This window comes from Glycine max, chromosome 14 (genome assembly GCF_000004515.6).
Source record: "Glycine max cultivar Williams 82 chromosome 14, Glycine_max_v4.0, whole genome shotgun sequence".
Classification (NCBI taxonomy): domain Eukaryota; kingdom Viridiplantae; phylum Streptophyta; class Magnoliopsida; order Fabales; family Fabaceae; genus Glycine; species Glycine max.
In genome coordinates, this window is record NC_038250.2 from 28945506 (window position 1) to 29017594 (window position 72089).

General features: G+C 34.5%; 2 protein-coding genes and 1 pseudogene across 3 annotated transcripts; 1 reads left to right on the forward strand and 2 right to left on the reverse strand.

Moving 5' to 3' along the window:
- The first annotated feature begins 538 nt into the window (after nucleotides 1-538).
- On the forward strand, nucleotides 539-4122 carry LOC100790299 (aspartic proteinase Asp1). The gene is made up of 9 exons (XM_006596147.4): nucleotides 539-912; nucleotides 1495-1612; nucleotides 1701-1927; nucleotides 2424-2657; nucleotides 2763-2901; nucleotides 3016-3210; nucleotides 3292-3364; nucleotides 3466-3553; nucleotides 3637-4122. Exons 1-9 carry the CDS (start codon nucleotides 728-730, stop codon nucleotides 3734-3736), a joined length of 1359 nt encoding a protein of 452 aa, XP_006596210.1. The 5' UTR covers nucleotides 539-727; the 3' UTR covers nucleotides 3737-4122.
- Nucleotides 4123-4843: 721 nt separating this feature from the next.
- LOC100790818 (kinesin-like protein KIN-7C, mitochondrial) lies at nucleotides 4844-41865 on the reverse strand (annotated as a pseudogene).
- A 5656-nt stretch (nucleotides 41866-47521) lies between these two features.
- On the reverse strand, nucleotides 47522-58556 carry LOC100780150 (protein CELLULOSE SYNTHASE INTERACTIVE 3). Of its 2 annotated transcripts, none has more exons than XM_006596148.4 (8): nucleotides 58275-58556; nucleotides 57966-58080; nucleotides 57275-57371; nucleotides 53984-57053; nucleotides 50495-53039; nucleotides 49297-49751; nucleotides 48626-48742; nucleotides 47522-48216 (listed from the first exon to the last, which is right to left on the reverse strand). In XM_006596148.4, the coding sequence occupies exons 3-8, from the start codon at nucleotides 57331-57333 to the stop codon at nucleotides 48055-48057; spliced, it is 6408 nt and encodes a 2135-aa protein (XP_006596211.1). In that variant the 5' UTR covers nucleotides 57334-57371; nucleotides 57966-58080; nucleotides 58275-58556; the 3' UTR covers nucleotides 47522-48054. The 2 variants fall into 2 exon arrangements, with proteins under 2 accessions (XP_006596211.1, XP_003544701.2); XM_003544653.5 differs by having other exon boundaries at nucleotides 57966-58181.
- Nucleotides 58557-72089: the final 13533 nt, after the last annotated feature.

Genomic DNA, 72089 nt, shown 5'->3' on the forward strand with positions numbered 1-72089 from the left:
ATACCTTTTGCAAAGGAAACATGTGTGCAGATGAACTTGCTAAAAGAGATTCCTCCTTGCAATGTAATCTCCAATTGTTTGATGACTGCCCCCCTCCCCCCTTCATAGCTCAGCTGGTTTTGGCTAATAGTATATGGGTGCAATACATCGAACATTAGCTCTTCTTTCCTCTTTTATTTTTTTATTTTCTCATGTATAAAAAACACACACAAAAAGACCATTTTGGTCATTTTTTAAAACACTGGACCAAAATGAACTTTCTAAAAGATAAAGGATTAAATTAAATAAAAAAAATTAATATAAGAAACTAAATAAGATCATTTGTCCAATATAAAAAATTAAAAATTAAAAGTCAACATGTTAAGAAATGATATTTCAAATATTTCAAAAAATACTAAAAGTCAATAAAAAAAATTTATTTACCGAATCAACGTAAAACAAATTTTTCAACTAATAAAAAAATTAAAAATTAACCATAATAACTTGTCCGACGTAGCCTTAGCCATTTTTAAATAAAGCATTAAATAACGTTGGTATCTGCCAACTGCCCCTCGACTAAAACAAAAGCCAGAAAATAGACACGGCAGAGAATGCTCTATTTCAGTGTCCGAAACTCCTACCCTTTTTTTCATTTCCTTTCCATTTCATCACTTATAAACCTTTCTTTGGATCATTGCACCCTTTTTGCCCCTCTCTCATAAATAAATTTCTTTCTTGTTTTCCAACTATGGATGTTAAAATGAAGGGAATAACAGCATTGCACACGCTTTTGCAATTTCTTCTGTTTTCTGCCATTTTCCCACTCTCTTTCTCAGCTCAACCCCGCAACGCCAAGAAGCTATCTTCTGATAATCATCATCGCCTTTCCTCCTCAGCTGTTTTCAAAGTTCAGGGAAATGTTTACCCTCTTGGGTATGTTGTGATTCTATAATGAATTGTTTTGTTCAAACTTCATCATCAAGTAGTAATAGTATCATCTTGCTTATTGTTCATTTTTTTTCTCTCAGTTCTTGTTTTGTGCAATTGAATGTTTCTTTTTTGGGATAACTTTGTTCTGGTAATTATATTAGTCTTCTGAGTTGAGCTATAGCAAGTTTTTGAAACATTCTTCATCTGTCTCCTATACTTCGTAAAATGGAATTTTGTTTTTTGATCAGTTCTTATAGATTTGGTTCCTGATCTAGTTTTGAGATTGTTCATATCGCTTATTATCAAGTATATCTGCAGTTTCATTGAGTTTTACCTTCCATTAATATCTAATTTATTTAGAGAAAGAATAAAAGTTAGGTTTGACTGAGGCTCGTAACTTTTTTCTTCTCGTTTGTTTTTTTTTTTTATTTGGGGGGATTGGACCCCATCCCACCAAAAGTTACTTTTTGCTGATGTTTTGGAAGAAAAGGAAATATGGTAGTTGAATTTCTATAGTGAATTGGTTTTTATTAAGTTTAGATTATACTGGTTCCATGAAAAATATCTGTATTCCTCTTTATGCAGGCATTACACAGTGTCTCTCAACATTGGCTATCCCCCCAAGCTTTATGACCTTGACATTGACTCGGGTAGTGACCTCACTTGGGTTCAGTGTGATGCACCATGTAAAGGTTGCACCAAGGTATGCTTAAACTTATATTAGGCCTTTTTCTGAAGTATGAACCATAAATCATTTTATCCTGTTATTTACCTGGTGTCAATCTTTGCAGCCTCGCGATCAACTTTATAAACCCAATCACAACCTTGTGCAATGTGTGGACCAGTTGTGTTCTGAAGTGCAATTATCAATGGAATATACTTGTGCTTCCCCAGATGACCAATGTGACTATGAGGTTGAGTATGCAGATCATGGATCATCTCTTGGTGTGCTAGTCCGGGACTACATTCCTTTTCAATTCACCAATGGCTCTGTGGTGCGCCCTAGGGTAGCCTTTGGGTGAGTGTTTTGTTTCCCATTTTTATCCTCATGAGTGACATTGGTGGTATCAACTACCAAGGCCTGTTTTGGATAAACATACCCATCAGTATTAATAGGAGAAGCAAATAAGAAGGTAAACTGGTAAAACAAATTAAATTTTTCCCATAAGCTAAAACAAACTTATGCACTTAACTTTAATATAAGCTCTCTCATCTAACACTGCATAAGTTGATTTTAGCTTGAGAGAAGCTCAATTCATTTTATCTTCTTATTTTCTTCTTTTACAAGTGTTTATGGTGAAGTTTATTCAAATTGGACTTAATTATATAATTTGTATTGAAGTTGTGATGTCAAAAGAAAAAAAAAAGATGGTGAAATTATGCTTCAGTAAATAGGGCAACAGGACAGAATTGATCTACTCATAGGAAAAAGGTTACCATGGCTTCAACTTGGAGCTAAAGTTTTCCGTTCACCTTTGAGAATAATTGAGTTTCTTTGTCTGATGCATGGCTAGGTGTGGATATGATCAAAAGTATTCTGGTTCTAACTCCCCACCTGCTACATCAGGAGTTCTTGGCCTTGGAAATGGAAGAGCAAGCATCTTATCTCAGCTTCATTCTTTGGGTCTGATCCACAATGTGGTTGGCCACTGCTTAAGTGCACGAGGAGGAGGGTTTTTATTCTTTGGAGATGATTTTATTCCCTCTTCAGGAATTGTTTGGACATCCATGTTGCCGAGTTCTTCAGAGTAAGTTTTAAAATTGATGTCATTTGTTCCTTCTGAGATGTTTTTGTTTCACACATGCATCATCTGTTGCCACTCATGAAAACTTGCCAACAATCATTGCTTCAGAAAACACTACAGCTCAGGACCAGCAGAACTGGTTTTCAATGGAAAGGCTACTGTTGTTAAGGGTCTTGAACTTATCTTCGATAGTGGGAGCTCTTACACATACTTCAACTCACAAGCCTATCAAGCTGTTGTTGATTTAGTAAGATGGAAACTAGAGAGAGCCTCAATTTTCATCATCAATTTCATTGTCTTATATGGCCTAAGATATTTAATCAGCCATCTTAAGTTAATAATTCCTTGATCCATAATTCAGGTAACTCAAGATTTAAAGGGAAAACAGTTGAAAAGAGCTACTGATGATCCATCACTTCCAATTTGTTGGAAGGGTGCAAAGTCTTTCAAATCGTTAAGTGATGTCAAGAAATACTTCAAGCCCCTAGCATTGAGCTTCACAAAAACCAAGATTTTGCAGATGCACCTACCACCAGAAGCTTATCTTATTATCACTGTGAGTACCTTTTATGACTGAACAACTCTGCCTCTAGTTAAGGAAACAAATGAAATTGTCTAACGTGCTGACCTTTTCCAGAAACATGGCAATGTCTGCTTGGGGATTCTAGATGGCACTGAAGTAGGACTAGAAAATCTGAACATAATAGGAGGTAAGGCATGCCAAATGTCAACAGAGTATAAAAAATTCCATGCTTGTTTCTCTTTTCTTATTTGATTATTTTGATGGTAATACACCTTTTATTGCTCTCAGACATCTCTTTACAAGATAAAATGGTGATTTATGACAACGAGAAACAGCAGATTGGATGGGTTTCTTCAAATTGTGATAGGCTTCCCAAGTAACAAATTTCTCTTATCATTTCTTATATAATTGGGAACGTCAATAAGTCTTACAAGTAAATATTTCCATGTTCATCAACAGTGTGGATCGTGATTTGGAAGGTGATTTTCCACACCCGTATGCAACGAATTTGGGTATCTTTGGGGACCGTTGTCCTGCATCTTATGAAGAAACAGACTGAATGAATTGTTGGGAAGGAGGATGCTTGGATGTACATTAGATAGCATCTACAATTCCATACAGTACAAACATATATATACACAGATCTTTTGTCACCTTACAATATTTTATGCTTCATAAGCTACATTTTGTGAATTTGTAAATTTCCAAACGATACATGCTACAGTTACTGATCCCTGCTAGAGAAAAATTCATGAAGTTGAGGAGCCTCGATTCCCATCAGTAGAAAGTTGTTATTCACCTAAACTAGCTGATAGGCTTTCACTGCTTTCCTGCACCAGCACAAGGATGATTGAGAGATGATTGTCAGTATTTTGTTAAGTTACAAAGTATAATGTACCTGCAATAATTGTACATATTAAATTAAAACACCTTGAATTAGGAACATAATTCCATGACTCTGTATTTCAGGAATTGATACCAACTTCGGAAACCCTGTTTACAACACTCGCAGCAGCCAACAGCATGATGCTACAAGTTTTGATTTGCATACTGCAAGTTGTATAATAACATTAATCAGTCATGACAGTTTGTTCGCAAGAGATTATAATATTAGGCAGAAGATAACAGACACGTAAGTATGCTGCTCAAAGTTGAATAAGAAAAAAGGATAGCATGTTGCTCGTTTTACTTCCTCCAGAAGTACCACTTCCTTTTTCATTAACTGGTAAATAAAAATCTACAATTTGGAATTTAACTTCTGATAGGACTTGTCTTGGCATATACAGCCTCTTATCACATTGAAAATTAATATTGACATTCATCTAGATTTGCAAATTCAGTAACCAGTGTTAAGAAAATGTCCTGGCATACAGGAGTTAAATGGAACTTAACCCTTGTACAAGAAACGTGATTTCTGATATAAAGTTAGAAAGCCAATTTTAAAACATATCTAGCATCAAGCAGGTAATAACTCATCAGAAACAGCATCTAAGACGGAGTTAATGTTTACATTTCCAGGATATAAATGAACATAAAAAATGACCCCTTTCATTAGTACTTGACAATGGAGAATTATTGTTGAAAGGCAGGCAAGTGAGAAATGTCACCTTTGCATGGCAAATCTTAGTTATAGCCTCAATATTAAGGTTTTGAAGTTCTTCAAGGGACATAACATCCAAACCAGCGATATCTTCACCCTATTACATAGTTAAAGGTGCTATCATTTGCAATTCTTTGTCTTCACGTTGAGAAATCAGAAAAACAAGTCTAGGCTTATGTGATGCAAGATAAATGACCACCTACGATAACCCTTCTGTGCCATTTATGATTTCTACTCTCCAAAATGCAAATCTATTGAGTGCAGATAGAAGATCGCAACCAGGGAGATCAGGTTCGAAAAACCAAGTAACTATCACCTGTCTATAACTATTCTCTATGGAATTTGATCTTTCTACACAGTGGAACGGTATTATGAATTTCCTTTTTCAAGTCTTCTCAGAAGTTGATCTTTCTACCTGTCTATAGCTATTAGATTTCAGATATTTAAACAATTATGTTTTGCACTTTTTAAATTCCTGCTTTCCCTAATTCAATGTCTAAATTACAAAATAAAAATAAAAATATGTAGAATCCTTAAGACAGTATTCAGCAAAAAAAAAAAAAGAAGAAGAATCCTTAAGCCAGTATTGACTTTGAGGTCAATTCTTTCAGACCCATATGTTGTGCTTGAAGTCTGATCTATCCTTGTTGAAAGGTTTATCCATGTTTTTTTTACTAGTTATATTTCTTTTAAAAAAAATACTATTTGTATTAATTATAGTCTTATAGAACTTGCTATTTAGTTAATCATATCATCAGAGTCCATCTCATTGATCTTCCATTTCCAGTCTACCTTATCACAATTTTCTCTTTCTTCACCATCCCTCTTCTAAAAAACAGTCACCTAAACTCATTTTCTCACCCTTGACCTTAGTTAAGTCATGAGGAACTTCAATCAATGCAGTTATGAGCATGATTCATGTTATCATGGAACATAGATGAAATATGAAATGTGATCATGAGAATGAGATACTTTTAATATAGAAATATGACTTTCTAGTTCTTTGCATCTTCTTTCTCTTTGATAATTAGCCCTCAGTTCTTCTAATGCAATCATATCCATGCTTCCTACAATTTCACCCTCTTGGTATTGTTTTCTATGAGAGTAACCATTAGATGTTGGATGTCCATTTTTAGCCTTGGTTTGTACATCATTAGGAACATAAACAGTTGACTTGTCCTCAACATTAATGCCAGATTTTTTCATCTTTGACACCAGCATCCGCATGTTTGTAAGCTCATATTCCAAATCTTGTTTTTGGTGTTTTATTTCATCAAGTGTACTTCTTAGGTCAGCCTCTATTTCAACTTTCACAGATAGAGCTGCTTCTAATGCAGCTTCCCTTTGGAGTCTAGCATTAAGGTCCTTCTGCAACTCCTCAATAAGAAACTTCATTCCCCAGCTTTTTTGATTTCCCATCTCGTTGAAAACTATTAATAATATTTTGCTTGCAATCATAAGATGCTGGACAAAAGTTTGATTTGCAGGAGGCTTCCTTTGCAGCTGCCAGATCACCACTTAGTTCTGCATTTTCATAAGTAAGTTTAGTCACTTCTTCAGCGTGGTTTCGGAGTTCAACTGCTGCAGCTGCTGCTAACTCTTTTGCATATGAAGCTTCCTCTGCAAGTTTCTGGCTTTGAATTTCAAGCCCACCTTTCTTTTCCACTAATCTCACATTTTCTTGCCTTAAATTCTCTATTTCAGCTGCCTGCACAATTGAATTTAACAGTAAAAAAGAAATCATTCCTACTGAAACACAAAGAAACAAAAATTCAGGAATCAATTCTCAAATTTATTTATTATGCCAATTATAGTTTAAGTTTCCTTCTGCTGAAGGTGCCAGAGGGAGAGAGATAACCTGCACAAGAATTTGAGAATTTGTAATTGAATCATTACTTCCTTGTTTGGGGTGCGATTGAGAAACTAATGCATTCAAGTTTTTGACTGATTGTGCTTCATCATTCTTTCCCAATATGTCTCTAGAACAGTTAGTCTCATTATCAGCAACATGCTGATGATTAGTTGAGGTTTTATCCAGCAACAAATTTATCTGTTTCGTTAGTGAAATAATTGTCTCTTGCATCTCAATGTTCTCTGAATTCTGTAGAATTTTAGCAAATGTCAGGAATTCCAACATGTTCCCTTAAAAGGTCATACAATTGTGTAATATACCTTCAACTGCAGTTGCTCTTGAAGTATCCTGTTATCTGCAGACTTGATCTTGAATGCTCAATCAATATGAGAGAACACCTTAGTATAATACTCAGATTTATGCTAGCTAAATGCAATTTAAACCATACTGAAACTATCAAGAGGACAAGACAAGACAACCAACCTCAAGTTCAAAAATTTTCTCATTGAGCTCAGTGGTAAGCTTGGATAGAGCCTACATTAGAGATTAAGTAATGTGTTAGTTGATGTTTACCCATAAAATATACCCCAATTTTTATTTATTTTAGATAAAACAAAGGAAGTTCGTCAATACATAGCAAATTTGCAATATAAGCTATCATTAAGAACCATTCGAAAAGAAGAGTCATCCCAAATTACTGAAAGTCTGAAAATTCTACTAAAACCTTGGGTCCAATAGGTTTTATTTTTCACCCAAAAGAAAAAGTGGGGAAGAATCTCTCAACAAGGGAGAAGACAAAATCAAATGATAGGTTAGGTTCTCATTTGTCAAGTATAGAACCCTGTAAATACCCAAATCAAACAGCAGAAGTAGTACCCATTGGGTTAATGATAGTCCAGTAACACCCTCTCTGTTGGAAAGTCCCCATTGCCCACCTCAATTACCAGGGTGCAATCTGTTAGAATATATGAAAATATCTTAGATTATGCTCAAGGATTAATTTCCCTATTTCCTCTTTATTTCTTAGAATTGGTCACATTCCCTTATCATGATTTGTTTCCCCAATTAGCTTAGCTAGGATTGTGATTAATATAAATAAGGGTTAGGGTCACAATAGTGGCATTTATTGGCATTATTATATCATCGCTATGCTGACGGTGTCCAAAATCCTGAGTACAGTTAGAGGGGCATTTTAAGGAGGTAATTTTGGTCATCTATTTCCTAAAGCCACAAACTCATTCACTCCTTTTTTCTCCATCTCTTTGATTAGACGTGGTATCCTTTTTTACTATTATAAATTTGTATGTTTGCTTAAGAGCCTTACCTATAACTTTTTATTGTTAATTATGAACAACATGCCAAGATTTCTTTAGTATTTTTATAAAAAAATTGAGCATTTAGATGTATTTAATATGAATTATATAAACTGTATAAAAATTTCCAAAATAGTGGCCATTCTGCTATGCGCTAGACCGCTGTAGCATTTTTGGGGTCAGTTGTTATGTACCGCTATCCAAGATAAAATAAGGATTTAGAGTGCCACTCTTCTTTCTCCCTTTATCCCTAAAACCCATAATCTCAACATGATGTCAATATTTGTTGGGCAACTTTATTTAATTCCAAATTGGTTTTTAAGATGGAATATGATATAACATGGCATAAAGGCCATTTTTATTGTTTCTGTGGTTTGTGAGGAAATCTCCACCACTTCCACTGTGTATTGCCCAGTTCAATAGGCATCCACGGAGCAGGGGAGTGTTGGAAAGTCGAATCTGAACTCCCCAATATTTCTTCCTGTTCAACTTTAAACTGATGTTTAAGATTATGTACTGTTAAGCCGCAATATAACAATTTATTCAAAAAAAAATACTGAAATAATAAATAAACAAGTCTGAAGTGAAGTGTTAAAAAGGAAAAACAAGTTCAAAGACTTGACTCCAGAGCAAGAGATGTGGTAAAAAAAGGGGACAAGTCAGTACAAAGAGGAGATTGAGGGCCAAAAAACCTAATAATGGATGTGAGAAAGCAAGGATGAAATGAGAATGTGGTGGAAAGAAAAAATCCATGAAGAAGCTTAAATAAGATAAATGATCTGGTCAATTTTTTTTGGTGTTTCTTTATTGCCGTTCTTGAATTATATATACCTGTTCCCCATGGGTTGTAGCACACTGCATTAGAGATAATTCTGTTTTTGTCCATCATGATGCATGATAATATGAAATATATACTCTGGAATTTTAACAATTACACCTATAATGATATTTGGTGGTATTAAACTTCTTATCACAATGAAAATTTATATAGCATGAAAGAACAGCAAGAAGTTACAAGTTTAGAGATAGAATTCTTTCAATTCTCTTTGACCAAATATAGCCGTATTTATTAGAGGTGGCTCAAAGTAGATTTTAGTTTCAGTTACCTGAGACATTTCGCAGTTACGTGGTGCAGGTCCTATTGATCCAATCATCCGTTGCTCTAGGATACGGATTTGATTCTTCTTTTGGCTAATTTCACCCTTCAACTTATGCATGTCCTCCTGTCATTATCACCAAAATAACCCGCCCAGTTTTATTATGAAATATTAAAATTGTTCTCCGTTTGTCAATTATAAATGAAAAGCTCACTTGTAGTTGGATCTTCAGGCTTGTTAGCTGCCTGTTCAGACAGTCTCTCCGGCCAACATTTTAACTTGTTCACGCAGAAGATCCATTTGATCTGTAACAGTAGTTCCAGTCTGCAAGATAGTCATTCCGCACAGTTATGGTTCACATCCATAAGATTCCCCGGTTACAAGATACATGTATCATGTGTCTTTCCAGCAATATGGATCACTAGTATTTGAGATCTCACCGGAGGAAGTTGACGACCTCCAACAGTTACACTCAACAAGTCACCAGCTTGAGTTCTTCCTGGAAAAGAATTGAGAGCTGAAGCATTATCCTTTCTGCTGACTGAATTCCGGCGTGAATCTTTCATGTCGTAAACCATAACTCTGTTTGGAGTTAATTTTGAAGCAGATGCAGGTGACCCATTTGGAGTTAATTTTCACATAAATTTTAGATAGTGCAATACCAATCGTCAAATCCTAATCCACACAAAACTCAGCTTTCCAGAAAGTCCCCAATCTTTAGTGGCCTTTTATTTATGCATTGGGGTTTTTGTATTATTATTATTATATGCATTAATATTAACTTCTGTACTTATCAATTAGTTAGTCAATTATTTTAACATAATATAGAATATAGTTCAAATAGAAAAGGAAACCAACTTACTCTCAGCTTCAACCAACCGAGCATTCCACGCCTTTTGCTTCTTCTATAATCCTTCCCCAATTCATCTAAATTGGTAATGTCATCCTTTTCTTCCGGTGAAAGAACTGAAGCGTGGCTCCCTGCGTCATCATTAATCCAGGTCTCACGTTTTCTATCTGGTAAATATGCTAGCTGCATTCAGAGAAAGACAAGCATTTGTCATTATCACATAGTATTTACAATTTTACTAGCCATTCCAAGAAACAGCACATTAATTAAAAGTCAGGACATTAAAAGATCAAATTCCAAAGCATATAACTGGCTGCTGCACAAACTAGAGTACCCTTGTGAAAAACACACCTCATCTTCACCAAAAGAATGCCTTCGCCTATGGCTGGGCCTTTCAGGAATGCTTGATGACATTACATTCTTTGTAGAAACTAAGATTAATTTGGTTAGTCGCTGAATTCTTCCCATCAATGCTGCTTTAGCTTGTTCTTCCTCTTGCAATCTCGACTTCAATTTGGATTGGCCAGCTTCAAGCTATTAATGAAAAAATGCTTATTATGGGGAAGTGAAGAAACACCATACCAAATAAAGATACCAGTTTTGATGTGCAGTGAGAAAAGTAAATATCATTGGGTTAAGATTCAAGACAACATTTTATTCTGGCATATTATAAAGTCTCCCACCAAGTACAGTGATACTTATTAGATGATCCAAGATATATGCATCAGCACAAACCTGAAGCTTCAAATTAGCCAGATCTTCTTGTGAAGATGTGGCCATATTGGGATTCTCAACCATGCCATGCTTCAACTGCTGCAGCTCTTGCTTTAACTCAGAAATTTCCTTCTGATACTTCTTGATCAGAGACTTCTCATCCATAATCTAGCACAAGGGAATCAGCTAAAAGTTAATAGCTTGAAATCACTGTGTCAAGTGGTTATCATTAACACTATTTCACATATAATAACCTTATTTTGAGAAGCTTTAATTTCAACATGCTTACTCCGGTGTGCAAATTTTAATGTGTTGCGTGTCTCTTCACTACTGCTAGAAGCAGGAGTAACTGTGCATATGAGCTTCAACAACCAAACCATATTGTCATTTTCAAACATTAGTTAGCCATACAAATTTTTACAAATTACAACTAGCACAAAATTCGAAGAGAAATTGTACTAACAAAAATCCGTCCATGGCCACTAAGGGATGATTGTAACAACCGAGTGAGCTTTGAATCTCGATAAGGAATATGAGTTGCATTTTCATCTGTTAATTTAGCAATCACCTGCAATGCAGAAATAAGATAGAGAAATTTAATTACTTCACTTAACAAAATTTGAGAATGGGAATGTTACACACCATAACAACATCAGTGCATCCATGAATAGTTCTTTAATTGTAGAGCAAACTACAAGCTGGCAGCATAGCATAATAATATAAATGCAACCAAGATGAGTATGTAACATCCCATTTTTCATAAAATAAATTAAAAATAATTTTATTTAAAATAAATAGAATTTTAGGAAAATAATAAGCTTTTTGTAATTAAATAAATAAGAGAAATAGTTTTATTGATTAAAATAATAGTTTTTAGGTAAATAAAATAAATATATGTTTTTAGAAAAAAATATTTTATTTATTCTTTTGATAAAAAATAAAATAGAGTTCATTTTTATAAAATAAATAAATAAAGAAAAATAAAGTAAATAAAAGGTACATAGTACCCTAGCTATAAATAGAGACGTAATAGGTCACTCTTTATATTTACAATATGTCTCTACTTTCTCTCTTCCTCTCAAATCCGTTCTCTCTTCTTCCTTTTTCAAAATCCTCTCTTTTTCCCACATACACTCAAACCTGTGTCAGTAAAACGACGATCCGGGACTCGTTAATCGTTGGATCATAGTGAAATTTGAAGTGTGGTTCAGAACTTATTTTCTCACACACCTACCGGTGGGATTTCCGAGATAATGTCTATGGTGGAAGAAATATCCCTCGCACTGAGCTTTCTCTTTTCCCGCAAACACCCAAAACCTGTCCTAGTAAAACTACGATCCCGGACTCGTCAACCGTTGGATCGTCGTGAAATTTGGACACCATCTTTGAAACCCATTTTCACACATCCCCAACATTGGGATTTGCGAAATAATGTTTGTGGTGAGAGAAACTTTGCTCTCACGGGGATAGTGGAATGAAGACTTCAATCTTTTCTCCTTCTCTCTAATGCTTGGAGACCCTAGAAGAACAACTAGAGGAAAGCTTGAGAAATCTCAAGAAACTGCTAGAGATGCCGTTATCGTTGCTGGAATATACACGTGAGTCCACTTAGAGGTAAGGGATGAGTTTATCATAATTGGAGTTAGAATGAACATGTGTAGGGATCCTTAAAATATTAAATTGAGGTTTATTTTGTGATGTTTATTTAATTATATTTTTTCCTTTACGATTATAAATACGATATTGTTGTGTTTGATGGACCAATTAATGTCCTGATGCGAATTAGTGGATAAAATTAAGTGCTCTTAGTATTTTCGTGTTTTTGACCTATGATTTTGATTCATTGATTTTGATATAATTGTGTGAAATTGTTTGAAGGGTTTTACTCCTCATGTGAGAAACATTTTTGTATAATTTGTTTGTATTTTAGACAAGATTTTACTGGATTAGCATGATAAATTATTATATTGGGATCATGAAATTGTGATTGAAAATATGAGTAAGTGATAAATTGGATATGTGATAAATTGTGAGATACCCGTGTATTGAGATATTGTATGTATTGAGTTGAACTACAAATGGTGCAATCATACAATTGTAAGACCCTTTAAAGGCGATGAGTTTTTGTGCGATGAGTATTGTGATGGTATCCACTATGGGAACCCAGCGAGTTGAATCACTTTGAGGTGCAACGAGTTAAAATGATTTTGAAAACAATTGAGTAGTTGTGTGTCTTGCATAGTTTATAGGTAAAGTCTATGTGTGTGTCATGTATATGATTCATGACGTGTGATAATATGTTGCTTTGGAATTATACCATTTTGATTGAGATTGAGTGTATGTGATAAATTGAGTATGTATTGAATTTGAATATACATGTGTATTGAGATGTTATATGCATTGAGTTATTAGCTATGAACTATACAGTCACACGACTGTGAGACCTTTTAAGGGTGACGAGTTAATGCGTGACGAGTATTGTGATGGAAACCACTTTGGGGACCCGACGAGTTTAATCACAAGCGCAACCAGACAAAATTATTGAGAACAATTGAGGAGTCGTGTGTTTTGTACAGTGCATAGATAGAGTATGTGTGCTAAAATATTTTCTGGGTTGGACCTGAATCAAGAGGGAGAGACCCCGATGAACTCTTTGATGGATCAAGTGGCCTCGGATTAATTAAGAAGGGGGGGTTGAATTAATTATTAATGTACCTTGACAAATTAAAACTTATCCTTCTTAATGTTACTAGATTCAATTAGGCTTTACTACTAAGTTATGTAACTTAAACAAAAGTAAAGCGTAAAAGTAAAGTACACAACGGAAATTAAAAAGTGTAGGGAAGAAGAAGACAAACACAAGAATTTTATACTAGTTCGGCAACAACCCGTGCCTACATCCAGTCCCCAAGCAACCACCGGTTCTTAAGATTTATTTCAACCCTGTAAAATCCTTTACTAGCAAAGATCCACAAGGGATGTACCCTCCCTTGTTCTCTTTGAACAACCAAGTGGATGTACCCTCCACTTGAACTGATCCACAAGAGATGTATCCTCTCTTGTTCTCAGTTACAACAACCCAAGTAGATGTACCCTCAACTTGTACCACAAAGGATGTACCCTCCAATGTGTTAAGACAAAGAATTCTCAGGCGGTTAGTCCTTTGAAATCTTTTGTTTAAGGGAAAGGGAAGAATCAAAAGAATTCTCAGGCAGTTAATCCTTTGAATTCTCTTGGAAAGGTAGAAGGGAGACACAAAAGAATTCAGGCGGTTAGTCCCTCTATTCTTTTGGAAAAGGGAGAAGAGAGACACAAAAAGAATTCATGCGATTAGTCCTTGTTGAATTCTTTTTGGCAAAGGGAGAAGAGAATGAAAAAATATAACACACTTTTGTTTTCTGCAGAATTTTCACTTGCAGAAGAACAAGGTTTGGAAAACAGAAAACTTAGAAAGCTTTTTGGCAAAGGAAGAAGAAGAAAGATGAGTAGGAAATCTTCCCTTGTGAAGTCTTCTTGATTTCTTCTCTTGAATCTTGAATTCATCTTCTCTTGATTCTTGAAATCAAACTTCTCATGAATCTTGAATCTTCTTGATTTCTTCTCATGAAACTTGAAATTAATCTTGATCTTGAACTTGTTGACTCAATCTTGAAATCATTCTCTTGGGCTTTTTGTCATCATCAAAACTACTTGAATCAACTTGATTCATCATCATGAAGCTTTCTTCTATAGCAAATTCAGCTAAAAACTTTTTGAAATCAAATTTTATCACTGGTAATTGATTATAGGAAACTGGTAATCGATTACCAAAGAGTAAATACTCTGGTAACTTAGAAAATTTGAGAAAACTCTTGTGTAAAACAAAATTGTGCTATGTTTGGTTTTTGAAAAATCCTTTTCAATACTTCCCTTGTGAAGTCTTCTTGATTTCTTCTCTTGAATCTTGAATTCATCTTCTCTTGAATCTTGAAATCAAACTTCTCATGAATCTTGAATCTTCTTGATTTCTTCTCATGAAACTTGAAATTAATCTTGATCTTGAACTTGTTGACTCAATCTTGAAATCATTCTCTTGGGCTTTTTGTCATCATCAAAACTACTTGAATCAACTTGATTCATCATCATGAAGCTTTCTTCTACGGCAAATTCAGCTAAAAACTTTTTGAAATCAAATTTTATCACTGGTAATTGATTATAGGAAACTGGTAATCGATTACCAGAGAGTAAATACTCTGGTAACTTAGAAAATTTGAGAAAACTCTTGTGTAAAACAAAATTGTGTTATGTTTGGTTTTTGAAAAATCCTTTTCAATACTTCCCTTGTGAAGTCTTCTTGATTTCTTCTCTTGAATCTTGAATTCATCTTCTCTTGAATCTTGAAATCAAACTTCTCATGAATCTTGAATCTTCTTGATTTCTTCTCATGAAACTTGAAATTAATCTTGATCTTGAACTTGTTGACTCAATCTTGAAATCATTCTCTTGGGCTTTTTGTCATCATCAAAACTACTTGAATCAACTTGATTCATCATCATGAAGCTTTCTTCTACGGCAAATTCAGCTAAAAACTTTTTGAAATCAAATTTTATCACTGGTAATTGATTATAGGAAACTGGTAATCGATTACCAGAGAGTAAATACTCTGGTAACTTAGAAAATTTGAGAAAACTCTTGTGTAAAACAAAATTGTGTTATGTTTGGTTTTTGAAAAATCCTTTTCAATACTTCCCTTGTGAATTCTTGACTTGTTGCTTCTTGATTTCTTCTCTTGAATCTTGATTCAAACCCCCCCCCCTTCTTAAAATTTCTGAGGCCACTTGTCCAACACTATGTTGATCCCATATGGTTGGAGTGTTCTCACAAAATAGAGTGACCCTGACTATTCTCCCTATGATTGTACCTAGTGAGAGTAACCTGACTTACCAGTGTGTGGTCTATCTTGTCATGTATTCCTAGGCACCCGACAAGGTTTTTCATTAACATGGTACCACATTGCATATAAGATTGAGTTTTAATATATTTGTTGCATAACGCTTGTGTATTGATCGATATTGATTGGTTGAGTGATATTTTGTTTGATCCTTGAGTATGTAAATGATGTGAAAATGAATGAGACCTGTTGTGTTGAGATGTGATGTTACGCGACAAGTGGTGGAATGACATGAGTTGTGCTTAAGTAAGTTGTATTTCATTTATGTGTGTGTGTGTGTGTGTGTGTGTGTGTGTGTGTGTGTGTGTGTGTGTGTGTGTGGTTTCTCTCTATTAGTTAGGAATTTGATAACTCATTCCCCATGTGCTATTTGTGTTTGGTACTGTGATAATCTCGAACTTTGTGTTTGTGTGAGCAGATGGTTAGGTGGATGACTTTGGAGAATCTCGTGCTAGAGGACGCTGGAACACAATGCTCTAATAGGATGTGACATTGGGGATGAGTTTTATTTTAATTACATAATGTTATTTTATTTTATTTTACCTCATTAATTTAACAAAATTTCTTTTTTAAACTTTGACAATCTTGTTCTGAGCCGAATATGCTTTTAATAAGTTTTATTTGATAATAGTGAAGTGAATGTGAACCTTTTACCCACGTGAATTTATTTATCAGTATTTTTATATGCTTTGTTTATTTATATGTATGTCGGAATAGAGGGTGTCACATAGTCACTTATAGCCTTATGGTATAGATTTACTGCACTTATAGTGATGCCCTCCAAACTATTGTTAAGAGATGAAGGGACTCATTAAATCAATCACAGTGTATAGGGGCAAATATAGATTTTTAAAGGCTAAGAAATGATTGATGAAGAAAATCAAACATAAAACTCAAGAACAAATTATTACCAAAGCTATTTCTGAAGAGGGAAAGAAATTGTTATATTAAATAGGCAACTAACCTCAAGAGTAAACATTTGAAATGACTACAATGATATTGTGCACAAAACAAAGGAAGAGAAAAACTAACATTTAAAACTAGGATAACAGCTAGTAAAAGGAGTTCAAAAAAATTTAAGACAATCACAAATTTAGTATAATATTACCGTTCCAAGGGTAAGCAAGCTTTTATTAATATAAGAACCTTCTTTCCTCCGCAAACCAGTTGTTTCGGTTTTAGAACTTTCAGACCCTGCAAGATCAATTAAGTGCTGGAAAAGCAGGGAAGAGCTTTTAGAAGTGTAATAAACAAAATGCTGGAGACATTTATTAGAGCAATATAGTAATGAATAATCCCAGTCTTATGAGTATTACCAAGTGGGACAATGTCACATCCTCTTCCCCTATATTCTCACCTCGCGAATTGCTTTCAACAGTCTGAAAGAAATAATGTAATCAGTAAAGTAGCATGAGCCATATAAAGAAATAGAAACAACCAAAAAGTACAACCCAGTAAGTAATGATTGATGAAAACACATTCTTAATGATGCCGTTTAACATATAGCTACTCATCCAATTAATTTTATGTTATATCATAGTTGTGTGATGTCTTGTTTCCTGTGAATTTTTAAATATCTCATGTTCATGTATGTGCACTACCATATCTGCGCTTTCCTCTCTATTGCCACCATTTCACCATCTTCTGATCAATTATTCAGAAAACAGGTGTTGGCATTGAGTCCAGAGGCTACAAAATAGATAAGAGGTAGAAGATGACTATAAATCCAACCACATTCACCTATGTTCAGTTGCTACTGCTAGAATACAATGTTAATGTATCAAGACATATATTCTAAATTTCTAACAAGGACTTTTGGTAACAAATAGAAAATTATATTATTAGCAAACCATCAAATGTTGAACACATTTTAAATCTAATCCCACTAAACTGGATTTTGGAGTGTTAAATGACAAAGAAGCATGTATTAAAATATAAAACATATGGAGATTATCTTGACATACCAAGGTGAAAATAGTGTGGCTTCGACTGTTGACTAGATTGAAATTATTTGAACCGACATGTCTATGCTCTACATTATTTCAAAAACTAGACATTAAAATGCATGAATTAGAAGAAATAAGCATCTAAGTGATCTAACAAATCAAGACCAAAGAAAATGTAACAACCATAAATAACTCTTAGAAGGTCATAAAATCTGCAGTAGGCAGGAAATTTAAGTACAAAAGATGGTCATGCTTCAGTTGGAGCACAATGTAAAGCATTGTAAAGGAAAATCTTAGAAATGAATGCTACCAATGGTTTAAAATGAGAAGAAAGGGAAGGCAAACATAAAGTTTATTATACCTTCACCTGTAGCAATCAAAGAAAGGGCATGAGCAGGGGATAGCACAACTTCCTCTTTGATTCCTTCTACATAAGTACCATATCACCATTATATATACCTTGTAGTCTCATTATAAGATTCAATTAAAATACATATCAAGCCTTCTTTATGCAATGTCTAAGATAAGAAAAATAACAACCAATAGACGTTTATGCATACCAAAGAAGAGCTAGCAACACACTCTATTTAACACTCTTCATTATTGGGTGAGTACCAAATATGGCTAGCTTCAAGCTATTACAACTTTAGTAATGTCTATAAGAATTTGGTTTTAGGTAAAGTATGTGATAGGTAATAAGTTCTATTCTACTGTAATACTAAAGATAAATTTGTAATGAAATTTCTATCTGCCTCTTTTATTCATAATCAGTGGTATTTGTAGGATAACAACAACAAGATGAGCACGACCACTCAATGGCCAGTTGCACTAGAAGACAAGCACAAGAAATTTAGCAAAACGAAATTTAGCAACAACATAACAGAATTGGGAATATTCTTGAGGGAATATCCTTCAACTGCTGGAGGTAGGCTACACGAAGTCCTGGAGCTAAGTGGGCTTCCTTGATGTTCTCTTGGTCCTGCTATGGGTCTGTCCTGTATTGCTATCAACACCCTCCTCTAGGAAAACAACCTTTTCCTCAAGGTTGTGGATTGTGGACAAAATGTCCCAACATTTCCAGGTTGTGTCCTCTAGCGGTAAGCCTAGCCACAGGACCAAAACCAGCTTGGATGCGGGTGTAGTAGTGTTGTCCCATTTCCAATCTAGGATATATAAAGGCTCAATCACCGGGTGGTTGTCAGAATTTGTAGGGGGAATGGTATCAACAGTCACAGGGAGTACCATGATGTAGGTTCAGCAAGGAGACATGAAACACCAAGTGGATTTTGGTAGAGTCCGGCAGCTGGAATCGATAAGCCACAGGGCCGACACATTCCAGGATCCAGAAGGGACCATAAAACCACTTGGACAACTTAGGGTAAGTTGACCGGAGTGATGTTTGGCGGTAAGGACAAAGGCGTACGTAGACCTAATCACCCGCTGAATACGAAACATCTTGGCGGTGGGAGTCTGCAACCTACTTCATTGCGTCCTGGGCCTTAGCCAAACGGCGTTGCTGTGTGGTGTGGAGCTATGTTCGTGATGCAATTAGAGAATCGGCCGCCTCGACCGAGAAAGTTCCTTGTAGGTACTGAGCTATGGAAGGAGGTGGTTTTTCGTAAATGGCAATAAACCAGTGGCAGAGTGAATCGCGGTGTTATATGACCATTCCGCTAGAGAAAGAAAGGCAGACCACTACAACAGATCTGTCTTGAACAAAAGAGCAAAGGTATTGCTAAAGCACTTTGTTCAAGACCTTGGTTTGGTCGTCAATTTCTGATTGGTACGAGGTGCTCATCTTTAGTTTGCTTCCACTCAACCGGAAAAGCTCTTGCTAGAACTTGCTTATAAACAGTGGGTCCCTGTTGGATAAGAGACTGTGAGGGAAGTCATGTAATTTGCACACTATATCAATGAATAAAATAGCAACTTTGTACGCTGTGTGTTTCGGGTGGTAAGACACCAAAATGGGCTCCCCTAGAGAATCTATCAACTACCACTAAAATGGTATTGAAACCATGGGATTGAGGGAGACTAGTGATAAAGTCGAGGGAAAGGTCCTCCCAAATCGTAGAGGGAATTGGAAGAGGCTGAAGGAGACCGGCCGATTTTTTGGTCTCGTATTTCTTCTGTTGACAGATGAGGCATTGGGATACATAACGGTGGACATCATCCATCATTCCAGTCCAGAAGAAATTTTGTTGGAGCCGTTGCAGGGTTTTTGCAATTCCCATGTGGCCGCCCAAAGGGGTGGAATGGAATTCCCCAAACAATATGGAAGTGAAGGGGCTGTTTGAGGGAAGCCGAATTTTTCCTTGAAAGAAGATTAGCTCATTTGTTATTGTAAAACATGGGTGTGCATCGAGCTAGTGTTAGACATTGTGTATTAAATCTCTGAACTCAACATTGTCTCAAAGTAAGCAATGTAGTTGGTCCAAGAAAGCAAAATTCAGAAGAGATAAAGACCAACATTGACTGCTAGGGTTGGGAATGTGTGATAATGCGTCGGTCGTGACATTGCCAGAACTTGGCCGGTATTGGATCGAGTAATCATAGCCCAACAACTTGGATAAATAAGTCTATTGCTCCGGTGTCTAGATGACTTGTGACTTGAGCTCTTTTAAGCTTTTGTGGTTAGTGATGACGACAATAGGATGACCCAAGAGGTAGTGTCTCCACTTGCGGGTCGTGGATGTGATAACATGCAATTCGCGGACATATGTGGAAGCCTGCTGCAGTCGAGGACAAAAGAGTTTGCTATAGAACACGATGGGGTGTCATTGCTGGAGGAGAACTGCTCCCATGGATGAGCCGGACACGTCGGATTCAAGAGTAAAAGGAAAATCAAAATCAGGGGATGCCAGTACCGAAATCATCATAGCCTATTTAAGCTTGTTGGGCCTTCATGGACCAAGAGAATCGGTCTTTCCTCAAAAGTGAATTTAATGGTCCCGAAATCAGAGCGTAGTCGTGGATGAAATGGCCACTCCCTCATGGATGTAATCTTGGCAAGGTCTGGGGCAAAGCTGGAAGCTGACACAATGTGTCTGAGGTATTGGAGAGTCTTTCTGGAAAACAAACACTTCAAACCTTGCAAGTGGAATTGTTCCCAGGATAAGGTGGTAAAAACTACCTCCTAAGGGATTAAATGAGAATCCAATGAAGGACTGTAAATCAGAATGTCATCAAAAAGTACCAAAACAAATTTCTGTAAGAAAGGTTTGAGGAGTTCATTCATGGTAGCTTGGAAAGTGGCCAACACATTACAGAGCCCAAATGGCATTACCTTGTACTCATAATGCCCCTAATGTGTGCGAAATGTCATTTTATGCATGTCTTCCTCCACCATGCGTATTTGGTGAAAACCCTAGCAAAGATCAAGTTTGGAAAACCACGAGGACTTGCCTAATTCGTCCAGCAGTTCATTTATTGTAGGCATGGGAAACCTGTCCTTCACTGTGATCACATTCAGTGCACGATAATACACACAAAACCTCCAGTTGTTGTCTTTCTTCTTAACCAGAAGGACTGGGGAGGAGAAAGGGCTCTGGCTTAATTGGATCAAGCTAGCATCAAGTATAGTAGACACCTAGTTTTTGAGCTCTGTTTTCTGACAATGAGGATAACGGTATGGTCTGATATTGACTGGGTTCGAGCCGGGAAAAAGGTGAATGTGGTGAGTGATCGAACGTGATGGTGGTAAATTGGTTGGTTCTTGAAATAGGGGAGTGAAACAAGAGACGAGGTTGGTAATAGAGGAAGGAAGAGGGACATCGCCTGGAAGGGAAGGGGATGATGGGATGTGGGTCGGTTCGGCTATGGGTGAAAGATGGAACAAGGCCGAGATGCTCTGGGTATGAAACAGGTGTCTAACTTGTTAGGCTGAAGCAAGCGCTGGCCTAAAAGGGACATCAGCGTGCAACTGGACGGGAAGGCCCAATTGGGAGAAAGACATAATGAAGGAGGCGTAGTCAGTAGTCATCGGGCCCATCTATTTAAGCCATTGGACGCCCAAGACTATGTTAGCGCCGCTAAAGGTTAGGACATACAAATCAGAGATGAAGGTATGGCCCTAGATTCTGATAGGCACCTGGGGACATACGGAGCTGCAATCGAGGACCTCGCCATTGCCAACCATAATCTAAAAGGGGGTTATCGGAGAGGAAGCAAGTTCGAGGAATTTGGCAATCCTGGTTTGCACGAAATTATGGGTACTACCATCGTCAACCAAAATCGTGACACGGTGGTGGTTGATATACCCGTATACGCAAACTGTCTCGAGTGTCAACATTCCCAACAAGGCATTGAGGCTTAAATGAGGAGGGTCTCTGGGAAGTGGTGTTGGAGTAGGTAACACATCTGGTGATTCAGAATTAGGTGACGAATAAGGATTGTCACTGTCATCATTATCAATAAATAGTTGAATGTGAGGCTTGCAATGGTGACCCATCGTCCACTTATCATCACAGTGGTAACAGAGACCCTTGTCTCTGTGAACCGCAATTTCCTCCGATGAAAGGCATTTGACGGGGACTCTGGGTGAACGAGGAGGGGTTGGTCGAGACGAAGTAGGTTGCGGAGGAAAATACGAGCCACGACCGGCACAACGACGATCGTGCAACTTATCTTCCTAAAGCTTGGCCAAAGCAACAACCTGGGGAAGCGACAAGGGCTGAAGGGCTTGAACCTCACAGCGAAGCTCGGGAGTTATGCCAGAGATGAAAGAACTTAGCAGAAATGGCAGAGCGAGGTCAATACGAGCTCTGCCGGCTTGAACCTCACGGAGGAGGGGTTGGTTAAGATAGAGTAGGTTGCGGAGGAAAATATGAGCCACGACCAACATGATGGTGATTGTGCAACTTATCTTCCTAAAGCTTGGCCAAAGCAGCGACCTAGGGAAGCGATAGGGGTTGAAGGGCTTGAACCTCACGATAGAGCTCAGGAGTTATGCCAGAGATGAAGCAGCTTAGCAGAAATGTCAGAGTGAGGTCAACAATTCAGTTTACAAGCCTTTCAAACTCAGTGAGGCAATCGTTCACCGAACCTCGCTATTGCACTTTGAAAAGAGCACCATGAGGGTCATCATAGTATAACGATGCGAATATGGACTCGAGAACCTGCAACATGGCAGTCCATGATGTAAGGAAGCCATTTTTGGACATCCATTGCTACCAACAGAGGGCGGGACCCTCCATGTAGAAGGATGCGACGGTCATCCTTTTGTTGTCGGGCACACCTTGATAATCGAAAAATTGGCTGATTTTAAAAATCCATCCCAATGGATCCTAACCATCAAATCGTGGAACATCTAGCTTCATATGAGGCTGGCTGGGTGGAGGTGAAGGTAGGGACGGTGACGGAGGGGATTTCGGAGCGGGTGGGGCCATGGTTAGGGTAGTCAATCATTCTATGATGGAATCAATTTTGCTGTTGATGGCAGTTTAGGCCGGGACAGAGAAGCGTGGTACGGGTGAGGGTGTTTTGGCCCTGAGTCAAGCGTGCCACTGCTTCTTCAAGATGATCCATGGTGGTCTAGCGGGTGTTATGCTAGGGCATGATGGAGAAGGCAGGTCAGACCAAATTGATAGGTAATAAGTTCTATACTACTGTAATACTAAAGATAAAATTGTAATGAAATTTCTCTCTGCCTCTTTTATTCATAATCAATGGTATTTATAGGATAACAGCAGCAAGATGAGCACGGTCACTCAAAGGCCAGCTGCACTAGAAGACAAGCACCAGGAATTTAGCAAACCAGAACTCTGCAACAACATAACAGAATTGGGAAAATATCAGTAGTTGTTATAACCAACTGCTGAGGGAATATTCTTTAGCTGCTAGAGGCAAGCTACACAAAGTCCTGGAGGTAAGTGGGCTTCTTTGATGTTCTCTTGGGCCTGCTATGGGTTTGTCTTGTATTGCAATCATTATAGTTTAATGTTGATATCGAATTGAATCGAGATCTCTTTCGGAAGAATTAGGATTGCTTTGGAAATTATGTTCTTTCTAGAATTAGAAGTGCATGGACCTTACAACTTTTAGAACTAAGGTAGTCACAATCATATTAGAATACACCATACTGATATGATATCCTACTATTTAGAGTCTCAATTCTCTCTTATCCCCCTTCCTTATTTAAACCTTATAATTCCAACAAGCAAACACTCAGACATTCAGAGTTGAAGAGAAATTCATCCTGTACAATTCACCGAGTGAAGTTTTTTACAATGAGAACAAGGAGCTAACAACATACTGTGCTTTAAGAAAAGGAAAGGAAAGCCAAAAGATTGTTGGATAAGCTATTGCTGACAAGAAAAAGAGAAAATAAATAATGATAGTATGACCCGTTCTTGACTTCCAATATTAAGCAATAAATATAAATACCTGAGCATCCTCTTGGATTCTTAGATTCTGCCCAGTTGGATTCAGCAAGTCATTAATGACCTACAAATGGAGCACATGAAATTGAAAAGTGATACTCATTAAGATATAGGTACAGATACATATGACCAAGGATAGATGATAGATTCATGTCTGTAGGCCTCATCTACATAGAAATTTGAGGGAAGGGAAGCAAAAAATAAAATAAATAGTTCCAAAAATCAGGCTCGTACTTGCAAGTCAAATTGAAGACATTGAGCCAAAAGATAGTAGTATTTGAAATAATTTCTTTTTTAAAGCACGCCTTCTTATGCTTATTGTTATAAATTAAACAGATACTACACAATGGTATTGAAAAGAAAGGAACACCTAGGCTAATCAAGAGTGTTTAGAGAAGATGAGAGAATTATTGAGAGATAAGTTTTTTATGTATTGTTTCATTATCAATGGCGTTAGTTACAAGCCTTATAAAGGCTATTACACTTCCACTAATCACATAGGGAATTCTATTATGAGAAGTAACAAAATTACATAACTCCTAACAATCTCTCCCTTCCCAAAAATACAAGAGAGAAAACAGAAACAATTGTTTAAGGTAAAACCAATTCTAACAATTCTCCACCTTGGTTTAAACCTTCAACTATCTACACTATTTGCATAATCTGTATACAATGAAGAAACTTAGGTCCAGGTAGAGCCTTAGTCAAAGCATCTGCTGGGTTATGATCGGTGCTAATCTTCTCTAAGTTCACCTCCCCACTTTCAATGATTTCTCTCACAAGTGAAACTTGACATCTATGTGCTTAGTCCTCTCATGGAATGTTTGATTTTTAGCCAAATATATGCCACTTTGGTTGTCGCAATAGACCTTAGCACCTCCTTTCTGAGCCTGTAAACTCGTTGTCATTCCTTTCATCCATATTGCCTCTTTCACTGCCTCAGTCACAACAATGAACTCTGCTTCCGTTGTGGACAATGAGACCACCTTTTGCAATTTGCATTTCCAGCTAACAGTGTTTCCACAGAACTGAAACACATATTTTGTTAATGACTTGCTAGTATCAATGTGTCCAGCATAATCTGGGTCAACAAATCCTGTCACATTCCCTGCACTTTCTTCATTTTCTTATACAGCAATCCAGCTTCAATGGATCCCTTCAAGTACCTTAGGATCCACTTCAAAGCCTCCCAATGTAGTTTTCCTAGTTTCCCCATGTATCTACTGACTAGACTTATTGAGTAGGCTAGATCAGGCCTTGTTCATATCATTACATACATCAAGTTCTCTATTGCATTTGCATATGGTACATTCTTCATATATTCTGGCTTGGACTTCTCCATATTGAACTTCTTCAGCACTTTGGCTATATAGCTCTTCTGATTAACAATCAAGATATCCTTGGTTCTATCCCTCAGGATCTCCATTCCTAGAATCTTATTAGCAGGCCCTATATCCTTCATTTTAAACTCACCCTTAAGCATTTCTTTCACCTTTACAATCTCCACTTTGCTTTTGCAAACTATCAACATGACATAACTTTTGAATCCATTCTCCATAATGAAGGTGTCAAACCTTTTGTACCACTGCCTAGGAGATTGTTTGAGGCCATAGAGTGACCTCTTTAACAAACACACCTTGTTCTCATCACCTTTTTTGATGAATCCCTCTAGTTGAGTCATATGAATCTTCTCATCCAGTTCTCCATGTAGAAAGGTTGTTCTCACATCTAATTGTTCCAATTCTAGATAGTTTTGAGCTACTAGTGCAAGTATCATTCTAATTGAAGAATGTTTTACAACTGGTGAAAATACCTCATTGTAGTTAACTCCTTCCCTCTGAGGGAACCCTTTTACAACTAGTCTTGCCTTGAACCTTGTTTTTTCAATCCTTGCAATTTCTTCCTTCAATTTAAAGATCCACTTGCAGTTGACCAGTCTAGTCCCTTTCGGTTTCTCCACCAAAACCCAAGTGTCATTCTTCTAAAGTGAACAGATTTCTTCATACATAGCAGTAATCCAATTTTGAGATTGATTGCTCTTGATGACTTCAACATAATTCCTAGGCTCATCAGTCTCAATTTCTTCTGCTACATTCAGTGCAAAAGCAACCATGTCAGCATAGCCAAACATTATTGGTGGGTTAATGACTCTTTTTTCCCTATCTCTGGCCAATTTATAGTTCTGTAGATCAGGTTGAGTCTGTGCAGGCTCATTCTTCTGATTCTTAACTTTGATCTCTAGTCTTAGTCTTTCTTGTACTGGCTCTACCTCCTTCAGAACACTATCATAAGTGTTTGATCCTAATTGTTGATCTATTGAGGCCTTCCTTGTGTAATACATCTTAGATTCCGTGAACACAACATCTCTACTGATCAGAACTTGAGGCTGGCCCTTCTCCATACACCACAGCCTATAACCCTTGAACCCTTGAGGATATCCTAGGAACATACACTTCAGAGCCCTTGGTTCTAGTTTTCCCTGCCTTACACACAACCAAAGGTCAAAGATTTCGAGGGTAACCACTCCACTTTTCTTCTGGAGTTTTCTTATCAATAACAGTGGATGGACTTTTGTTTATTAAGTAAGCTATGGTCATCAAAGCTTCAGCCCGGAAATGTGCAAAACAGTTTGCATCAAATATAATGCATCTGACCCTCTCCATAATGATTCGGTTCATCCTTTTGGCCAGTCCATTCTGTTGGGGAGTGTGTGACACCCTCTACCCCATACATATATGTACTAATAATAAAAGGAACAAGAATTCACAATTAATTAATTATTTTTAAAACACATTTAGTTACAAGCCTTTCAAAAGGGTAAAAGGCTCACATTCACTTTTCTAACATCATAATAAAACTTGTCCAAATAAATAATAAATCATCTTGGCTCAAAATAAGGTCTTCCAAGACTTCATGAAATTAATATAGAAACCTATACCCCAAATGTCACATCCTATCAAAGCATTGTGTTCCTGTGTCCTCTAGCATGAGGTTCTTCATAGTCATCCACCTAATCATCTGCTCCCACGAACACAAGGTTCAAGATCATCACAGGATCCAAACACAAATAGCACACGAGGAGTGAGTTATCACATTCCTAGCTAATAGAGAAACAAAACAACTAGATATACATATCATATAAATAAGATACAACTTAATCATAACTCATGTAATTCCACCACTGTCATTTAAAATTCACTTTTCAATCATCAATCACATTACACATGAATCACACAATCCGATCAAGACATAATAACACATCAATTTCATAATAAACAATTAGCAAGCGTTATGCAACAATTATGCTAAGACTCAAGCCTATATATGCAATATGGTACCATGTCAGTAAAAAACCACCATGGGGCGTTTAGGAGTACATAACAAGACACACCATAAAATGAGTATGTCAGGTCACTCTCACTAAGTAAAATCATAGGGAGACCAGTCAGGGTCACGCTGTTTTGCAAGAATGCTCCAACCATGTGGGATCGGCACAGGCTTAAAAGAGCACTTAAACCGGGTGTATTTACCCCCAAGGCCTACACTCCGAATAGTCCGTTAGAGCCTCTCCCTCCTAATTCAGGTCCAACCCCTAAAACAATTTTTGCATACAGACACTGCTCATGAATTATACAATACCCACGACCTCATACTCGTATTTTAAACACGTTCAATACATTGCACTACAATTTAACACTAGTTCCTAACTAGGAACCTACACTTTCTCTTTAACACTGCGCATAAACATTTTTCTCAATATAAACACTGGTCGGGTTATTGTATAATTCACAACTTACAACACAATTATTGTCACATCAAGTATTAAACACTCACACGTATTCACAACTAAGACTCATGTTCACAATTTCACATCTCATAACGGTACAATCCACCATCACATATTTACATGTATCTCACAAATTAACACATGTTCAACTTTGCACTTATACTCAATCTCAATAACAATATTATAATCTCAAAGCAACATTGTTGGACCAGCGGCCTCAATAACTTAAGAGGGATAGGCTTAGAATGCAGAAGAAGTAGCAATCAATTTAATAATGTTCTTTAAACATGCAAGACAAAATTGATTGCAACAAAATAAATGAGATAAGGGAAGAGAGAATGCAAACACAGTTTTATACTGGTTCGGCAAAGTCCGTGCCTATATCCAGTACTCAAGCAACCCCTTTGAGATTTTCCTTTCTCTTTGTAAAACTCTTTTACAAAGTCTGAACCACACAGGGACAACCCATCTCTTGTATTCAGGAATTCTTACAACTTAAGAGACCCTCGGTCCCTTAAGCAATCTCTTTGTATAAGAAGAAAGAAGAGGAATTCTCTCTTGAAGAGAAGGATATTACAATTTTTGGATCAAGTGGTATCAGAGCAGGTTTCTTGAGAAAAGTTTCACAACTTCAAGATTCATGGCCTCCTCAAATTCTTTGTTCCCCAAGGGAAACTCCATCCGTAGGCCACCTATCTTTAATGGTGAGGGTTACTACTATTGGAAAACTCGAATGCAAATCTTTATTGAAGCCATAGATTTAAACATTTGGGAAGCAATAGAAATAGGACCTTATGTACCCACCATAGTAGATGCAAGCACAAGCACAACAACAGAAAAACCTAGATATAAATGGATTGAAGAGGATAGAAGAAGAATCCAATATAATTTTAAAGCCAAAAACATTATTACTTCTGCCCTAGGAATAGATAAATATTTTAGAGTGTCAAACTGTTCAAATGCAAAGGAGATGTGGGATACTCTCCAACTTACACATGAAGGCACCACTGATGTGAAAAGATCTAGAGTCAACACCCTTACACATGAATATGAATTATTTAGGATGAACACTAATGAGAACATCCAAAGCATGCAGAAAAGATTCACACACATAATCAATCACCTTGCCTCCTTAGGAAAAACCTTTCCTAATGAAGATTTAATTAATAAATTTTTGAGATGCTTAAGTAGGGAATGGCAGCCCAAGGTAACTACCATTTCTGAAAGTAAAGATCTTTCTTCTATGTCTCTTGCCACTCTTTTTGGCAAACTGCAGGAACATGAAATGGAACTTCAACATCTCAACCAAAATGAAGAGACCGAAAAAAGGAAAAAAAGCATATCACTCAAAGCCTCCTCCTCAATGCAAGAAGAAGAAGAAGAAGAAGAAGAAGAAGAATCTGATGATGAAGAGGACTTCTCACTCTTTGTGAAAAAGTTTCATAAATTCGTCAAAAATAGAAGAATGGAGAGACGCCATAACTTCGACAATAGGAAGAGATCTCAAGAAGGTTCCCCAACACTTAAATGCTATAAGTGTAATCGACCCGGTCACATAAAGGCACACTGCCCCACAAATGAATCATGGCCAGAAAAGAATGAGAAGAAAAGCCATGAAGAAAGAAGATCCAAGAAGGCGTATATTGCTTGGGATGACAATGACTCATCCGATGGTTCGGAGAAGGAGATCAATCTTCTATCCAAGGACTATGAAAGTGATGAGAACATTTCTCAAGAAGTTTAAGCAAGAAAAGCAAAAGTCTGACTTCCATCTTTAAAGATCTAAGCACTTAAATCATGAAAAAGGTAACATCAAAACCATTATCTTTTAAATTAAGTTGGTTGAAACTTTCCTTTCAATTAACTTGTTTATATGATGACTAACAAAATTTTATTTGTTTGCCTTGTTTGATTGCTATATTGAGTTTGTGCTCATATGTTTAATTGAGTTATTTTTCTTTCTCGAAGTATGAAGCTTATCATTAAAATCAATCTAAATGGTTGATGATGCCATGATCTATATCTTTCAATTTTTGTATGATTACTTGTATGATATGTTTAAAAGTATTTTATTGATTGCTCATGTTTTTCAAAACTATTATATTCTATTTTCAAATAAAATTATTTTGATATATTAAAACTTTCTATGTTAAACAAAAATTCATCTTGGTAAGTGTTGATATTTTTTTTCCTTAGTTTTTAGAAAAAGTGTCTAGTAATCGATTACCTTCACATGTAATCGATTACAGGCAGTCAGGCTAAGTGTAATCGATTACAACATTCTTGTAATCAATTACAGAGTGTCTGTATCTATAAATTCGAAATTTAAGAAACCGCGAGAACGCGATTTCTGCAGCAACACGGCTCTAAAATCCCTAAACTTCAGAACTCGATTTCTCTCTCAATTCTCAACCAAATCACGTCCCACAAAGCCCAAAATTCATCATTTTTCATTTTTTTTTCATCTCCACCGATTAAAACTTCCAAGAACTCCTCCAAATGGCAGAACCATCAAAGAAGCGAAAGGGGGTTGCGACTTCATCCGCAGTCATCGGAACTCGAAGCCACGAAACATCCAAATCGCAGACATCTCAAATTCCTCCCTCCATATCATCTCCTACGTTGTTTTCCTCAGAAGAACAACGTATCCGGTACAATTCTCTTTTCTCTTCTCGTTCCATTATTGACCCTAAATTCGTAGACTTAGCTTTCTTTGATGATGAAGTGTTTGATTGCTTTCAAGCATTTCAAAATTCTTGTTTAATTCAGTTTATCTCCATGAAACTTCCTTTTTACCCTGAATTGGTTGAAGCCTTTTATTCGAACTTGGAAATTCAAGAAGATTCCTTGATTTTTGAAGTTTATGGGATTAAGATGGTCATAGACCAGTCCCTTTTCTTTGAACTCACTCAATTATCCAGTGACGGTGTACCATTTGAGGGTACACTTGATGATGAGTGGAATTTTGATTTTTCTGTTTCTGATGCCCGCCGGATGCTTTGCACCAACCAAACGGATATGACCGGAAGGCTTCTTGTCGGTTCATTGGCATTCGAATGCCGCATCATGCACTACTTAATTATGCGCATCCTACTCCCTAGATCTTCCAACCTTGCACAGGTTTCTGAGGAAGATTTGATAATCATGTGGGTTTTCTTAACTGGTCGTCAAATCAATTGGGCCCATCTTGTGAGATATCGCATGCATAAGGCATTGAGATCAAATGCTCCACTTCCATATCCTCATTTGATCACCTTGTTTCTACAACATTTTAATGTCCCTCTTGACTCTGAGCCCTTTGTCAAATCAAGAGATCCTTCTCTATTGGTGCGAATGTAATCTCCTCTTTCGGATACCGCAAAGAGAGGGATGGCTCTTGGGTGAAGAAGGATGCTCCAGTACAGGCCGCTGAAGACCGCTCTCCATCACCACATTCTCATAGAGATGACTCTTCATCTCTTATGCACAACATTCTTGACAGGTTGGATGGACTCCACACCTTCGTCGGTGAACGCTTTGACTCATTGGATAGTCGTATTGATGCCATGGATGCACGATTTGCAGGAATGGACACACGTATCACCAAACTTGAGGAGGATGTTAGTTATGTTCGTCAGTGCTTTGACCTTCCACCACCATCCTCATAGATTTAGATTATTATACTTTGTTTCTAAAGTCTTGTATTTGGCTATATGTTTATGACATTTGAACACTTAGTATTTCTTATATTTGCTTAGTATGACTGAACATGATGATTATATTTACTTGCTTTTGGTTGTTTATGTTTATGTGTGTTAAACTTAATTATGTTTTATGATATATATGTCTAGTGGTATGTAATTACATTTGGTATTGTGTTGTATGTATGTTTTAGAATTATTCATGTATGTTTTATTTTACGAACTTTGGCCTTTTCAATGTTGCCAAAGGGGGAGAGAAAATGGGTATTTTAAAAATCAAGATATTATATTTTCAAAGCTTTAAAATTAAGCATAAATTCAAAAAGAAAGGGGGAGAAAGAGATGAGTGAATGATAGAACAAAACTTGTATTTATTCTCTTGATTTCAGGATTGTCATCATCAAAAAGGGGGATATTGTGGAAGCAATGCCTTCCAAGATTATTTTGATGATGCCAAAGAATCAAGAGTCAAGCAAGTTCCAAAGAATCAAGAGTCAAGTAAGTTTCAAGAATCAAGATCAAGATTCAAGATTCAAGAATAATCAAGATTCAAGTAAAGAATCAAGACTCAAGATTCAAGAATCAAGAGAAGACTCAATCAAGATAAGTATTAAAAGAGTTTTTCAAAACATTGAATAGCACAAGAATTTTTCAAAAAGCAAAATCTTTTACCAAAGAGTTTTACTCTCTGGTAATCGATTACCAGAAGGCAGTAATCGATTACCAGTAGCCAGTATTATTTTCAAAACTGATTTACAAAGTTGTAATCGATTACCATAATCATGTAATCGATTACCAATGTTTTTAAAACGTTAGATTTCAAATTTCAAGAGTCACAACTTGTGATAAAACTTTTTAAAATCATTTCAAACTTGTGTAATTGATTACATAATACTTGTAATCGATTACCAGAGTTTCTAAACGTTTTGATTTTCAAATTTAAACATGAAGAGTCACATCTGTTGATGTGTAATCGATTACACCTTGATGGTCTAAGTGCCGCTTGTTATTTCGAAAAATAAATTTCCAAAAGTCATAATTCTTAAAGTGACTTGTTTCTGAAGAGTTTTTCAAAAGTCACAACTTTTAAAGTGACAAGTTTTCAAAAGAGTCACAACTTTTAAAAAGTGACTATTTTTAAAGAAATTGCCAAGAGTCACAAACTTTAACTTGAGTCATCAAATGATTATAAATATGTGACCATGGCACGAATTTAAAAAGACTGATTCCTTTCATGCATAATAGATTTCTTTCATAGAGTTTTTGTTCAATAATTTCTCTTTTAAGAAAAGTTCATTGTCTAAAAACTTGTGCTATTCTTCTTCTTCATTCCTTCTCTCTTGTCAAAAGATTCAAAGGACTAACCGCCTGAGAATTCTTTTTTTCTTCCCTTCTCCCTCTTGACAAAAGATTTCAAAGGACTAACTGCCTGAAATATCTTCTGTTTCTTACAAAAGATTTCAAAGGACTAACCGTCTGAGATATCTTTTGTTTTCCCTTACAAAGATTCAAGGGACTAACCGCCTAAGAATTCTTTGTCTTAACACATTGGAGCGTACATCCTTTGTGGTACAAGTAGAGTGTACATCTACTTTGTAGAAGCAAAGCTTCATGGTGAATCAAAGGTGATTCAAGGGTGTTTTGATGATAACAAAAGATGATGACAAAGGTGATGACAAAAAGCTCAAAGATCAATCAAAGAACAACTCAAGTGAATCAAGAACAATTCAAGAGTTCAAGATAAGAATCAAGAAAAATTCAAGACTCAAGAAGAAAGTTAAGAGTCAAGAATCAAGATTCAAGGTTCAAGATCTCAAAAATCAAGATCAAGATCAAGATTCAAGATTCAAGAATCAAGAGAAGACTTAATCAAGGTAAGTATGAAAAGGATTTTTCAAAAACTGAGTAGCACATGGATTTTTCTCAAAACATGTTTACCAAAGAGTTTTTACTCTCTGGTAATCGATTACCAGATTGTTGTAATTGGTAATCGATTACCAGTAGCAAAATTGTTTTGAAAAAGTTTCCAAATTGAATTTACAACGTTCTAATTAATTTCAAAAAGCTGTAATCGATTACAATATTTTGGTAATCGATTACCAGTCCCTTTGAACGTTGAAATTCAAATTCAAATGTGAAGAGTCATATCCTTTCACATAAAAGCCTTGTGTAATCGATTACACTGATTTGGTAATCGATTACCAGTGAATGTTTCTGAATAAATCAAAAGATGTAACTCTTCAAAAATGTTTTGACTTTTTCAAATTGGTTTTAAGTTTTTCTAAAAGTTGTAACTCTTCTAAATGGTCCTTTTAGCCAGACATGAAGTGTCTATAAAAGCAAGGCTTTGATTTTCTTTTCATTAATTCATTCATTCAATCTTGAACACTTATTTCATACAATCCTTTACAAACCTTGAATCTCTTTGAACTTCTTCTTCTTCTTTGTACCAAAAGCTTTCAGAAGTTTTCTAGTTTTTTAAACCTTGAAAACTTGCGCTATTCATCTTTTCATTCTCTTCTCCCTTTTCCAAAAAGAATTCGCCGAGGACTAACCGCCTGAATTCTTTTTGTGTCTCCCTTCTCCATTGTCAAAGAATTCAAAACGACACAGTTTGAGAATTCTTTTGATTCTTCCCATTCCCTTATACAAAAGTGTTCAAAGGACTAACCACCTGAGAATTCTTTTGTATCTCCATTCACAAAGTATCAAAGGTTTAACCGTCTGAGATCTTTGTCTTAACACATTGGAGGGTACATCCTTTGTGGTACAAATAGAGGATACATCTACTTGGGTTTGACTGAGAACAAGATAGGGTACATCTCTTGTGGATCAGCTCTAGTGGAGGGTACATCCACTAGGGTTTCAAAGAGAACAAGGGAGGGTACATCCCTTGTGGATCTTTGCTTGTAAAAGGATTTTTACAAGATTGAAAGAAATTTCAAGGGCTGCAGGTCGCTTGGGAACTGGATGTAGGCACGGGTTGTTGCCGAACCAGTATAAAAAATCTTGTGTGTTTGTTTCCTTCTTCCCTACTCTTTTACTTTCCGTTGTGCATTTAATTCCCACTTTTACTTTTTGTTAAGTTTCTCTTCTACACCTCATTCTCTTAACAATTAAGTAAAAGCCTTAGAAGAGTAATTTTTTAATTAGTAAAGGTTTAGGAATAATTAATTCAACCCCCCCCCCCTTCTTAATTATTCTGAGGCCACTCGATCCAACATACTTGGGTTGCGATACTGAGAACAAGAGAGGGTACATCTCTTGTCGATCAGTTCAAGTGGAGCATACATCCACTTGGTTGTTCAAAGAGAACAAGGGAGGGTACATCCCTTGTGGATCTTTGCTTGTAAAGGATTTTACAAGGTTATTGGAAATCTCAAGAACCGGTGGTTGCTTGGGGACTGAATGTAGGCACGGGTTGTTGTCAAACCAGTATAAATCTTGTGTTTGTCTTCTTCTTCCCTACACTCTTTAATTTTTGTTGTGTACTTTTTATTTCCGCTTTACTTTTGTCTAAGTTATTGATTTTGTTCTTTACTTTCTAATAACTTAGTAGTAAATCCTAATTGAATCTAGTAACATTAAGAAGGATAAGTTTTTAATTAGTCAAGACACATTAATAATTAATTCAACCCCCCCTTCTTAATTATTCCAAGGCCACTTGATCCAACACAATTGAAGTCCATGGAGAAACTCTTAATGGATTTGCAAGTGTTTGCCCAAGAGTTTCTTTTGAGAGAGCATTTGACAATGAAGTTCTCTTGGAATCTCTCTCATTTCCTTTTGAGAGGATAAGACATTTTGAACAAACAAAACTCTCTCTTCAAAATTCGTGCCCAAGTCACCTATTTATAGGCCTTTGATGGTCATTCACAAATTCAATCAAAAGATGTGACTGTTGACAGATTTTCTAAAAACTCTCCACTGGTAATCGATTACAATGTTTATGTAATCGATTACACAGTTATAATTTGAAGGGTCATGACCTTTGAATTTGAATTTCAAGAGTTTTGTTGCTGGTAATCAATTACAGACATATGGTAATCGATTACATGTTCAAAATTCAAATTCAAAACCCTTTTCAACAACTATTTTTCATTCTCCCCTTCTGGTAATCGATTACCAGAGCCTTGCATGACTTTGAAACCCTTTGTTTTGAGGCAATGCTTGATCATTAGTGAATCTTGAAACAAGGCTTTGTTTGTTGAAGCAATCTTAAATTAATCTTGAAGCAAATGTTTATCCTTTGAAGCGGCCTTGTTTGATTCTTCTTTGGCATCATCAAAATTCATGTATTCATACATTTACAAACATGTTATTCCATAATTCATCACATATTCAATTTATAGACACTGCTCATGAATTATACAATACCCAGGACCTCACACTCGTATTTCAAACACGTTTAACACATTGTGCTACAATTTAACACTGGTTTCTAAATAGGAAACCTACACTTTCCCTTTAATATTGCGCATCAAAACTTTTCTCAAATTAAACACTGGTCAGGTTATTGTATAATTCACAGCTCTCAATACAAGTAATATCACATCAAGTGTTAACCACACACTTACTCACAACTAAAACTCATGTTCACAATTTCACATCTCATTATGTCACAATCAACCATATCATGTTTACATGTATCTCACAAATTGACACATTTCACTTTGCACTACTCAATCTTCATAACAATAATATAATCACATTTAATAATTTATCATGCTTCATAACTCATATACGCATCACATAGAAATAATATTTACATGACATGACATATATATATATATATATATATATATATATATATATATATATACATACATACAAATAACATGTTGATCATCATTTGGGAAAATTAGAACAAGATGATAATTTGTATAAAACAAGTCATTAAAGAATATTATTTAGAATATAATTCGTGTTAATAAAAAGAACTCAATTTTTTTAAGGGTTTACACTCAACACATGAACACATCAATTTCATAGCAACTTCTCATTGGGACATCAACTGGTTTGTCAAACATATATAATTCACAGTTATAATTGTAAGGGTAGAATCAAAATTTGCAGAAACATCCCAAAACTCATTTTAGTTGATACTTTAAGGATCTCTACAGATGTTCTCACTACTCCCCAATTGTGAATAACCCATCACTTACCTCTAAGTGAGTTCATGTGTGTTCCGACAACGATAGTGTCATCTCTAGAAATTTCTTCAGATTCCTCAAAGTTTTTCCACTTACCACTCTGATAGGGTTCCCAAACATTAGAGAGAAGGAAAAAGGATTGAAGCCTCAATTTTGTACTGTCTTCGAGCGATTCAGTTTTCTCTCTCCATGAATATTATTTCGCAAATCCCAAGGGTGGAAGTGTGAGAAATTGAATCATGAACCAAATATCAAAATTTCACAACAATCCAACGGTTAAAGAGTTTGGCGCCGTAGTTTTACTGAGATTGTTTTTGGGTTTCTGCGGGAAAAGAAAAAGCTACGATGCAAAGGATATTTCTCTCTGCTCCGACATGATTTCGTATTTCCCAATGGTGAGAATGTTCGAAAATGATTTCCAAACCTGTTGCTCAAATTTCACGACGATCCAACGGTGAATAATTCGAAGATCATCGATTTTCTAAGATAGGTTTGGTGGTATACGGGAAAAAGAGAAGGTTTTGGGAGGAGGAGAGGGGAAAACGAAATTGAGAGGAAGAGGAGGCATCGTCAATTTGAAAACTGACCTAACATGTCTCTATTTATAGTTAGGTTTACTTACAACTTATTATTTACTCTATTTATTTATAAATAACAATATTTTTTAAATTAGTTTCCGAAAAATAGGATATTACAGAGTGCCTCTTACTGTCTTGTGCCTCTCAATCCCTTGTTTTCTGCAAAACTGATTGAATTCTTCTGAGTAGAACTCTAAACCATTATCAGTTTTGAGTTTCTTGACTTTTTTGTTGGTTTGAGTTTCAACCAGTACCTTCCACTCCTTGAACTTCTCAAAGGCTTTTATTCTTCTACTTGAGTATGTAGATCCATACCTTCCTAGATAAGTCATCAATCATAGAAAGGAAATACCTTGCTCCACTGTGTGATGGTACTCTTGTTGGACCCCATACATCACTGTGGATGTATTCAAGTGTACCTTTGGAGTGATGCACAATAGTGGCAAACTTTGACCTCTTTGCCTTGCCAAGAATACAGAGTTCACAAAATTCTAGTGACTCAACACTATTTTTTCCTAGTAGCTTCTGCTTGTTGAGCTCCTTCAACCCTCCTTCACTCATGTGTCCAAGCCTCTTGTTTGCATGTGAATCAGTTTCCTCAGTCACAATTGCCACAATCCCTTTTTGAACATTTCCTGCCAGAAGATACAGGCCATTTTCCAGCTTGCCCCTCATGAACACGATGGAACCTTTGGTGATCTTGATAACTCCACCCTCAACCCTGGGCACAAAACCTTGCTTGTCAAGCATCCCTATAGAGATCAGATTCCTCCTCAATTCTAGCACATGCCTAACCCCGTGCAGTGTCCTAGTTACTCCATTAAGTTTCAGAGTAACATTACCAATTCCCACTACTTTGCAAGTTTCATTGTTGCCAAGTAAAACCTTCCCTCCACCAATCTTCTTATAAGAACTGAACTGTTCCATTGTAGGACACATGTGAAATGAGCAACTCAAGTCAAGAACCCAATCTAGCTTGACTAGTGCCTCTGAAACACACAAGACATCAACACTTTCATACCCTTATGGGGCAGCGTCTACATCACCACTGTGATTGTTCTGATCCCTCTATTTCTTTTTCTTCTTGTACTTAGGACATTCTTTCTTGAAGTGTTCTTCACTTCCATAGATGAAACATCACCTCTTCTTGCCTTCTTTCGATTTGGATCTTATACCTTTCTTGCCCTTAAATTCTTTCTTTCCAGGCCTCCCTCTAGTGAACAATCCCTCTGCATCTTGATCACCCTTACTTTCTGACTTCCTCCTCAACTCCTTTGTGATGCAAGCTCCATTGGAGCTTGTAGGCCTAGGATCTTCTTCATCAATGGATTCCTTTGCTTCTTGGAAGATGAATGGCAGCGGAATGGAGAAAGGGAAAGAGAGAGGAGACGCCACTTCAAGGAGAAGATGAGTCTAGAAGAAGCTCACCACCATAGGAGGCCATGGATAAGAGCTTGGAGGAAGAAGGAGATGAATGAAGGGAGAGGGAGAGAAGAGCACGAAATTTTGTGCTCTAAATGAGCTTTGAAATCTGAAGTTTAATATTCAAATCATCAAAGTTTAAAAAAAATGCACACACATGACCTCTATTTATAGCCTAAGTGTCACACAAAATTGGAGGGAAATTCAAATTTCACTTGAATTTGAAATTGAATTTGTGGAGCCAAACTTTGGAGCCAAAATTTCACTAATTATGATTAGTGAATTTTAGTTATGGTTCAGCCCACTAATCCAAGATCAATTCCAAGATTCTCCACTAAGTGTGCTTAGGTGTCATGAGGCATGAAAAGCATGAAGGACATGCACAAAGTGTGACTATATGATGTGGCAATGGGGTGTAGTAAGCAAATGCTCACCTCCCCCTCTAAAATTTAATTGGATTGGGCTTCTACCAATTCAATTAAATTTATTTCCAACCACACACATCAAATATCCACTTAGTGCATGTGAAATTACAAAACTACCCCTAATACAAAAACTAGTCTAGGTGCCCTAAAATACAAGGGCTGAAAAATCCTATATTTCTAGGGTACCCTACCTACATTATGGAGCCCTAAATACAAGGCCCAAAAATAATGAAACCTTAATCTAATATTTACAAAGATAAGTGGGCTCGTACTTAGCCCATGGGCCCGAAATCTACCCTAAGGCTCATAAGAACCCTAGGGCCTTCTCTTGCATATCTGGCCCAATCTACTTGCAGTTTTCTATCCAATGCCCTTGCGGGGTAGGATTGCATCACTTTGTAAACAAAGCTGCCTATACTTCTTCTAGTGAAAGAGTATCCCTGCCATAGATGAGAGTATCAGAGAGGTTGTCAAACTCGTTCGGTAATGATCTCAAGAGCAAGAGTGTTTGGTCTTCATCTTCTAGGGTGATTTCAATATTTTCCAGATCAAGAATGATTTTATTGAAGTCATCCAAATGATCTTCTAGCGACTTCCCTATTGTCATCTTGAGGGTGTACAATTTATGCTTCCCTATTATCATCGCATTCAAGCAGGATGGATGAAATGGAGAAAAGCATCGGGGGTGTTATGTGATGCAAAGGTACCGATCAAGCTAAAGGGAAAGTTTTATCGGACTGCGGTAAGACCGGCGATTTTGTACGGAACAGAATGTTGGGCGGTCAAGAGCCAACATGAGAATAAAGTAGGTGTAGCGGAGATGAGGATGTTGCGGTGGATGTGTGGTAAGACTCGACAGGATAAAATTAGAAACGAAGCTATTAGAGAGAGGGTTGGAGTAGCGCCTATTGTAGAGAAGATGGTGGAAAATAGACTTAGGTGATTTGGGCATGTAGAGAGAAGACCGGTAGACTCTGTAGTGAGGAGAGTAGACCAGATGGAGAGAAGACAAACAATTCGAGGCAGAGGAAGACCCAAAAAGACTATAAGAGAGGTTATCAAAAAGGATCTCGAAATTAGAGAGGTTATCAAAAAGACTATAAGAGAGGTTACCAAAAAGACTATAAGAGAAGTTATCAAATGATCCATGTAGCCAACCCCACCTAGTGGGATAAGGCGTTGTTGTTGTTGTTGTTGTTGTATAACTTGTTGGCCAACGATTTGGTCTTGTACAGGTTTTCCAACTTGTTCCAAATCACAACAGTTGATTTCTCCTTTGAAACTTCCCTCAATACTTTATCTCCAAGAGACAGGATCAAAGCACTATGAGCCTTGTCAAGAACCTCCTTATTCTCCCTTTCTGACATTGTTGCAGGCAACCCCTTTTCTCTTTTAAGAGCCTGCTCTAGTCCATGATGAACCAGCAACACCCTCATCTTCATCCTTCATAGCCCGAAATCATTCTTGCCGGTAAAATTCTCAATATCAAACTTTGCATAACACATTCTTGATTTTACCTAGAACAACTTCCCCAGAAAACCCAACCAGGGCACTGATACCAATCTGTTATGAATTAAACAGATACTTCAGAATATTGAAAAGAAAGGAACACCTAGGCTAATCAATAGTGTTTAGAGAAAATGAGAGAATTATTGGGAGAGAAGCTTTTTCTGTATTGTTTCATTGTCAATGGTGTTAGTTACAAGTCTTATAAAGGCTACTACACTTCCACTAATCAGATAGGGAATTTTGTTATGAGAAGTAATAGAATTACTTAACTCCTAACAACTTCTCCCAGCCCTTTCCAAAAATACAAGGAGAAAACAGAAACAATTGTTTAAGGTAAAACCAATTCTAACACTTATATTCCCTAACAAGTAACAACTGATGCAACCAAGATAAATCTTAGCCAAAACTATTTTCAGTCCACCGCAAGGAGCCGGATTGCATCTCCATTTGCAATGGAGTTTGTGCAAAGCAATTTTATTTTATTTTATTTTTCTTTTTTGCTTTGGGAAAACTGGGTTCCAAGTTCCAACAGAGGTTTTACGTGCAGGAAAACATGTAATTTCCATTTCATCCGTTAAACAAACAAGCACTAAATAACTATACTAATACTATTCATACTGTTAAAAATCTGTTTTCAAACTTCCACGCTTCTACTTGTATAATGGGATCACTCTCACATAATGTTCCACTGAAAGTGTTTGATGACAACGGCCGCCATCCACTGTCACTTGCAATCTTTTCATATTGAGTTTATGTCATTCCTGCATTTAAACAAACTTCATCTTTTTATCCTTTTTGATGTCATAACTAATCTAGATTGTTTCCCTCATTCTGCCGGGACTATTCTCAGACAACAGTGGAGTTAATCTGGTCATCAATCTTGTTTATCCAAAGATGAATCCCCCCAATATAGGTAAATAAAGATGAGAGAGCTCAATAAAACATAGCATTACTACGTGATGCTAACCTCATTGTATATCTCAAGATATGAGACACGTAACAAGAATTCTCGTCCAGGAGTCTGAAATGACAAACACAACCTGTCAAGGATATGAATGGATCTCAAGTCCAGTTTGGAAAACTTAACTTTTTACCTCCTGTATAATACTAAAGACATCCTTCACTGCAAGTGGGATAATTCCAGGTGATTTTTGCTCCCCCTGGGAAAAATATATAGCAAATTTAGGAAGTATACCAACAATAGTCCTTAAAGACAAAGGAGGACTATTGATCCGCAGAATGATCACCTTAATTGAAAGAAGTTTTTTATTTTTTCTTTTTTGCTAGGGAAACAGCTTCATGCTAAATTCTAGAAGAAAACTTGAACAAGACATTATGTTTTACAAGAGTAAGAGTAAGAGGCAAGATTAAGTAACTAATGATTTAGCACTATCTTGCCATATGTATGACCTGACCTCTATCTTTAATCCCTAACATTTCTGTTTCTGACATCTACTTAGATATGCTTTGAACAATATTGCTTCCCAGTAATGGATCATTTGACAAAAGTTCATTGTCCATGGAAGATGTACCATTTTGTTTGATGCGGAATATTTGGTTCAAAAATAGACATATCTCGTCATAATTTGAGTTTATTGCCGTGATTGTATGTTTTTGGCTCTTGTTCATATAGTGTTTATTTTATGACTTATAGTTTTCTTAAACTCCTAATTCCTACTCTCCTAGTCCATGCTGATGCATATAATTAGCCCACATAACTCATAGTTAGTTACTTGGTACTTACATATCACTCTCCAACAGTGTGAATTTTCATTATGGAATATTGGGACATGAGTTTTTGTAATATCCCAATTTTCGTAAACTAGATTAAAAAAGATTATTATTTATAAATAAATAGAGTTTTAAAAAAAATGGTGAGATTTTATAAATAAATAAATAAGGAGATATAATTATTAATTAAAATAATTATTTGAGAGAAAATAAAAATGGTATTTTATTTATTTGTTTGATAGAAAATAAAATAAAGTTTGTTTTTATAAAATAATAAATAAATAAATAGAGTAAACCTAGCTATAAATAGCGTTAGGTCAGTTTTCACACTGATGGTGCCTCTTCTTTCCCTCATTTCCGTTTTTCTCCTTCTCCTCCCAAAACCCTCTCTTTTTTCCCGCAGGCCACCAAACCTGTCTCAGAAAAAGCACGATCTCGGACTCATTCACCGTTGGATCGTCGTGAAATTTAAACAGCATGTTCACAACCCATTTCCGAGCACGTTAACCGTTGGGAATTTCGATACCACGTCTGATCTAAGAGAAATATCCCTCGCATTGTAACATTTTTCTTTCCCGCAAAAACCCAGAGCTGTCTTGGTAAAACTATGATCCCGGTTTCGTTAACCGTTGGATTGTCATGAATTTTGGATATGTTGTTCGAAATTCAACTGCAAACGCTTTGACCGTTGGGATTTGCGATATAATGTTCGTGGAGGAAGAAAAAGGAATCGCATGAAGATAGTCCAAATGGAGGTTTTAATCCTTTCTCCGTTTCTCTGACGTTTGGTACTCTACCGGAGCAGTCGGAGGAAAAACTGGAGAAATCTTAGGGAACCGCTAGAGATGACGCTATCGCTATGGGAAGACACGTGAGTCCGCTTAGAGGTAAGGGATGAGTTTATCGCAATTGGGGGTTAGAATGAACATGTGTAGGGATCCTTAGAGGACTAAATTTGGGTTTTTTTGGGGATGTTTATTGAATTATAATTTTTCTTTATGATTATGAATACAATATTATTGTGTTCTATGTACCAATTGATGTCCTGATGAGAATTGATTGATAAACTTGAGTGCTCTTGATGTCTTTGTGTTAACCCATGATTTTGATACAATTGTGAGGAACTATTTCAGAGGTTTTACATTCCATGTTGTGATAAAATCTTTTGTATAAATTGTTATGTTGAGGTTATGAAATGATGATTCAAACTGTGAGTATGTGATAAATTGAACATGTGACGGATGATGAAATACATGTGTATTGAGATGAGATATGTGTATTGAGTTGTGAACTATGAACTGTGCAATCACACAATTGTAAGACCCTTTAAGGGCGACAAGTATTGTGATGGGATTCACTGTGGGAACCCGACGAGTTAAAATGATTTTGAAAATAATTGAGTAGATGTGTGTATTGCATAGTTCATAGGTAAAGTGTATATGATTCATGAGGTGTGATAACATGTTAAATTGAGATTATACCATTGTGATTGGGATTAAGTGTATGTGATAAATTGAGTATGTATATGATTGAGATATATATGTGCATTGAGTTGTGAACTATGAATTGTACAATCACACGATCATAAGTCCCTTCAAGGGCGACGAGTTAATGCTAAGTCCCTTTTAGGGCGACGAGTTGATGTTAAGTCCCTTTTAGGGCGACGAGTTGATGTTAAGTCCCTTTTTGGGCGACGAGTTAATGTTAAGTCCATTTAAGGGCGACGAGTTAATGATAAGACCCTTAAAGGGCGACGAGTTAAAATTATTTTAAGAACAATTGAGGAGTCGTGTGTTTTGTACAGTTCATAGATAGAGTCTGTGTGCTAAAATAATTTTAGGGGTTGGACCTGAATCAGGAGGGAGAGGCCCTGACGGACTCTTCGGAGTGTAGGCCTTGGGGGTCACCGGGTTTGAGTGCTCCTTTAGGCCTATGTTGATCCCATATGGTTGGAGCATTCTCGCAAAACATCGTGACCCTGACTGGTCTCCCTATGATCTTACTTAGTGAGAGTGACCTGACAAACCCATTGTGTGGTGTGTCTTGTTATGTACTCCTAAGCGCCCCAGGGTGGTTTTTCACTGACATGGTACCACATTGCATATAGGCTTGAGTCTTACAATAACTGTCGCATACGCTTGCTAATTGTTTATTATGAAATTGATGTGTTATTATGTCTTGATCGGAGTGTGTGATTCCTGTGTATAATGATTGATGATTGAAATGTGTGATTGATGGATGAAAAGTGTGATTGATGAATGACAAAGTGATGAAATAATGTGAGATATGCTAAGTAAATTGTATTTGACTACTATATGTTGTGTTGTTTCTCTCTAGTAGTTAGCAATGTGATAACTCACTCCCGGTTTGCTGTTTGTGTTTGGATCCTGTGATGATCTTGAACTTTGTGTTCGGGGGAGCAGATGAATAGGTGGATGATTATGAAGAACCTCATGCTAGAGGACACGGGAACACCACGCTCTGATAGGATGTGACATTAGGATATAAGTTCTATATCAATTGTACGAAACTTAGATGACCTTCTTTGAGCTGAAATGACTTTATTATTTATTTGGACAAGTTTGAATATGATGTAGAAGAAAGTGAATGTGAGCCTTTTACCCATTTGAACGGCTTGTATTTAAAAATGTTTTAAAAATACTTTTAATTAATATTTAAATTTTTATTCCTTTATTAATATATATGTGAGGGGTAGAGGGTGTCACAGTTTTTGTTTTAAATTGCATGATGCTTTAAACATGTTATTTTATTTTATTTTGTTGTTTAACTTGAATTCTTTTGTAAACTTGAATGACCTTATTTTGAATCGAAGATGTTTCTGAGAAGTTTTATTTGATAACAGTGGAGTGAATGTGAACCTTTTACTTATGTGAATTTACATATGATTTTATTGAATAAAATTGATTTAATTAAATTTCATATTTTATATGTTTTTTTTATTTATATGCATGATGGGGTATAAGCTCTCACAATAATAACTAGTTAATAACTAATTTAATATTCAAATGTGGAATAAAAATCTATACATTTTTTTTTTTGCATTGGGGATAAATGCATAAATAATTATGCATGTTACTGTAAGAAATAAGTGTGCACAAATAATTATATTCTTAAGCTGAAGCTTTGGAATGGAATTTGTGAGTAGTAATAATTGAGACGAATTGGCGTTCAGTCCTCACAGACTCATAGTGTTTCAATTTTTAATCAACTTCACATCCTCATATAAATTAATTTGGCTGATTTGGAAGAACTTGTTTCAATCTGTTTATAAATGCATGATAGAGAAATGATAGTAATATATTATTTACCACACTTTTTTAAACATTTTTTACTATGGGCTGAAATTTACTTAAGATCATAACTTTACGGATTTCACTTTTTAATTAATGAATTTCATTTACGACTTTATGGGTTTCACTTCTTAATTAATGAATCTCATTTATGATTTTATCATTTTGTAGTTTTAAATAAATTTTAATCGTGTTAAAAAAAATATGCTGATAGGATAAGGTTACATTGCAATTGGAGCAGCATCTGCAGTGAAATTTAATGTGGATTAGAAATATAGAGAAAGGATCCTCAAATAGACGATGAAAACAATAAAGGTAAGAACATAAAGTGATAAATCATTGATTGATGTGCTGGCAATGGGTCATATTTATGGATTGAACTCCTCTAAAGTGAGAAAACAAGAGTATATTCACCATTATCCATTGATTTAAATTAAAGCATCTCGTAAATTTAATCTATTTATGAGAACTACAATCTTGTATTTATGGCTGTGCCTGTGGCCCTGTGCACATTAAAGGAGGAATCAATAAGTTGGCTAAACTTGTCTTCCCCTGCCTATTTTCTAAGATACTGAATTTCATATTGTTTTGATTGTGTAAATAAACATATGATATAAGTAGCTGTATCCTGTTCATAAATTGAAAAAAAAAAATGACAGGAAGTGAGAAGATCTATTCAGATTTGCTCCCCATGCATGATGATATTTAAGTCTTTTCAATGCTGAATTCGTTCAGGAGTTCTTTATTTTCTCCTTGTGAATGATTACGCCAAAATGACCAGTGATGTGTCTCCTCTACCTACTTATTTATGCTTTGTCATTTTCATGCTGCAAGGTACCCATTAGGTGGTAGTAGATCTGCAATATGGGACTCTAGTTATTATTACAATGCCTTGGCCCCCGTCTGCCACTGTCCTCTTGCCCCACTCTTTCTTCCGTTCGGGTGCTGTTTCCTCTTGCCTTTAGGACATGTGCAATTTCATACCCTGAAAAACTATTACATTCACAATTGAGTTAAATTTTTTTTGCCACATTAACATTTTGATTTATGTGTCAAAGAGTGGTTCAATACTTCTTCACGTTCTATTTTCTTCTTTATATCTAAATCAACAATTCATATGCTTTTTAGTTTCTCAAATATACTAATTCTAATATTTAACTCGTGAATCAAAGCTATTGCATTGGAAATTAAGTTTGTCATTTCGATTGATGCGTAGTGATTCAATACTTCAATGTCTCAGTTTCTTTTAACCACTTACATTGACACTATAAAATAGTGTAAAATGCGTATTGCAAACATACTTTCACATATTCATGATATTCTAATTAAAAACAAGTTATACATTACATTTGACATTTGATAGTATATAATAATTTTATATTATCATCTAATTATAAATATTATATATGATAATATTATTGATTTTTATAATAATTTATTAAAAGTGATATCACCCTTATGAAATACCATTAATATTTGTCAATTTTTTTTATTATATTAGATATAAACTTATTACTATTGCTACCAGACATTATTTTCTAGGTATGTACTTTGGATGTTTAAAACTTATATAATAGTGTTTTATTTATAGTTTTTAGTAATGTAAAGTTATGATATTAAGTTTCTTTAATATTACTTGTATGCATTATCTAATTCTTGTTCATACCGATTCGGGCCACAACTTGACTATGATTCAATCATTAGACCTTTAATAAATGTCTTGACGAATTCAATGATTGATTCAATTTTAAAACAATACTATCATAATTAAACGGGTATGCATCAAACAACTGCTATAAAGAGTTATGATCCTTCGGTATGAAAAGATAACTAATTCTTTTTTTTTCGTTTCCTCACACCACATAACCATAATAGTAGCTGAAGTCTTGCATGAAAATTTGACAACAGATAATGATGGCCAGGGTATGGGGCTCATAAGTTGAGAGATAAATGATAAGAGGAAATGCAAGAGGATGCGAACCATTGATTTAAGAAAATGAAAAAATAAAATAAAATAAACAATTATGCTTAACCCTAAGAAAAAATATTCAAATGGAATTTAGACCTACAACAATTGCATGGATCAATTAGAAAAAACAGGGAATTGTTTATTGGGTGGGGGCCAAGGTGGTGAAAAATGAGCATGTTCCCGACACAAGGGGACAATGACATATTGTCAGTTTATCATCTCTTGTGGCTTACAAACATAAAACAAAGCCACTTTACAGCAGATGCTAGTGTACATCCCAACATCAGAGACTAATACAAATAAAAAAATAAAAAATAAAAACTTTTGACAAATTTAATTAAAATGCCATTTTTTCCCTATGATTCAAGTTTCTAATATACCTGTGGACTGACCTGTACAATTGCAAACATTTTTTGACTTTACCGTGGGAGCATCCTTTTCAAACGCTTGCTGCCTCTAGACATTTATAATTTAATTTACACTTACAACAGGAGCAACTTAATCTGCCAGACTACAAAATTGGATCATTCAAATGTGCTGATAATTACAAGCAAAACCATTTCCAACATCTCATGCATGTTGCAGATTACCTTTCTATGCTTCCACCCAAAAAGTAGCTTGCTATACTTTTCAAATGTCATCATTGGAAATCCTGTTGGACCATATAATCTCAATTTCAAGTGTTCGGGAAGAACCATCTTTATTACCATCATGATTAAGACTGAATAATCCACTATAAACCCCCTCTGATACAACTTTATCAATTTGGATAGTGACTCTTCCAAGTGTTGTCTGGAGAAAAAGCACAACACTTGCAGTCAGTATTTAAAGCAATGCAGATTTAGCATATGCTTGATTGAGTAAGTGGGAAGGAGAATAAAAAAAGAGAGAGAGAGTGAATTTTTTTTTTAACAAAGAGTGAAGTACATTTTATTTTCCACCTCAATTTTCACGTACTTAAACGAGCACAGACTAGTATGTCACCATCAAAGGCAATAAGATTAAAGAATAAGGTAGAATTATTATTGACAGAAATAGACAGGGGGGTCTTTTTCAGTTTTCATCAAAATAACACTAGTATCCATCATACAAAGAAATGTAATCATTCATCCTTTCAGAAAAGGAATAGGTAAGCCCTCACGACTTACCACACATAAAATAGAGAATGAGTAAATCACTTGCGGAATGAATATCCAGTTACCTTTCCAAAAGTATTCTTGCTTTTGCATATGATATGTAGCTTTTGGCCCTTCGGAGGTACATCAAATGCCCAAGTGAATCCTTCTTTCCATTCTGGAGAAGTACTATGATTCACTACCTAATAGAAGCAAAAACCATAAACGGTGTCTGTAATCTTGTATAAGAAAATTTAATCCTCGCTAGAGATAGCAAACAAATCAATTTATAAGTTCATAAATAATTTTGGACAATGAAAATTACATCTGCAATTTTCTCATATGTAAAACTGGAAAGATTCACGGTTAAATTACATCCCATATATTCAATTAAGTGGAATTGTATAATCAAAACTGACTCCTTTTTAAGTTGTCAGAAATTTGAGAAGTTGAAAATTATGACAGGAATGCTAAGAGTAGGGTTCCTTGATCTATGAATATTTTAAGTAAGATGATTTTAAAATTTTGGTTGTCATCAAATGCACCCCACCTAGTGGAATAAGGCGTTGTTGTTGTTGTTGTCATCAAATGCAATTTGTAATCAGTATGGTACTTACATGAAAACTAGGAATAGTAGAAACATGAAGCTTCTAATTAATAGAAAAATAGTTTCAAATAAAAAGAAAAGAGGACTGCAAAGAACAGAAGAAATAATATTAGTGCTTTTGCAGATTTCAAAAATTATTCATGAGAATACCTTGGTTTGTTTTGGAGGACCATTGCCTATTGTTAACCGGCAGAACGCATTTGTGCTTCCCATAGTTTGTTTGAGGTTGTTTCCACGCTTAATGGTGACAGTCAAACAACCTGGTAAGCAGTGCAGAAGAGTATCTGCCCTCTCATGGAAACTAGGCGGGCAGGTTTTCATGAGCATTTGCAATATGGGGATGGCTTCTGCAGCAATCATAGCTTGAGACTTAGCTATATCTATAGGCATAGTTGACCAAGATTGTCTTAGCAAGCAAAACGTGTCAAGTACAGAGTCCTGAGCCGCTTCACCACCAGATTTAAGTGCCCCTACCAAATGAGGAATGCAAAGAGTTGCTGCTTCAGATGTGTGGAGCTTAGGGAAGTTCATGAATATCACATGTAGAGTTCTCAAAACCTCCTCATTGATTGTGGCAGTTGACCATAACTCTCTTTCCAGTGCAGCTGCATAACAAAATGATTTTTCAATGAAATAAAAAATTTTAATAGATGTAAAAGAGAAGCGTCACAATTACACCCCAATCTATATGTGATTATTTTTCTAATTAATATAAATTTAAGATTGATATGGTACAAAAAATTATTTGACTTGCTGTCACACACCAGAAAATCTTTAGACATCCTCCATTTTTCTAAAATGAAACTAACAGAAATATACATTCAATTAAAGATTTATACTAGGAGAGAAAAGAAAACAGGAAGGAGACTAATTTATTTGTACACGTTGACAATTTCCAATTACTCTGAAAAATGAAAAGCTCATCAAATCAAAACTTGGTTGTTTTTCTTTCTACTACCGAAAAGTCCAAAATGAAACAGATGCCGAATCACAAGTTGAAGACATCTTTTCAAATTCTAATAATATTGGTTCAAACAGAAGATTAAATGAAGCATTTAAAATAAAATAAAAAACATTTCCCATAATTAACAACTACAATTATTTCTCAAAACCTGATCCTAGTAAATTTTAAATAAACATCAACATGAAGCTTTCATACAAGAATGAGCTTGATCCATTAAAAAATGTGCAATTAAATGAATTTGTGTGTAATCAGTTAAACAGAAGACTACTAATAGAATGTAAAACAGACATGATTAGAGCTATGAGACATGCCAAAAGTAGTTGCTCTAAAGTATGCATAAGTGTAAAGCAGGGAACACTGTCAATACGGACAATTTTGATGTACCTGTCAAAGACCTGATCAACTCATTTGACACGTATTCTTGCAGTGTATGGGTAGAAAACAAAAATTTGATCAGTAAAGCAGCTTGTGCAGAAACTTCTGTGTTTGGAGACAGAAGCAATTCCTGAATCACCAATATGCCCCCAGCTTCTGCAACAGCTCGTCTATTGGTCCTGCTGTTCATGACAAAGTTTTGCAATGCACATATAGCCACCACCTTCATTTCTTCAGTTGGCTGATCTTCAAGTAAACTTATCAATGCACGACATGCGGAAACAGAGGCGCTAGATCTAGCATGTCCTTCATGCTGGGAAAGATCTCCCAAAGCTAAAGCAGCAAGAAGCTTGCCAGACTGTGATCTGGTTTGCGGATCCAATAGATACTGGGATAAAGGTGCTATAGCATACTTAGACACCTTCATCTCTCGTACTCTCACATTGTTAAATAAAGCTTCTAGTAATCTACCAGATGCTTCTTCACAATGATGAGATCTTAAAAGTTCCAACAGAGCATCTATAACTCCAGCTTCCATCATCTGCTCAGCACTTGAAGCATCGCTTCTGTCATGAACTATTAAAGCATTAAGGGCTATGCTAATTGTACTCTCAAGTGTTGAGTGCAAAAGTTTCACAAGAACCACTACAGGAACTTTAAAATAGTAATCGGCATTGGAATGTAATACATTAGAGAGAACTAAAGCAGCTGATTCCCAGAGCGCATGTGGTGGCTGAGGCTCATCTTGAATAATAACCTTTGCAAGCTCAAAAATACCTCCCGCATCAGCAACTGCCTTTGGCCAACTTGTGGAAATTTTTTCCAATGCTTTTATTGCTGTTTGCTGTAAGTTTAATATTCCAATTCCTGCAAGCTGTACGAGGGGCACAACTGCATTCTTTGTTGTAATATCTTGCTGAAAATGTTCCTGTGCAAGAAGATGAGATAACAGTTCTGTGCCAAGCTGTTGAATAGCTTGGGATGGGGATTCCAGAAAAGAAATCAAGGGCTCAATAACTTGGCTTGGAGTAAGCTTCAAGGTTGCAAGACTTTGCGGTTTCTCCAATATATTTACAAGTGCTTGTAAGGCGCTATGCTGTCCCCATAAGTTGAAATCTCGGCGGAGCAAAACATGGAAAAGTGGTTCTACAATTTCTGCAGCATCTGAACTTCTCGCAATTGCACTGCTATTAGTTAAAATGCGAAACAGCTCAGCTATTGTGGAGCATAGAGAGCTAGGTGCTAATTGTAGTAGATTGAGACAATTATTAATAATGCCAGCTTTCACCATGTCTAGTTTAATTGGAGTCCTGTCTTTGCCCAATTTGATAAGAGTAGATATGGCGGCCTCTATAAGCTGATAGTTTGTACCAGAAACCAAGCTCACAAGGAGATCCACAACATTGTAGGCTGCTGCAAGCTCTACTTGTTGTTCATCTTCCAATAATCTCTCAAAAGCACAAACCCCAGATACTATTGCAGTCTCAGAATTAGATTGCATCAGTGATATAAAGGGTTCTAGGCATTCTGAGGCAACTGGATCTGCTCTGATCTTGCTATTGCCAAAAAGAGCAAAGCAGAGTTGCGCAGCATGGCTCTTCAGTTCCAAGGATGAAGCAGAAGACAGTATTTTGTATAAACATTTAAGTGGGTTTCCTTCCACATCAGTAAGAAGAGATACTTTTGAAGAATTTCCTGAAGTTAACTTGATCAAGGCCATGAGAGCAGCCTCCTGCTCATTACCTGATGTTGTGTTAAGCATGTCAACCAATGGTTGAATGGCCTGTTTAGCTAATTCTGAGTCTCTAATGTTGCCAGCATCAAAAAGTTCATGAAGTGCTCTTGCTGCACTATATCTAGCATTTCTTGATCCGAGACGCAAAACTGCTATGAGTTGGTTCAATGAATTAGTTGATGCTTCATGTTTAATAAGGTCAGAATTGCAAAATAATATTCTCAATAACTCAGAAATAGCTGCCTCAGTTGAGTCTTGAGGACTCAAGGACAGGTATTTGTTCAAAGCTTCCAGAGCTCCAGCTTCAGCCAGGATTAATTTATTGCTATCACTTCCATCTGCAATGGATAACAAGAGTCTAACAGCAACTGGTGGAGCACTAGGCCTTTCTGGTATTGGTCTCAGGAGATCCACTAAGAGGGGTATAGATTTCCTGGCGGTAGACCCCACTTTTACATCTTCAATTTCAAAAAGGTGATCCAAAACAACTTGATCAGGGTTTTGTACCAAAGAAAATTCTTCTGATAAAGCCATGAGATTAGGCATATCTGACTCTACATGCCCAATAATAGTTATCAATCCAGCAACAGCACCAGAATTCGCAATGGCAAGATCTATTCCCTTATTACCATTACAAACAAGACTAGCCATAGTTTGGGCAGCAAAATATTTATCAATTACTTCATCAGATCTTAGCAGAAGAGTGATAGAAGGTATTATGCGCATTGTGACAGGAGATAGAATGACATTTTCATCTTGAAATAAAATGGCCAAGAGCAAGGCATTGATCCATATTCCTTCTGTATCCTCGTATTCTGCCTGTCAAAAGCGGTAGGCAGGAAATCTATTCAATTCATCAACTTAACTCATCCCATGATCAAACAAACAAAAGCAACTGTGCAATCCAGATATGTAGATCAGCAACACAAATCAACAACCATACGACATAAATCTAGTATTTGGAAAAAACAGAATGTACAACGTACATTAATTGAGCCTTTAATCTTTTCACTCTTTACTAGTCATTTCAAAATTCAGTCTTAGCTCAGGCTTAATAGAAATAAGAGGACCTGAAGTCCAAGTTAAAATAAAATTAGTTATAATGAAATTCAAAAGGAGGGAAACGAATTCTCTAAAAAGGCATTTAAAAGAAAATACACAGTTTAGAAAGCACAAATGTTAAATTATATGAGATAAGGAACTTCTATATTAAAATTTAAATTCATATTAATAAAAAATCTAAAATCAGTACATATTTTTGTTGATTCATGTCAAGCTAGGCTTAGCTTGGAATCTTTTTCCTGCTAAAAACTGGCTCGTGAATCTCCAATTCTAAGTTTTCTTTTTCTTTGGTGAAAACTTTATTTATTTCTTTGCACTGAAGTTTTCTGAATGACTTTAAATTAATGCTTCAATATGCCATTCATCAAAGATGTTCAATTAAAAACAACAATTTTTCTTCATTGTTCTCCTCTTTCTTCCCAAATCTGCTTCTTTATTACACACTATCCAAAATTTGATACACTGATAATGAACTCTAAATTGCAAAATCATATAGCCTCCAAGTTATTGTTGCTTGTACATTTGCAAATAGACAGTTTCCAGAAAGCATAAGCAATGCCATCACACAGCCTGAGATGGCACATTTCAGTATTTGCTACTTACAGGTATAGATGTGAGTACCTACAGTAAAGAAAAGGCTAGCCAGAAGACAAAGAGAATTGATAAAGGCAGCTTTAATAATAAGCTTAAATGTAATGTACCTGTGGATTTGAAGTATGTCTTGCAAGTTTGTCAAAGAGAGCTTCAAGTCCACCAGCTTCCATAATTGTGAGCTTGCTCTTTATATGGAAAGAAGCAATAACTGAAAGCAACCACATGGCAATAGTGCTTCCCAAGGAAGTGGCTGGATCAGGAATATCAAATTCATCAACTTCTTGAAAAGAATTTCTCTCCATAAAACCTTTAGAAGTGACAACTTCAATTTCTAATGAAGAATAGCTACAATTCTGCTTTATCATTTCAACTAAAGAATATATTAATGGTTTTAGATACCCAGAAGCATCAAGTGAATCCATTGAAAACTCTTTCTTCTCCTTTGCAGCACAAATTAATAAGGAAGAACCTCCAATTTTTACTTCTAGACTGGAGGAGTTCATTATTCTATTAGCCAATGAACCAATGGATTTGGAACTAGCAGATAACAATTCACCGAGAACAACTGGCTGATCCCCACAAAGTCTAGATAGAATTTTAATTGCCTTGTCTTGGACAAGGGAATGCCCCTCAGCCAGGAAGCAGACAAGAAGTTCTAAGCTTGATGGTATTTCAGCCAGAGCTGACCATGGAGGGTAAGTGAAGTTGACACCCTGTTTAGTTCTGGCTAGCAGTGCAATTACTTCTAAAGCATCTGCTGCATCAGTTCCGTCCATATCCATAGCTCTTAAGGAATCAACAAGTGCAAGCACAGTGAAACAGCATTGAGCATTACCCTTGAGAACATCACCTACTGGAAAATGCTTCAATAATTGATGAAGTGCACGAGATGCATTTCGTTTACCTTCCAAGGTCCCTTCTGCCAGAACTCTTGTTAAAGCTGAAACAACATCTTCTGCTAGAGCCTCAGCAGCAATAAAAGGATCAAAGAGAAGATTGGCCAATGCAGCAACAGCAGTTTCAGCCGCATCAACAGAGGATGTTTTAGCTAACTTGATTAGTGGCTTGACGTCACCCTCTACAATATAAGACATTTTATTAGCAGCCTTGTTCTTTGTTGGACGAGACAGAGCACTTAAGGCTCGAGCTGATTGAGTGGCAACAACTTGAGTTTTGCTAGTCAAAAGCTTCACGCAAGGAAGTACAATCTCATCAGTTGCAAGACTATCACAGATGTCTTGTCTTGTAATAAATAAATCAGCTAGAACTGAAGCTGCATATTCTTGGGTTTCCTCATTTGATGAATTGAGGACTTGAACTAGAGATCTCAAGCCTTTATTAGCTGCAGAACCCTTTTCAAGGAGATCATTCTGCGAAGCCATAGTAAGAACATGACCTAAAACTCGGATTATGTGGGTTTTTGAGCTTGGAGAATGCCCTAGGAGCAATGCTAATAGCTGATTAATTGTGGCAGAATCAGCTACTCGGACAAGCTTTGTGAGTGCCATTGCAGAAGCTTCCTGTCCTCTTGGTCCACCACTCTTAAGAAGCCACAAAAATGCTGGGATGGCTCCAGCACTTTCAACACAAGCACGAATATCTTCACTGTGACAGCACAAACTCCACAGAACATTTGCTGCTTCCTCTCTTGCTTTCTGTGATCCTGTCTCCAACAACTGCACCAATGGTGGAATCCCTCCAGCAGCAGTGATTGCCCACTTGCTGTCATCGACCTGGTCAGTTAAGATTGCTAGCAACTGAACTGAGTACTCTTGATGCTGCTCACTGGATAATCCAAGCAATGATATTAGTAATTGGATGCCTTCCCTTTTTTTAATGGCCTCCCATAATCCAATCTTATCACAACACAAGCTTGTCAATGAAAGTATCAGATACTCTTGCACATCAGTGGCAGCCATGGTTATAAGTCCAATCAGAACCTTCTTTGAATCTGCCTGAATGAGCCACTTTGAGAGACAGACATTTCCATATAGGCTAGCCATAGCCTCGAGGACACGCTCTTGAATTAAATTGTTGTCCCAAGGCTTTAAAAGAGTTACTAGAATATCCTCTATCTGAGTTGCACCAAAATGTTTCTCATCAACATCAACTTTTTCCTCAAAGACCATGAGTGTATAAGCAAGAGCGCCAATTATATCACCAACTGGTGAATCAGGGCGAGGAGAACGTGAAAGTTCTCCAAGATATAGTATTAAAGCAGACATGCCACCACAGATATTGGCTAAAGCTCGAGTTGCATGCTCCTGCAGAGCCTGGCCGCCATCACCTTGCATACACTCATTAGAAGGAGCAACTATAGCTGCAATAAGGATTGGAATACCATCTGCATTAACAATGACCTTTTTAGCCTTGGTAGACTGTGAAGAGAGGGCCTCTAGGGCATCAGCAGCACTAGCTCTTACAGAAATGTCATTTTCCTGACCAACAAGCTGAAGTAAAGCTTTGACTGCTCCAGAGTCTATTACTTTGGGGATGCTATCACTGAATGCCAGCATTAAACGTGCCAATAGAGAAGCTGCATTTGACTGAGAAACAGCATTATCTGAAGACAAGAGCCCTACTATGATATCCACGCCTCCAGCTTCTAATGTAGCTTTCCAGTAGCCGTCCTTGTCCCCACAAAGATTTCTTAATGCTCCAGTAATAAAACCCTCCACAATTTTGTCTTCCTTGTTCTTTGGATTTAGTTGATTCCATAAGGTTGGAACTACACCTTCTGTAACAAAAATTTTCATACCAACATGATCATCAGAAAGACCACCCGAGGAAACTTCATATATCGCTTCAGCTGCTGCCTTCCTGGCATCGGTGGATTCATAATTTAAAAGTGACAATAATGGTGGGATACAGCCACCAAGAAGTACTTTTAACCTCAGGTCTTCATCTTTGCACAGGACACTGAGAGTGGAAGCAACGTTAACTTTTGCAAGAGGGGTTCCATTTCTGAGAATGCTTATGAACAATGGCATGGCTTGGGCATGAGAACCGATGAGTGCTCTAGCATCCTTTCTTCTCCTGGCCATACCTAGCAAGTGTGCTGTAATAATTTCTTTCTCAACAGGTGATGACAAGTTGGCATGCAGTTGCTCCACAAAATTAGCAACCGTTGCCATTGTAGATTCTGGATCATCCATTCCTGTTGCCTCGTTAAACTCCCTGCATATATTTAACTTCCACTAGTTAGTATTTTTACTACTTTCACATTTGCAAGCGAAGGATGTACAATCAAACTCAGCTAAGACATAACCAACCATAAACTACTTGCTAAAATGTTTAGCATTCATTCATCACTAATGTTATTTCTAGTTTTTATATCAGACTTACATCAACAATAAATTCCTAACTAACGAGAAAAAAAAAAAAACTAAATTACTGACCCAATCTGGGAGGCAGAATAATTGGACTGCCGTTGTTCATGAGAGGGAGACTTTGACATTTGCACCAATTCGCCAGTTTACCTTCCTTGCAGGACACCTGAAAATTTACACACTCTAAAAATTAACCATCCCAAATTGACATACAACCAAAAATTCCAAAAAAAAAAAAGAAGCCACATAGACATCAGACGGAGATGCATTCAGTTCCTCGTGCAAGACCAGTTGACAGAACCGCTGTTTAAAAAACATTTATACCTGAGCGAAACCTACTATAGTAAAACAAATCACATGCTACCAATTGCAACAACAACAATATTTGTCTAGATAGCGCCATATCAAGATGCAATCAACAATCTACAATATTTTACGCTAAGGCTAAGTGATCCAAAATCCAAAGCAACCAACCAATATCTCAATTCCTAAGTTCCACACATTACATTGAAGTCAAGGTTTTAGAAAACAGTCCACAACCGTGATTTTGGCTGCAAATTCAAGGATTTTTTAGTGTCCACGACCACAATTGTGGCCGTATACGCTGATTTGTTCGAAAGTTCCCACAATATCAAAAAGCGCGACAGACGGCGACCAGAACTTAAAACCTTGGTTGAAATGCCACATTTCGCAACTCATCATACTACAGAGGAACACGTTAAAAAAAAAAAAAAAAATCAACTGATCCAAAAGAAGCTACCTCGCCGGAATGCAAATGCCGCAGAGCTCCTTCCTCCTCGCACTACCTCCAATGCCGCCGCATCCTCAATTCACTTCGAATTTCCCGCGAAACCGATCCGACCGAGCGAAAAACCCTGCGAAACCGACACCGGATCAAACACGGGACCGAGTTCAGATCTTCGCGAAGAACAATTGGAAAAAATCAGATCCAACGAGCAGAGATCGGTTGCAGAAGCTAGGGCACAGCGAGAGAGAGAGAGAGGAATAAATCGAAATTAGAAAACTAGAAAATTAACTACGCATAGGCACACACACGACACATTTATACCTGGAAATTCAGAACGCGGAGAAGGAGCTGAATGAATGAGAGCAACGCGAAATGGAGGCACAATGGAAACAGAGGAAAACGGAGAGAGAGAGAGTGAGAAGAGTGCGTCGCAAGAGTGAGTGAGTGTGTGTCTCAGTCTTTTCCTTTCCTTTCCATGGTTTTTGTTTTTCTTCTTCCTCCTTGTTTGTGAATGGAGGATTATTTATTTATTATAATATTTTTGACGGCGTGTAGCATTTTGGGGGGGTAAAATACGTGTCCGAATCGGGTTGTACTGAAAGTCTGAATGACAGTTGCTTCTTCGCCCATGTTATTGTTGCGCCTTGCATTGCATCTATGACTATCAGTCCAATTTTAACCATTTTTTTTTCTTGCTTGGGATTTGTGCGTTTTTTGGTTTTTACTTTCAGTATTTGCTTCGTGTTTTTCCTCATTGGTTTAGACATCAGAGTGACAGGGTGTGAACGAACATAATTCAAGATTCATCAATTAAAATTAAGATTCGAATATTTTTTTCTTAAAATTTAAGTTTATTTTTTGTTATCGAAATTTTAATTTGTTTTTTTTCTTTCTCTCTCAATTTCAAAAAATATTCTTTTTTAATCATTTCTGCATAAAAAAATGTTATAAGTTATACTTTTAAACCGTAAAACATCAATCAAGATAGACTTAAAAAAAACATGTTTTTAAATTAAAAGAAAAGGAGACTTAAAATTTATGTACCTCAAACAATAATAACTCAACCACTAACTGTTGGTACAAATAGTGTTAGAGAGATCCTTTTAAAAGAGAAATTACACTAAAAGTGATTTATCATATTTTTCAACGAATTAATCATTTATAAAATTAATAAATATTTCACTCAATGTCATGGATATAATAAAAAATAATATCTAAAAAAAGAGACAAAATATATTTGAGTCTAAAATTAAAAATAAGAATCCTTTGTACTAAAATATAAGTAAAATACCAAAAATATATTTAAGTCTAAAATTAAAAGTAAGAATCCTTTGTACTAAAATATAAGTAAAATTAACTAAATTTTATACTTTCTCCATCTTGAATACAAGTAAAAAAATCACATGTTTGTTTTGTTTTAAATATAGACAAATTTTAACTAATTTCATCTTATTTAGTGATATTATTTTTAAATATCCTTCATTTAATTAAGGTTGTATTTTCAGTTATCATTTTTTACTCTTAACATCAAGTTTCAATGAAATGAAAGATAATATAAAAAAAAATATTTTTTAATGAGGCTAGTTCAGTTAAACGGCGTTTAAGTAACTTTTTTAATAAGCATAAAAGTGATTCTTTGTTTGCTTATAATCGAGATTAGGGAGAGCACATACTAATTAATTTTATTAATAAAGTTTAAATAATAATTTGTTTCTAAAGTGTCTTTCATTAAAATTTATTATTAAGAATAAAAAATAATTATTGAAAATAGAAAATTAATTAATTGAAAATTATTTTTGAGATAATATCATTATTAAATAAGATAAAAAATAATTAAAAATTTACTTATATGTGAGTTGACAAAACCTTTTTTAGAACAAATTATAACGACGCACCTTATATTTTACTCGAATTACACAAGGACCCCTTTCATTTGAAACAATTTCTTTGGCACCCCTCTGTAACAATGTTAAGTTAATTTAGCTTTAAAAGTTGAAACCCAAAATTATCCCTACATAATTGCATACACACCCCTTATATTTTGTACATATTACAAATGCACCCGTGTTTTTTAGATCTAGATTATTTATTGAGATTATTCAAATTTTCAACATTCACAACCATACATTGAAGCCCACTTCAGAAAGATAGTAGCACGTAGCACTGGATTGTAACATGCAAAAGTCACATAAGCTATTATACCACAATTGTACCCAGAAGCATGTGTGGGTTCAAACGCAGCTCTGCTTGTCTGAAATCGTATGCGATCTGAATCCCTTTTCGGTCAAAGTTTCATTCCACGATTATGAGATGCTTGCTGTCGGTATTGGAACAAGTATTTCTGACAAAAGGAGAAAAAAAAAGGTACTTGGCTATGGCAACCAACAAAATGCTATTCTTTCCTTTCACTTTCAACTTTTACTGTCAAAATTCACTGCCGCTATCTAAATTTAGTTAGATGGTACCGTGGTAATTTTTATAATTCACTAGCAGTTTAAATATATTTTTTGTTATCATAATTTCATATTTTTTTATCGTTAGTCATTATGTTAATTTTGTTTTTAATCCTTAAAGTACTTTTGGTAATATTTTGAATAGTAAAAATAATATTATCTAAAACATCATAAAGACAAAAAACAAAACAAATTAAACATAATTTATAAAAACTAAAAATAAAAAATAATTATGGAGGAACTAAAAGGAAAAAAATCAGATTATAAGAATTAAAGACCTTTATTATAGTAAATACTAGTAATATTTACATCCCCAATCCAATATTTAATACTCCACGTAGAATGTTAATTACTACCATTTTACGTAAAACATTAATTTTCATATATATAAAATTTCTATGACATCAATAATTTTATTCAATTTAAACAAGACTATCTTTATTAAATAATACATATAGTTTACACCAAATCTTCTTTATCTATGTGCTTTAATTCTATATATATATATATATATATATATATATATATATATATATATATATATATATATATATATATATATATATGACTTAATCGCTATATATTTTTAAATTAATATTGATACTATTAATTAGAAAAAAAAATAGTCTTTGCATAAGCAGTCTTTGCATCCAATTACAAATGGTTCTATATAATAAATTTATTAATTTTTATAATAACTAATTTAAAAATTATATTTATTATAATTTCTAATTAATTAACAAATATACACTATACATAATAATTAAACTCTATTAATTATTAGTTTTACATCATACTGTATTTTTTTTAATAAAGTTTACATCATATTATTAATTTCTATATACCGAAAGTGTATGATATCTAGAACTTTTATACATTTTTATACAGTACATTAGTTAATCAACATTTGTATATTAAATTGGACTATAGAATTTTGATATGTAGAAGCTATATTTTTCTCTTTTTTCTTTTTGGTATAACTATACTGTTTCTTTTTCATTAATGGGAAATGTAATTTCTGATTAAAAAAGTCCCTCACGTTTTATATTATTTTTTATATTTTTATTCTTCTCAAATATTAGTTCTTAAATATAGTCATTTCTATTTTAAAGTTAATTTTTAAAAATGTAAAATACATTTTTGGTCTTTCTTTATCTTGGATTTTAGTTTTTAGTTGCTCAATTTTTTTTTACTGTTTTTAGTTCCTCATAAGTCGTTCCATTTTATTTTTACTCCTCTGAAGTTAATTTCAACTATTAAGTGACGTGTGGTGAGCAAAATTTGTGCTTGAAAAATTTTGTTTAAGTTTTTTTGTTTAAAGGAAAAGATTTTGTTTAGTTTCTCACTATTTTTAACTATTGCAAATTTTCTGCCAGACTAAAACTTCCAGAAATGTTACAACAAATTAGAAACAAAACAAAATCAATCTTGAACATCAGATCTTTTGAAAACCACTAGAAGTGCTACAAAATAAACATTAAGACTGCCAAAAATTTTGTAGCACTTAAAAGTTGCCAGAAACTTAAATAAAAAAAATTGACACACAATTTTGGCTCGCTACATCACTTAACTATATTGAAATTAATTTCAGGAACTAAAAACGAAACTGAATAATTTATGAGAGACTAAAACTAAAAATCAAGATAAAACATGGTACAAAAATATATTTTTCCTTTCTAAAATTTGAATTTTAATACACAATAATGTAAAAAAGGTGTGTTAATTCAAATTTTTTATTTTTATAATTTCTTCAACTTTAAAATTTTTATGTCTTTAATTTTTTACTACCTATTTGCTTACTTTTTAAAAATTGAGAACTTGATTGACTGAACAAAAAATCATACATGATCCAAACTAAAAAGACCAAAATTAAAATTAAATCTTATTATTATTAACAATGAATACATTTCTTATGTTTTATTTTTTGTTAGGATATATAAAATTTTAACATTATTTTATAATGAAAACATTTTTCTCCTATTTTTTATGTAAATTTTGTATTTTTAAATTTAAAGGTATTCATTAAAATATGGAGAATATTTTTCTAGTTACTATATTTTTTTTTTTGCGCAGAATATTAATTGCTATAAGAAAAATGCTTATTAGTCGCTAGCCATATTGACTAATTAGGTAGTATACTGTATACACCAGAAAAATCTATACTCGAGAAAGAGAGTTAACATAGAGGATATAATAATGAAGGTAATTTGTATTATTAGTGGAAGTGGATCTAAATTAACTGGGTGATTATTGGGACTTTTACCAAAAGGTGTAAAAAAAATTTGGTTTTTCTAATCAATTTTAAATTATTATCAAAAATAGGATAAGTAATATTACAATTTTTATGTTAAAAATGATATTATTTATTATGACTTATTATTTTTTTACTTTTTTTTACTGACCGATGTAAATTTTCTTACTTCAGTTTAATTTTTTTTATTTAAGACTTTATTCATGTTTTTTTTAACTTACGACTTTGAAGTCGTAAGTTTCATTTTTTATGACTTTGAAGTCATATTTTATATTTTTATTTATTTATTTATTTATTTATTTTTAAGTTTAGATTTTTTAGTTTAGAATTTTTTATTTACTTGTATTTTCTTTTTTTCTTTGTTTTCAATTTTAAAAAAAATTAAATAATTTTATTTATTTAATTATTAAATAAATATTTTTAAATTTAATTGTTATTAGTTTTATTCAATATCTTATATATATTTTTTATATGGTATTATTTAATATGTTATATATTTTTTTAAAAAATTATTTTAAATATTTTATATAATCTTTTAATAATATTTTATCTAAAATATTTTGTATATTTAAAATTTAAATAATTTTATATATTTTAATATTTTGTATATTTAATATGATTTTAATAACCATTCATACAAAACAAGTAGACAGTTAATATAATTCCTATTTTTTATGTTTCTTTTTAATTTTTATGGTTCATTTTTAATGTATTATGTTACTTTTAATTTAACAAATATGTTTATAACTAAATTAGTAGATGTTGTTAATAGTAAATTCCATTATATAAAATAAATAATATTATTTCATAAATTAATAAATTATAAGTGAATATCAGTAACAAAAAATTTTAATATTTGTTTTAAAATTTTAGTTTTTTAAAATTTAAGTATTTAAAATATAACAAATATTAAAAAAAAGTATTAAATATCATTATGTCAATTTTCTATTTCATTTACAAAATAAATCAAATTAAATAATATTATTAAAAAATTATATAAATTTTAAATATACAAAATATATTAAATATGATAATATTAAAAAATATATAATTTTTTTATATTTTTTATTTATTTAAATATATAAAATATATTTAAAATATATAACACATTAAATAAAACCATATAAAAATATATACAAGATATTAAATAAAACTAATATGAAGTAAACTTAAAAATATTTATCTAATAATTAAATAAATAAAATTATTTATAATTTTTTTAAAAATTGAAAATAAAAAATAAAATACAAGTAAATAAAAAATTATAAAACAAGAAACTTTAAACTTAAAAAGAATACAAAGTCATAAAAAAATTAAATTTATAACTTTAAAGTACTAAAAGAAATTAAACTTATAACTTTTTGTAAATAAAGAAAAAAAATATATGATTTTAAAGTCATAAAAAAAAATTAAAATCATAAAATATTTTACAATTTTAATTTAAAAATTAAAATAATAATAATAATAAATCATGACACATCTTATGTGATAATATGTATCGCGATTTATCTTATTTTTAATAATAATTTAAAATCGATAAAAAAAAATTTACACTCGTAAAAGTTTCCGTAATTATTTGGTGAAGTAAAGAATGGAGCCCACAAAATAGAAATGTAGCAGACAGAAAATTGATGAGAGGACATGACCTCTGTATAGAGAGATCAGAGGTCGTTGTGTCTGAGCCGTGGTTAATATTATAAGGACATTAGGGGTGGGACGAATTGATTGAATTAGTGGTGGTAGTGGATACTATGAAACATGCTTGGACTCAGAAAGTGTGAGAATAGCAGTGAGGATGATATGTTTTTCTATTATTATTATTATTTATAGCACAGGTCTGTTTCAATGGATCCATGAGAATCTACCATGCTCCCATCTGCATGTGCCTTCAGGCACCTATATATCTTGGTCCCTTTTATTATTATTATTAAGAAATGCATTGCATGTTTTATAATATATGCAGATGGCTTATCAAGATTTTTCTTATTTTATTTTAAGACTACATTATAGGTAATTTTTATATCAAACAATCTTTGTTAAAAGTCAAATAAAATTATTATAAATGAAAATTATTTCTTCAAATATATAATGTAATCATATATCTAAAACTCAATCGAAATTATTAAACCTTCTTATCATCTTCCAATTCCCTTGAAGTGTCAATAGGATAATTAATTGCATATTAAGATACTTTATCGCTCAAGTAAATGACTAAGATAAAAAAGAATAATAAAATTAGTTAAAGTCTGATCAATCTAATATTAGTTAATATACATCATCCAAATCAGTTACTTATGGAATAAAAAATACATAATTAATTTATGTTTTTTATCAACAAATATTAATTGTATTAAAAATATTAGTTAAAAAGATTCCAATTCACTACCTCTTCCTATCTTCTTCTCCCTTTATTTTAAAATTCATCTTTCCAGCTATTAAACCTATCTTATCTTATCTGTGCATCTTTTGCATATGAAATCCCATTAATTTAATTTTTATGATTTTTTAACTGTTCGGTAAGTAATGATTTTGTTTTTTAATCCACTTGATTCGGGTTGTGTACAGAGATGTATGTCAATTATTCTCCTGCTCATTTAACTTTTTCATGTGCTATTTTGTTTTTTAATTGATCTTAAAATAAATAAAACCTTACATAACCTGATCTATATTTTATATATAATCTATAACTATTATAATAAAAGGCTATAGAAGTTTTGATTTCTACAATTTGTTTTTACTAAATTACTGTTAAACTACATATTCTCATTTTATAGAATTAACTGTCGAATTTTCTATTTAACTTCTTCTGTCTCTCTTATTGTTTGCTTTATTTTTAGAAAAATGTAAACAGCCATTGAGCGCCTCTCCTTTCTCCGGTATACTTATAAGAGTTTTTTCCTCTAAATAATTAAATGTAAGAAAAATATATTTATTATTAATTCGAATAAAAATATATTGTAATCTTAATCAACTTTAACTTTTTTGTGAATTAATTAACTTTAAATATAAATAGAAATTATTACCAAGTGAAGTGCATCAATCAATTGGCACATTGTTGTTCTAACTTAATTAACTAGTGTTATTGAGTTAAAGTTTTAGATATATAATTATATTAAATATTTAAAAACAAAAATTTATCACTTATAATAATCATATTGGAGCATGATTACACCCATCGAAAACATATATGATATTTAAAATAAATTAAGTTTGATTACCATACATTTACAATGTCAAATAAATTTATACAAACAAACTTATTATACATAATAAATTAATAAATTGTGATAGAAAGATAATGTAAAATTAGCGGTCTATTTGTTTTAGTTTTTAGAAAGTGTTACTTGTTTTTTCATCAATAAATGTTAATTCTATTAGAAGGGTCGTCATGGAAGGGATTCGAATTCACTCTTTCCCTTTTCTGTTCACACAAGACCCTCATTTTTAATCATCAACTAAACCTTATATTTTCCCAAAAGATCTACTTGTCATTTAATAGGGCTACAACTCTCCAGTTTTTTTCATTTGTATGTAATATTATTTTTACAATAAGTTAAGATAGTATATATTTTTTTTAGATATCAAAAAGTAGTTGAGATAGTATATATATATATATATATATATATATATATATATATATATATATATATATATATATATATATATATATATATATATATATATATATTCTCTTTAAAAGTAAAAAAAATCCAATTAACTTCTATAAAAACACTATTTTTTTCTTTTCTTAAATAAGAATTATTTAATTTTAATATTTTTTAAATTGTGTTTATTCGACTTCGTCATTTCTTTTTTGTAGTTTTCAATTTAAGTATATTTTTAATTTCTAAAAATGTGATATTATTTTTAAAATTTTATTCATATTTAATCCTTCAACGTTATAATAAAAAAAACACGTGTTTTCACTTCTAATAAAGGTCTTAAAATCCATTATTTTTATTAAATGTAACAGTAAAAAGATTAAATAAGAAACAAACTGAAAATTCCAAAATTTTAGAATTTTTTTTAAAGTATTGTTTCTAAGTGATTACAAAGGTTATGCTTTGTTTGGTAGGAGAGAGATAAAGCGGATGAGGAGAAAAATAGAGTAAAAATTGTATAGATCTTATATTTTTTATATTCTATTTTAATTTAAAAATATATTTTTATATTTCTATTCTTTCTATTTCCATATTTTCTACCAAATAAAGGGTTAAAGAATTTTAACTCTGCTACTAACAACTAGCAATAATATGTTTAGGTCTTTGAGTTTGAGGTGCAATTATGGACCTCCTGTTTTAGGTCCCTTCATGAAGAGTACACTGGGTTATTTTATCATGCTTAAAAATATAAGGTGAAAAGTTTAGGATAGATTTTTACTTTAAAGGAAAAAAAAAAGTGTTTCAGATGAGAATGCATTCAATTTTGAAGCGATTACAAATCAAAAAGAACAAAATTATCGGTTAACAATCATTACTTTCATACCTTTAAGGATTGATAATGTTTTGCTACAAGACAAGAGCACATATGTTATTACGTTCACGAATGTTAATCATTCACTTGTCCCTTTGTTTCACAGTTAAAACGCACTAAACAAATGAAAAACGAAAACATAATTTATTAGTAAACGCAAACAGTTAGCCACTTTTTATTGATTTCAATGATTTGTCTGCCATTCTATTTCCATTCATTAGGATTTGACATTTTTCTTAAAATGTATAACCACAATTTTTTAAGAAAAGCCATTTTGAATCCCAAACACTGCTATTATTAATGCGTAGATTTTGACAAGCTATTTTGTCACTTTCGTAAAAACAAATCGTTTTCCCTTACGAAACTCAACCAATTAACGAGTGTTTCCAATGTTTGGGCCATCCTTGTTGAGTTTTTCGTAGGGGAGTTGATATTTGACCCTATTCCTTTTTCTATCGCTTAACTTACAAATAATAAAAAGAAATCTTTTTTTTTCTCCTCTTTATTTCTCGGAATTTTTCCCTGTTCCCTTCCCCTTTGTCTTTCCCAAGAACCCCAACCCCTTCTTTCTCCACCCCCCACCCTAACTTATCAACAATCACCCTCCTTTTTTTTGCCCCCTTTATTTTAAATTTCTGTGTTCAAGCCCCCAATCACCGCCAACACACAACACCATCACGATTCGAACAACGTTGTGCACCACTCTAGACTCCAGATTTGCATGCGAGCTTGACCCCCTTAGCCTAGCCACTACCGTGCCACTGCAACTCCATCTGTGTGCGTGATACCAATCTTCAAGGATCCCTGTGCGCGTGACCTCAACCTCTAAGGCTTCGCGTGTGTGTGACTTTCCTATTGCGCGGTGGTGTTGTGGTGTATAGATCTCTTGGTGTGGGGTGTTGTTTGGGTCGTGCGATGATGTTGTTGGTGTTTTTTTTTTTCACGGCCTTCAAGAAATAATGAAAACACAATTTCATTGTACAACTATACAACGAAATGGTATTTCTGTTGTTTTTTTTCCACACCCGTTTAGTAAATAATGGAAACACGACTCCGTTGATCAATTGTACAACAAAGTCATGTTTTCGTGAAAATGATATTTTCAGGAAAAAAATTACTTGGTAAGGGCCAATAGCAATGACGTCGGGGCCAATAACAAGACCTTTTTGTTTATCAGTAGGATTTGGCTTATTGAGTTTCTGTGTCCATAAATTCTAGTCATCAACAATGGAGGTGTTTTCTTCTGGGTTCAACCCAAACTTTAGTTATTAACATTTTGTAACAAAAAATTATATTAACACATTTTATAATTTAATTAATCAAAATTTTGAATTACTTTATTGTGTAAAACACAAGTGCAACTTAACCCATAAGATCAACATAGTGGCGTAAGATCTCATTGTGTTCATATGTAGGGAACGATCTATTTAGCAGGAAAACTTGTGTTCCATTCCCGCTGTGTGTTAAATTCCCTTGAACCAATGACAACCACGCATCGCAAGCAGAATTAGTCTCTAACCTAGTGGGTTGAAGAACATGTAACAACCCGCCTTTGTTACATATCTAACAAAATCCAATATTTTATTTCTTATTTAACTGAAAAGCACTTGAATTGGTGTATTTATGAAAATACTGACAAATTTTTCATAGATCTAAAACTAGCAGTTAGAAGACAAAACCCAAAGATAGACCATTCATATGTAAACATATGTTTATATATCTTTGCAAGGTAATGCATAAACCCTAAGTTGGTCCCACTATACATATATGAATGAATATAAAACAACATTAAAGAAAACATAGTCTTTGCTTCCAAGCCCGTCTACCCACAATGCTTCATAAGGAATGATCCATCTCCAAGACGAAGACTTACCTGAACATCATTTGCTTCCTCATACACCAAGTTCAGAATCATTACAAGCACGAACCACATGTGCAACATACAAGGATAAGCTCACCAAAACAAACATACATATACAATAGACTAAAACAATTTATAGGGAAATGTATATAACCAATTTTATCCACTTTGAAAATACTTTGCATAAAATAGTAAGTTAACCAAAACTAGCTTATGTAAATCATCATTTCTTATCAATCTTTACTGAACTCCAAAAAATTCAACTTAACTATTTCAAATGGATAAACACAACATCATAATTCTCAATTATGATCAACGACATACTTTCATCATCATAATCACATAGAATCCTGAGGTATCATCAACATATATTCATCATTCCTCAAAATTTCTTATCATATTCATTCACCACAACTGTAATTATTATTTAATTACAATAACAACCAACTAGGCCACAATTATCACAATTGGCATACATCAATATCCAACTAGGCCACATCTAACTCAAACGTTAACATTGACTCTTCTCCTTGGAGTTTTGTACAATATGAGTGAACTCCCATGAACCTCATCCCTTAACATAGTCTTACTCTTAGCATAACCATTTCAATAATCTATTTATCTTGATAACAATAGAACACTTACCATCGTGGCCTAGCATCAAGAAATGACCTTCTTCCATTCTTACACTAAGCCACAACTTATTTGGAGCTATATCTTCCATTTTGTCACTTTCTAGTCCACCAAAACAAATACTTGCAGGGCCAAAACCCCCTAGAGTGCAAGCACCATTCTATCACTTTACTGGGCTAACCAAAACAAATTTTCATTGGGCCAAAACCCCTCTATCACATTTCTGGCCCAATCGAACTCAAGTCTAGTTGGGCCAAAACCCCTTGAAGCTTAAAGCTCCACTTTGTCTCACCCTAGCCCAACTAAAGCAAGCTCTTGCTAGGTTGAAACCACCTTCGAGCTTAATTCTCCACTTTATCATGCTTTAGCCCAATCGAACCAAACTCTGGTTGGGCTAAGATGAAAAGAGCCTGTAGATTTTGCTAGTTCCATGGCCATTAATGGCATACCCACGCATCCCAACCTTGTCCAAAGACTCACCCAAACTCATAGATATCAATAAACACCAAAAACATCATCATTCCAAGCATTAGTCACATAATTGAAAACACTAATCAAACCAAATTTAGAGCTTCTCTTACCTTTCAAGCTTTTCCCCCAAGCTAGGTTTTGACAAAGAGAAAGGAGAAATGAGATCTTGAGCTCCACCCAAGATTTCCTCCAATCAACATCACCAACACACCATACCCATAGGATAAAAACCAAAAACAACACTTATAAGGAGGAAGAAAAAGGGCTTATCTTTCACTAATGGAATCATAAGCTCCAAAAAGGGAGATAAATCAACTATCATGAAGAACTCAAGCCCCAACTTGAGAGGGTTCTATGAGAAGAAGATAAGGAAGAAGGAGAAGAGAAGGGATGAAAAAAATGAAGACAAGGAAGAGAGGGACTTTTCAACGCGCAAGAGAAGAGAGCTTGCATAACTGTTTTGAGTTTTGCTACTTACCCCTTTATTTCCTTTAAGGACACTCCTCTCTTTTTTTCTTTTACAACTAAAGTAAACTCATATATAACTTCAACAATCTCACAACAGAAAATTTAAGCCAAACATTCATAAAGGTTATGAATAACTCTATGGCACACAAAACAATATATTTATTAAATCTATTTATAGATATTATGAATCTAAATTTAATTTTGTCTTACAGGATTTATAAAGAATTTAACATATATTACAAAAATCTACAATATTATAGAACATCTCTGATTTCTAACCTACGACAAAAAATATACGAGTGCAGCTTTGTGAAAACTTGATCCTATCTACTTAATGTATTAGAGTCTATTTTTTTAAGTTAATTGATTTTGGTATTAATAACTTTTTACCCTTAAACTTAATTTGAATGCTTGTTCAAATTAGTTTGAGCTGTATAGTATACACCAAAACATGTGTCAGGGTAAAAAGAATTAACTTTAAGAATTGCCCAAACAAAATAATGACTAATAATGCTGTCGTTTTTATTATTACTATTATACTTTACAAAAAATTGCAGGCATTTGATAGCATCATAAACTAACTAATCTAAATATGATAAAATGATGTCACTTTCTTTTTACCAGTAGTGAAACCTTTTACTAACTATAAATTAATTTTAAACATATAGTTATAGAGTTACTTGATAATAAATGTTATCGATGAATCTATATAAGAATATTACATTTTACAATGATAAAAAATATTACATTTTTACAATTATAAAAGTATGATAAAAATATGAAGAGCTCAAGCATTACAACGCTAGGCCTTTTATTCTCTTACTGGCATATCTTAATTTTTTCACTATTTATATTGAGCAGAAAAGTATGAAATCGTATTAGAAATGAGACGGGAAGCCTGAAAATACTCAGCCCTGGCTTTTACTATTACTGATTTGCTATTTCCACTTCCCCTTATTACTTATACATTCCCCTGGTATTTCTTTTTCCAAAAATGTCCTGCAAATTAGCTTCTTACTCAAGTGTTTTTGCACTACGCTTTGTAATACCATCCATCCTTGTCGCACATAACATCCACGTGGTGGGAAACCCCAACCCTTACACCTAGGGGTATGCAAAAAACTAGTTTGGTAAAAAAACAGAATTGAACTAGTTTCAAACTGTTTTCATCGGTTCGATTTTATATCTAAATAGTCAAACTGATTTAAAAATTGGTTCAAAATCGAACAGATTTTAAAAAACTGATTCTAAACTAAACTAGTTTTTAACCAATTTTAAATTGATTTTAAGAGTCAAACCAATTTCAAATTAGTTTTTGAACTATTTTTCCAAATAAAATATTTAAATGAAAACCAATTCAATTAGCCGAACTTGTTCTGTAGAAACAATTTGGTTAATCAAATTGATTTTATAAAATAGTGCATTCCTTTTTTCTTGAATTAGTTCAAAAAAAACTAATTCGATTCAAATTCGATTACAATTCAATTCAATTCGAACTAGTTTTTTTTACACCCCTACTTACACCA

Excerpts from the sequence above, each read along its gene's own strand:
- LOC100790299 (XM_006596147.4), top strand. The coding sequence starts at position 728 with ATGGATGTTAAAATGAAGGGAATAACAGCATTGCACACGCTTTTGCAA. Across the intron at positions 1,928-2,423 it reads CGCCCTAGGGTAGCCTTTGG|GTGTGGATATGATCAAAAGT; the intron begins GTGAGTGTTTTG and ends ATGCATGGCTAG. Across the intron at positions 3,554-3,636 it reads AATTGTGATAGGCTTCCCAA|TGTGGATCGTGATTTGGAAG; the intron begins GTAACAAATTTC and ends GTTCATCAACAG.
- LOC100780150 (XM_006596148.4), bottom strand. The coding sequence starts at position 57,333 with ATGTCAAAGTCTCCCTCTCATGAACAACGGCAGTCCAATTATTCTGCC. Across the intron at positions 49,752-50,494 it reads GTTGATCAGGTCTTTGACAG|CTGCACTGGAAAGAGAGTTA; the intron begins GTACATCAAAAT and ends TTTGTTATGCAG. Across the intron at positions 48,217-48,625 it reads GCAAGAATACTTTTGGAAAG|ACAACACTTGGAAGAGTCAC; the intron begins GTAACTGGATAT and ends CTTTTTCTCCAG.